Source organism: Adiantum capillus-veneris, chromosome 28, assembly GCF_014529385.1.
Source record: "Adiantum capillus-veneris isolate H3 chromosome 28, ASM1452938v2, whole genome shotgun sequence".
In the NCBI taxonomy this organism is placed as follows: domain Eukaryota; kingdom Viridiplantae; phylum Streptophyta; class Polypodiopsida; order Polypodiales; family Pteridaceae; genus Adiantum; species Adiantum capillus-veneris.
In genome coordinates, this window is record NC_140958.1 from 114,215,858 (window position 1) to 114,287,946 (window position 72,089).

Here is a 72,089-nt window from a genome sequence, read left to right on the forward strand (position 1 = left end):
ACCACAATACTATCCATTGACTTAGGATCAAGGATAACAACACAAACATTTGGCAATAAGAGGATATAAGCTCACAATTATGGTTTGCAATGACCAATTGTGATGTATCCATGCACAAACACATCATGCAAGGCACATATGGCATCTACTCACACTGTAGAGACCGTCATTAAGGCCAAGGGCTTATTACACTATTTTTATGTTATGCATGCATGGCATGCCGATATTGTGGACTCATTCCACTAAAGCATGGTTTAAGCTTCCGCTATACCATCAACTACTTCGTTAGAAAGAGTTGAGATTGGTATCTTTGCTTGTGAGTTGTTGTATATGAATACAATGGCGGACAATTTCTGTGCACAAGGTGCTGACAATATAAATAATTCTTTGTGTGGATAGTACACATGCATGGCCTTGCTATCAAGCAAATAATTTATGTGATGACATGAATAGACTAAGAGAGCCTTAAAATAGGTAATCTCTTGTTACAAACCCAAGAAAATCTATTATGACTACTTTCTATTGGGCGTCTCTCATGTTTGTAGAGAGATATGATTATATTGAGATCCAATTGTGAATAAGATTCCAACTGAGAAGAGTTGTTGCTTAGTTCTAGCATGGATTATGTCTCTAGGAGTGGTATTTTTAGGGGAATGACCCATCTCACTCCATCGTTGTTGAGGATCACATTTTGATCCCATCATAGTTGTACTTTCAAGAAAAGAATTCTGTAATCTACCAAGGGATAGTGAAAAAGTTCAACTTTTAAAATTGTTTCCAATCACTATTAGATAGGGTAGATTGTGTTGGTTATTGTTGGCTGCTAGTTTGGGAAGTTTTTATCTAGAGTCTAACCAAGGGGTTTGACGTTACAGATTTTAACCAAGGGGTTTTGATTGCAAGAGCAACACCCAGAGTTATCAGCATAATACTACTTGATTTTCACTAATCTTTCAATTAGTGTTACTAGTCCTTTTCAGGTAGGAGATTTTGTCATGTGTATTTCACTACGGGTAAGTGAAAACTATGCTCAACCTTCAGGTACGCATATGCTTTGGTTTTATTTTATTTTTGAATATTCTTTGATTGAGTTCTTCCGAGTAGGATATATAAACTTCAATGCTTTTCATCCACTTTACTCTTCAAAGACATGACAAGGTCATGTAGGAGCAAAGAATTTTGGCATGTAGTGTCCTAGATATATTTTTGCATTATGCAGTTAAGGACATACATGGTAGAGTTCTATTTGGCACATTTTGTCACAAGAGGAGCAACATGGTCTATGAACTCATGGAGTTCAATTTAGCCAGTGTGGAGCTAGGATAACGAGGGTCCCTCTCACTCATGTCGCATAGTATTTACAGTTATCTCTACACACAAGTACATATCGTACTTGAAGGATGTTCTTCTTTTGGACATCCTTATCTGATACATATTCCACATGTGGAGAATATGAGTCTTTGGGATTGACACTGATGCCCATTAGTTTAGTTATGTGTCGCGACAAACTCCCCAGGTGCTAGTCAAATCCATTTTTTAGACCATTCTGAGCATTGTATCAGAAATAATTTTAAGGGCAAAAAATTGTCCGATACTTAGTAAGACTTGTTAAGGTTAAAATTATTGTTAACAACTTTAACGGATGGTTGTTTATACACGTAGCAAAGTTATGTTATGTTAATGCACTAGTTCCTTTGGTACCTAGATGTGCTGGATATTCACATTCTATTATGGTCCAAATATGTTAGCATGGTTTTCACGTGGAAAGTGTTTAGTTCTTCTCCCGTGAGCTGTGAGCATATCATTATCCATAAGCTTGGCAAGTTGGTCATGGATATGCAGGTTCGGATCTGTTTTTTGCTAAATGCATGCACACTAGGTGTTATGGACCCTAGTGTTTAGCAAAGACTGATTTGGAGTGGCATATACATTCATGACATTAGTAGCTTTTAAAGCATGCCGCACTCTATGTGCACTATCGCTATGAGATTAAATCTTCCAATCACCAATAGAGGTCATGGCTTGGTTTGGGTGCTTGTAGATAAGCTCACAACAATTAACCAAGATGGTTGCTCCTAAAATTATCGATTAATCAACAATAATACAAGGAATTGTGACCCCTGTTTACTAGTCATTTTGAAGGACTGTCTGAAATAGTGGGTTTGTAGGCAGTTTACAAATGTTAATCTTGTGGTAAAAGGTATGCTATGCGCGTACGTTAGCACCAAGCAATCCAATTGGAATGTTAATTATCTAGTTGGAGTTTGCTTACCATGAGGCAAAGCATGTTGCGAGACTAGGTTTAGCCTCTTCATGTTTAAATCATGTTCTCAACTTTGAACACCACTTATGATGGGGTTGTTTAATGTTGAAGAATGATATTAAGTCAAGGACCTATACTTTGCTGATGAGTTGCGTCAGCTAGCTACTTTCATGAAAAGTGAAAAGAGGTATTCTTTTCACATACATCTTACTTGTGATAACTCATTCAGCATACTCAAGTGAGTTCTAAATGGAGTTAATATGCTATGCTGGCAGATATCGGCAGGTTACACAAGACGCTTGCAAAGAGACAATAATGTGAAAAATCAAGATGCTCTTCTTGATTTCATTGAACCTCCTACGAAACCGTGTTCCGATCACATGGACAACTGGATCCGTGAAGGATGCCACTACAGAAAATATTAGTGTTCTTGATGAAGATATCATGCCTTTTGTTTTTGAGGACGAAACGATTCTCCAAGGGGGGAGTAATGTCATACGTAGGGTAAAACCGGGCAAGCCAATGGCCAGGACGACATGCGATCAAGCGGTGCTATATTTGGACAACTACGAGCCTATAAATAGCGAGGTTGGATGGTGAGTTGCATGGTTCAGTTCCCTCTGGTCTTAAGTTTGCCACATGCATTTTTCCTTGAGGTTGCCTTATGTGATGTGTATCTATTAAACAAGAGACCTCAAAGGGTAAACCCCCTAGTTTAAGAACCCCTAAGTGAGTGCTAGATGCCTTTTTCGACAGTTGCAAGCTTTTCACTTCTCTCTAGCATAGAAGGTAGATGGGTTGAAGGTCCCGTTGCAATAAAAGTTGAGGTAGCTATGGCGATTCTGGTAGCTCGAGTAGTAGGAGCAAAAGCAAAAAGCTGGATTCCATTTGCAAGACAGTTAGGGGGTAAATTAAGGATGACATCTCCACATGGGCTCGAACGCATGCATTGCCCTATAGAAACTTGACCTGCAGCTAATAACCATCCTACCACATGATCTTGCTTGATAAACACCTTTTGTTGGCACTGCCTTTCGACAGAATGGGAGGGTGTATGTCGACAGAGTTTAAACCGGTGTACAATGGAATACCCTTCAAATGTTTAAAGGCACATTGTTTCAGATTTCTCCCTCTTTAATCGATAGTCTCTCTCTCTCTCATGCGGGAGAAAGTTACTCCATCTCTAGCCAGGGCCTTCTCATTATTGGTCCCCTTACCCTAGATTTTATCCGCGACAAGTTTTTGAACTCAAGACGTCTATCGAATGAAAAGGTCCAAAGAGAAAAGGTCCGGCGACTGACATGGCCTCAAAGCGTCATATTTGAACACTGCTCTCTGCTCAAGCAAGCTCTGCGACGATCCGTGGTTAGGGTTTTCAGGTATGGAGGATAACTCAGGCTCTTTCTTCTGCATCGCACTCAAATTCGAGCACACACTTTTCGCATAATTCATTGATGCTTTCGACTCTCGTAAGGTTAAGGTGCGATCATGGTTTGTTGCTCTTAGTCCCTACACAGAGAGAAACATTAGGTACCGCGGTGCCCCTTGCGGTATTTCTTGATTGATTTGAGCTCGCAAGTACCCCTTGTTGGCATTTTTTTTGTAGGGATGCTACTCAAATGTGTGACTCTAATGCTTGTGCAAAGATGAGTACAGAGGGACCAAGGCCTTGCTTAAATAGGCTCCAAGGAAACACACCCGAAAATTGTCGTTTCGGAAAGAGGGCATAGCCAAAACTTTGCTACCTTGTGTGTGTGTACGTGTGTTTCTTGCCTAGAGATGCAGATAGGGATATAGCTGCTTCTCATTTGCAATCTCCTTTTTGGATGCTTCTGAATGCTTTGATGCGATCTGATGCTTTTCATATTGGAGCCGATCCACTCAAGCTTTTGGTACATTTTTTTGCCATGGAGTGTTGCCACGTCAACACTGCCACACTTGTGCTTGCCACCGTAGCACTTATCAGCGATTGACATTGTTCCCCTTCTTAGAAAAAAGATTACAATCCGTCACAAATTGCTGACGTGTCAAGTCACTGAAGAAGGAAGCCAACATGCAGATCCCGACGGAGGGGCCTAAACCCGAGAAGTAGTTGAAGAAGTTTTACCAACTTATAAAGTCTAGCCGAGTGGCCTATTTTTAAAGAAGAGTTCCCACCAACTTACGAGACCCTGTCCGAATGGGCCCAAGTGACCTAAAGAGATTAAATAAAGCGGGACCTCCGCGCACACGCACACACACAAAGCGTGGAGCATGATGACGTGTCAACTCTACGGACACCCGCGTTTTGTGTTGATAATGCCACATAGAAAATACGGATTTCCGCGTTTTACGTTGATGACGTGGCAGCTATACGAATTTTCGTGGAATGCACTGGCAGCTCTTAGCGCTAGCTTTTAGGACCAGAAGCTTTTAGAGTTTGATGCTTTTTATGTAAGTGCTTTTGAGAGGCCAAGGGCCTTTAAATATGTGCATGCTTTTGCGTGAAGGTGTAGAGGATGGAGTATCGACAATGTACTGAGTTCAAGCGATATAAAGTAATACCGAAAGGGGTGCTAGCATTTGGGGCCAGTGCTCTCTCGGGGTGGAACTTTGCCACTTCTCGCCTTGTGTGTTGTACATCTCTTTCAGCTCAATTGTTATTTGAAGTGCTTAAAGTTGTTTAGTTTGTTCTTTCCGTTGGCACGTGGTGTTCGTCCCTGTTACAGTGATATTAGAGCTTCAAGCGTGTGCTTTTTTGAAAGCATATTGGTTCTACCAAAGAGCAGACAGAGCAAGTTGACACCTCCAAAGTTTACCAAAGAATCTTTGCGTCCCACTTCTAAAGTTTACCAAAGAATCTTCGTGTCCTAACCTCGGGCTTATTAGCCACTCCACCCTTACTCCATCGCACATTGGGAGCGCTCCCGCCTTCATTGCTTTGTCTTATAGGGCATTAGCTATAAAGACCACTTGCGAGAGAAGGATCAAAGATTTTTCGAGCCAGTGTTTTTCTCAGAGACAGTGCAATGCAATGGTGGAAGTCTATAGCTACCAAGCTGCCCACTCCAAGGACTTGGCAAGCCTTTAAGAAAAAGTTTGCTCGAAGATTACATGCCTTCAGACATCTTCCTTCGGATTGTAGCTGTCACAAACTATAACGTGGCAATTGTGAAAATGCTAACGTGGTAAAACAGTACAGAACCCATCGCGTTGACAGGTACTGACGTGGCAACATACGGATTTCCGCATTTTTCGTTGGCGGCTTTTGGGCTAGAAGATTTTGAGTTTGAAGCTTTTTGATGTATTGCTTTTACGAGACCATGGGCCTTTAAATTTGTACCCAGGACCACTCTTCCCCTCAGTTTGCCGACGAGACTGAGCAGAGAGGGCCCGCGGAAATCCTAACTTTGCTCAAGCATCTATACTATTATAAGAGAGGGAGAAATTCCCCCCTTTGCCCCCCCCCCCCCCCCCCTCTCCGGTACACATGGCGGTTGCTCCTTGATCCGGCATGTGTGCTTTGCAACTCAGGCGAGATAGGGGACTGAGGGCCCACGAGAGAGAGAGAGAGAGAGAGAGAGAGAGAGAGAGAGAGAGAGAGAGAGAGAGAGAGAGAGAGAGAGAGAGAGAGAGACATGTGACACTGTAACAAACTTGGACACCCCAAGTCAAGATTCTGTCGCGACACAACAGAGATTCACTTCAAAACACTTTACAAATTTAAGAGTAGACACGGCCCGGCGTAGTTCCGTGCCAAGAGAGATAGGCCCTTAAGATTGGCACCCCTAGCGGTATTTCTTTTATATTAATCTTTGAGCAAAGTACAACTACCCGCGGGTGCTCACTCTCAGACTCTGCGTCCAGATGCTTTGAGAAGTGAGCCCCTTGGGTCACTTATAAAGGTTACAAAAGGGATGCCAAAAGCAGAGCCCCCAAAAGCATTAAACTCAAAAGCCATGAGCTCCAAAAGCATCTTGGCTAAATCTGCCACCAAAAGCAGCCAACGTTAATTGCAGAAATCTGTACAGCCAAGCCACGTTAGCAGCCAGCGTAAAACATGAAAAATCCGTACGCTGCCACGTCAGCCAGTCAGCGCGTATTCCGTGTGTCCGTACTGTCTGCCATATTCCGGGCGTTCGTACAGGCAAGCCACGTTAGCACGTCCGTACTATTAGCCACGTCATCACCGTGTGTGTGTCCGGGCACTGCCACGTCATCAATTTGTGACATCCACCTCTTGAAAGAATTATAATCGCTCTCGATTACGTCTGCAAAACAGACGGAGGCTATAAACTGTCTTAGTAGACACTGACTGTTAGTACCGACGCAGTAGACACGACACATCTAGCACTTGTACAAAAACGAAAGTCACATCACAAGACATCACTCGACATCATAGGACATCACATGACAAATCACAAAAAAATTCATTCAAATCTCAGACCATGACTGCCAGCAACGTATTTAGTAATCGCATCTAGATCCATTCCGGGCCTCATTGATGCCCGATTAACTAATTCTTATTGCGATCATGTTTATAGAGATTTATGAGATCGAAATGCTGCAGTCATTTTGTCTTTCAATTCCTACACTCAAACAAGTCAAGTGAGAGAGTACAAATCAATCATATTCAATTTTGGGAATTCCTTTTTTATAAAGTCATACAGCAGAGTACTTGTCAGCCCATTAGTATCCCTGAAACTCACAAGGGACATCAGTGACCTTATTCAAATCGAGATAATCTGTTGACAAAGGAGCGGAGTGACTCCCCTCTTGTGCAAACTCGTTGCACCAGATTCACCCTTGCTGAGTTCGGGGTTCTATAGGAGTAGACTATGCTAAACCGAATGCTTCAAGGTAAAGTTCCAAAATCTGAGGAGTATCTGCTAGGTCCTCCTCCTTTATCCATTTCGCATCCAATGCCGGATAGTTCTTGAATTTAACCAAGAATCGCCGAATCTGTAACAAATTTGGACACCCCAAGTCAAGATTCTACCGCGTCATAGCAGAGATTCTCTTCAAAACAGTTCACAATTCACATTTGAGTCGACACAGCCCGACGTAGTTCCGTGCCTAGAGATATTGAACCCAAAGACTGGCTCCCCTTTCGGTACTTCTTTTTGTATTAATCTGTGTTCAAAGTACGAGAGTGGGTAGGTGCTCACTCTCAGACTCTGCGTCCAGATGCTCTGAGAAGTGAGCCTTGAGGGCCTAACCACTTATTTATTGGTTACAAGGGATGCCCAAAAGCAGAGCCCCAAAATCAAAAGCAGTACTTGTTGTCAAACCCTCCTCCGAAGGCCCCACTCTCTATGGCGAGAGCGGTCTACTTATGATTGCACAAGTCTCTACAATGCTTTGGACTTGCCGATGATGTCGACGACGATGAGACGGGCTGAAATCTGAAAATGCTAATGGCTGAAATCTGCAAATCTTTATCTGCTGAATTCTTGCTCTATGTCGGTGACGATGTCGATGGCGACGATGGGAAGATGACGCGCTGAAAACGTAGATGCGCATTTTCCGGGCTGAATTTGCAAACTGCGCTGGATCTAACCGTGCAGCGAGGATATGCTGCAGGAAGGTGAGATCTGCGAGGTTTGGGGGCTCTATTGCGGAAACTGACTGCTGAAAACTGAAATCGCCGAGTCTAGGGCTGATTCCGTCGCGAAGATCTGCAAAGACGCTGAGGTTGATCTGCAAACCAAAAACGCTAGGGCTGAAAATAGGTCGTGCTGCAAACACACTGTGGATCTGCGGGTGCAAACCACTAATGCTAGTGTTGATCTGTCCTTTGTTATCGCCAGGCTGATGTAGATGCAAAAACGCTGGTTGATCTGGGTTCTTGATCCAAAAACGCTAGAGAATCTTGGGGTCCTGCTGAGAAGTTGCTTGTGAGCAAGCGCTCTTGCTACCTCTTCTGCCAGAAAGTGCTAGCGCTAGGTTTCTATGTATAGAAACTTATGAAATTTGCCCTACCTAGTTTCCAATAAAAGTCACTTAAAAATAATAAGTGAAAAATGTCAAAAATAGGGAAAAAAGGTTTAATGCACTGGAAAATGCTCCTGATGGATTCTGATGGTAATGCTGATGGTCATGCTGTGTGCAACCAGAGGATATGCATCTACTCTTAGTGCCTGGGCATGCACGGTCTGCGAACAGACTCACAAAAGTGCCAGATCACTTCCTATTCTAGACTGACTTGACTGAACTGAACCCTCGTCATGCTGTAGCTTGTCCACGGACACAGGGTTGGATGTGTCACGTGACATCCCCTCCTTTTCAAAGTGAGGTACTTGTACCGAACTGTATGGCGTCGAGGGAGATCGCCAACAACATTCGGAATCCTGGAAAGGACTCTTCGCTGGCCCACTCTGATGTGTGGGTCGTGCGGTACTTGAACTTCATAAAGGTCTGCAAAGTCTTCTTCTTTGGGCCGCGCCGAAAGCGACACAAAGTCATCTTCAATGCTTCCACTTCGTCTACCTTCTTCAAGAATCTCCGAGGATGAAAATTCTTGAAACCACTTCCAACACAAAAACATGAACATACCCATTCCATGTAAAGTGACTGGAAAAATTCTCGTCTTTTGTGAAGACTGTGCATGCAATGTAGATGAACAAATACACGGAGTGCCAACCCGTTCACCACACACACACAAACAATGAGATTGAATCTTGTGTTTCTGATCTAAATCAATCAACTGTGGCAAATCACAATGGACATGCCCATTCTTGATACTCAATTTTTCTTGTGCTCTTTCTGAAACTGCGTCATGCCAAGGAAGAGACATGGAATGTGAATTCCTTGAATGCAAACATTTCATCTTTTCATGAGAAATCCGCATACATACGTGCTCATCAATGAGTGTATAACAAACTGATGACGTGTCAAAGCCTAAAGAATAGAACCAACTTACAGATGTCGGCCGAGGGGCCTAAACCCTAAGAAGAACAAGTAACTGAAGAAGTCCTACCGACTTATGGGGACCCTGTCCGATGGGGGTCCCAAGTGACATAAAGGGAATAAAGCAGGACGCACACACACGCACACACCAGAAATTGCATAGCTGTTGATGACGTGGTAGATTTTCGAAAATCACGCTGGCTGATGATGTGGCATGTTGTACGGATTTCCGTGTTTTGCGTTGGCTAATGACGTGGCAGGTTTTACGGATTTTCGTGATTTACGCTGGCAGCTTTTTGGCATTGCTTTTGGACCAGAAGCTTTTGAGTTTGAAGGCTTTTCATGTAAAACTGCTTTTGGGGCCTAGGGCCTTTAAATATGAGGTTAGGGCTCATTCTTTGGCATGCTTCCTGGAGAAGGTGTAGAGTCTGGAGTACCGGCTTGTACTGTCTTGATGCAAATAAAGAAATACCGAAAGGGGCGCCAAGGTTTGGGGCCAATATTCTCTGGGGTGGAATTCCGCCTTTTTGTGTCGCGTGTCGTCTCTCTCTCTCTCAGTTTTGTTTTTATTGAAGTACTAAAAGTTTGTTCTTTTCTATTGGCCCCGTCTTGTGACAGTGGTATTAGAGCATCAGGCGTGTGCTTTTCTGAAAGCATACCGGTCCTACAAAAGAGCAGATAGGCTATTGGAAATTGGAAATTTATTCGAGGTATCTTCGCCCTCCAACACGGACTTATTAGCCACTCGCACCCTTACTTCATTGTGCATCGGGCGCGCTCCCGTCTTCACCGCTCATGTCTTACAGGGCATAAGCCATTAAGATCACTTACAAGAGAAGAATCCAAGATTTGTTTTGAGCTGCTGTTTTTTTCTCAGAGGCAGTGCCATACAGATGTTGATAGCTACCAAGGAGCATACTCCAAGGACTTGGCAAGCTTTCAAGAAAAATTTTGCCCGAATTATATAATTTTTGACATCTTCCTTCGGAGTGCAACTTCTGGCAGAGTGGGGTATCCTGAAATGCTTGCCATGGAAACCCTAGCAGATTATAACTTGAAATTTCTCGACATCTCTCAGTAGATGTCTCTTCACGAGCAGATGACCTTGGAGATCCAGTGCCATTGCTATCTTGGGACTACCATCGCCGCCAACAGAAACATTGTTTGTCCAAGAGTTGATGGACCATGCTGTGCTCGGCTACGACCTTATGGAATGAACCCAACCCTAATTTTTGGTGCAGGTTTCAGGATGGAAAGTCAGTGGACTTTTCGAGCTCGATCGATGTCGAGATTGCTTTTTAAGTAGAACTCTGTTTGAGAACTTGTTTAGTGATCTTGTTTGGAATTTGTTTGAAATGGATGGTATCTGTTTTGAACCTGTCTTGATGCCGATTTGAATTGTTTGACTTTAGTTTTAATACTGGTTTCAATGATTGGTGATTTTACTCCCGGGTGGAGTAGTGAGAAATGAAGTTTGAGAATGCTTGTTCATACTCTTGGCCCGGACCCTTGTGGTTATTTGCGGGGGGAGTATTGAATGATTGAAAAATGCTGTTTTTTTTCACTCATGGCCCGGACTTGCATGGTTATTCACAGGGGGAGTATTAAGAAGTCTGAGTAGTGGTTACTCTTAGCACCTCCAAGCGAACCACTACACAGCACCTCCAAACGACGCAGGCTGTGTGTAAGGTGCAGCGGAATGAATGTTTGAACTTTGCTCAAGATGAGTGCTCCGAACTGTGCTCAAGGTTCCTTTTTGTTCTTATGGAAGGGAGAGCCTTCCGTTCTTAATGAGAGAGTGCAATGATCACTAACAAAGTGGTGAACACTGTGAATGAAAGTGCATGAGACTGAGAGATAGAGAGAGAAGAATATGACACCAGAGACGTCAAACCCTCCTCTGAAGGCCCCACTCTCGTCGGCGAGAATGGTCTACTATTGATTGCACAAACCGGTACAAAGTGGATGCATGTGACTGATGCAAGTCTAGGCTAGATCGATGACGACGACGGGGATGACGAGACCGATCTAAGGGCTGAAAACTGATGCTAACTTACTGCTGTCCAAAAACGCTACTGGCTGAAATCTGATGTGGCTTTGCTGCTGTCCCAAAAACGCTAATGGCTGAAATTGTCTGGCACCAAAAACGCTGATGTGGGCTGGTCTTTGCGGGCTGAAATCTGCTGGTCTTTAGGGCTGAAATCTGTTGGTGCTTCATCTGCTGAAAAACGCTATGCAAAGGGGGCGATCTGGGCTTCTGGAAAAACGCTAGGTTGAGGTTGTCCTGGCGAGGGATGCTTGATGAAAAACGCTAGGTACTGGAGGTCTTGGCGATGAGACTCTTGCTGATGAAAACGCTAGGGGAAGGTCTTCTTGCTTGGAGGGAAAACGCCACCAAGGGGTTCTTGTTGAGAAGTTGCCTGTTGAGCGATGGTGCTCCTGCTGCCTCTTCTGCCAGAAAGTGCTAGCTCTAGTTTGCTTATATACAAACTTACTCAATTTGCCCTACCTACTTTCCAACAAAAGTCACTTAAAAATAATAAGTGAAGAATGTCAAAAATAGGGAGAATAGGTCAAATACACTGGAAAATTCCCCTGAAGGATTCTCATGGGAATGCTTATGATCATGCTGTGTGCAACCAGAGGATATGCATCTACACTAAGTGTCTGGACATGCACGATCTGCGAACACTCACAAAGGTGCTAGATCACTTCCTATTCTAGACTGACTTGACTGGACTGAACCCTGATCATGCTGTAGCTTGTCCACGAACACATAGGGTTGGATGTGTCACGTGACATTCCCTCCTTTTCAAAGTGATGTACTAGTACCGGACTGTCTGGCGTCGAGGGAGATCGCCAACAACATCCAGAATCCTCGAAATGACTCTTCGCCGGCCCACTCTGATGTGTGGGTCGTGCAATACTTGAACTTTATAAAGGTTTGCAACGCTTGCTTCTTTGAGCCGCGCCGAAAGCGACACAAAATCTGCTGTGGCTTCTTCAATGCTTCAACTTTGTCTATGGACGTAGGTCCATCTTCTTCAAGAATCTCCATGGCTGAAAATTCCTGAAACCACTTCCAACACAAAACCATGAACATACCTATTCCATGTAAAGTGATTGGAAAAAATCTTGTCTTCTTAAAAGACTGTGCATGCAATGTAGATGAACAAATAGACGGAGTGCCAAACCGTTCACCACACACACGCAAACAATGAGATCGAATAGTGTCTTTCTCATCTAATCAATCAACTGTAGCATTTCACAATGGAAATGCCCATGCTTGGTGCTCATGCTTTCTTGTGCTAGTTCTACAACTGTGTCGTGCCAAGGAAGAGACATGGAAGGTGACTTCCGTGAATGCAAACATTTCATCTTTTCATGAACAATCCGCATACATCCGTGCTCATTCATGAGTGAATTGTGCTCAACGGCCAATATGTCATGCCTAGGAAAAGGGATCACATAAAGACGTTGACTAAAATACAGGAAACGATCACGAATGAAACACTCGTACAATGCGTGCTGACTAATCATACGAACACATAGTACTTCCTGTGAGGGTTCTTTGGACCTAGGCTCGAGAGCCAAGATCGGTTCTTCGTGATTGGTCGAATCTGCAATGAGGTTAGCGTCGCTAGAAAAAGTATCCACTAACCCATCCTTCTTGTGAACAATCACATCTTCTTCATGCAAATCATCATGCTTGTGAGAAATCACATCTTGATCATGCAAATCATCATGCTTGTCATTGTCATCCAAATCATCATGCTTATCATTATCATTCAAATCATCATGCAAATCCTGTGTACCATGCTTTGGAGAAGACGAGACCGAGAGAGTCTCCTTCTCCTGAATCCGTTCAATCTTCGCCTGCACATTAGAAATGAGAGATGGAGAATGAACAACTTGCTCTCCATGAATGACAATGAGAGAGTCACTTTTGGCATTGGAAGTGAACGTATTTTCCGCCGAATCAATGAGAGGGTTATGCTCACGAAACCATCGAATGCCCAAAATCATATCACATCCTGAGAGAGGAGAGACTAAAAATTTTCTAGCTTGTTGAACTGTAAACAACACATCAAGGCACTCTTGCGTGATGAGAGAGTCCATACCAGGAGCGAAGCGAGAGACCTTGAGAGGAGATTTTTGACTAACCTCTAAGCGGGCTCTCTCAACAAGAGAGGGACTAATCACATCATGCATACTGCCTGGGTCAAACAATATGACAAAACGCTGCCCCGTCATATGACCATAATATTTAATGAGAGACTCATCAATGGGAGGGTCAGGAGAAACTTGGGGCACACTCGTGTTGTCATTGATTGCATTGATAGAGGAAGTGGGTTCTGTGGGTTCTTTAGATTCATTAGACTCAAGCTTAGGACATGTCCTTTTTATGTGACCCTTAACGTGACAATGAAAACAACGACCTTCCTTAGAATAAGTGCTTTGCTCTTTTGACGTGATGTATCCTCCTAAAATTCCTTGTGCTACCATTTCATATGGAGTGAGCTTAGGTTTAGCAATTGTGTTAGCCTTACCCTTAGGTTCACTTTGAGAGTTCTTTTCTATTGGAAGATTGGTTAGAAGAGTTACCGTTCTTACCATTCTTACCATTCTTATTGTTCTGAGGGTTCTGCGAAGTCTGAGAGGTACCTATGGAAGTCTTGTTTTCCTTGGGCTTTCCCTTGTTGTGCTTCATCTCTTGTGCGAGAGCAATCGCTACCGCCTTGTTGAAATCGATTGGATCGAGCACCTCGACATCGTACTTAATGTACTTGTCCAATCCTTAAAGGAACGCCTCTTTGCGCTCATCATCCGACTTGCGTAATTGGGTACCTAGTTGCAAAACACGATTAGAGAAAGACATAATTGGTATACCATTTTGCTTGAGAGCGCGTCAATCGTCCTTCAATCGTGCGAGGTACTGAGGTGGCATAAACCGCGGCTTAAGCTTGTCTTGGAAATCAGTTCAATTGAAGGAAAGGGGCGTGAATTCGTCAGCTTCCTCTAGGTGCGCCGCTAACTGTGCCTCTTGCTATGCGTGGTACCAATTGATGGCATCACCGGCAAGGTACATAGCTGCCGTCAAAACCTTGCTATTTCAAGTCTTCTTAGTTGTCGCAAAATAAGCATTGAATTGATGCAACCAAGATTGAATAACCGTAGCATCCATGTTACCATCATACTTACTGAACTGGATCTTCTCTCTGACTGGGTTGTTGGAGTCCGAATCATGGCTTGCGCCACTTGAGGAACTACCAACATCTTTGGTTGGTTCGGACTTCGAGGCAAGAACCTATTCTTGAGTGCGGAGGTCCCTCTGAACCTCACGATCGGCCTCCAAGGCTGCTCGTCTTGCTTTGGCTTCCTCCTTTCTTTGTGCTTTTCTTTCCTTTCGTGCATCGCGCTCGTGTTCCAAAGCAATGCGAGTGGCTTCTTGTTGTTCTGCTTTTCTTTCTAGTTGTGCCATCGCAACGTGATTCGTTTCTTGTTGTTGTGCCATCATCTTCAACATCGACTTGACCATCTTCTCCATAGGATTTGGTACAACTCATGGCGTGGATGGAGAAGGGGGAGGGTCGGAAAAAACTCCTGGTGGGAAAAATTCTTCGTCGCCTCTCTCATGCTCATTACCTCCAAGCGAAGTATCCATTCCGCTTCGAGTGATGACCATACACTGTGATCTTGGGTTCTTAAGTTCACGAGGAACTTGGGTTCTTGTGGGTCTTGGGTTCTTGGGTTCTTGAGGGTCTTGAATTCTTGAGGGTCTTGAGGGTCTTGAGGTTCTTGGGTTCTTAAGGTTCTTGAGTTCTTCTTTAGCTTGCAATCTGTGTTATAGAAGGATCTTCTCTTCACCCGAGTTTTGCTCTTTTCTGCGGGCGCACCCCTTGGCGGCGTTGCGCTCACACCAAGGTTGCTTTTTCCCACCTCACGTTGATTGGCCGGCCGCTATGTAACAGACTTGGACACTCCAAGTGAAGAATCAATCACACAACACCAAATAACCACTTCAAAACAATTCACAAATCACAATAGATTTGCACTGGTATGGCGGAGTTCCGTGCCTAGAGAAATTGGCCCCAAAGACTGGCGCCCCTTTCGGTATTTCTTTATGTATTAATCAATGTCAAAGTACAAGAGAGCGGTTAGGGTTTCACTCTCAGACTCTGCGTCGAGACGCTCTGCAGAGTGAGCCCAAACCGCTAATTTAAAGTTTACAAGGGATGCCCAAAAGCAGAGCCCCAAAAGCTTCAGTTCCAAAAGCAAACTCTCTTTTTTTCCTCTCACAAACTCACTTAGAGTTTTTACAAAATAAAGCAAGGGAATTTCTCCCTCTCTCTCATGCTCAATTGCGTAGACAAATCTTGACGCAAAAGCTGAAATCAGCGTCGTAAAATCCGCTTTTTTTCCGTACGGTGCCACGTCAGCATGCCAATGCATTATCCGGAAATCTGTCCCTCTGTTGCTAGGGTTAGGGTTAGGGTTTAGGAAAGGTTTTAGGATTAGGGTTTTTGGCAGATTTTAGGGTCTCCCGCATGCTCTCGGGCAGACACGTCACTTTGTGACATACCCCCCTCTTGAAAGCATTGTAATCGCCCTCGATTACGCCTGCAAAACAAACAGAAGCCATAAACCGTCTAAGCAGACACTGACTGTTAGTACCTACGTACTAGGAACACACATCTAGCACATGTACCAATCGACAGTCACATCACAAGACATCACAGGACATCACATCACATTCAACATTCATTCGGATCTTAGACTATGATTTATCGGCCATGTAGCTAGCAATCGCATCTAGATCCAATCGGGACCTCATCGATGTCCGATTGACTAACCCCTATTGCAACCATGTCTATTCGAGTTCAATCAGACCAAAATGCTGCAATCATTTCGTCTATCAATTCCTGCACTTAAAAGAAGTCAAGAACAAATCAGTATCATAATCAGGAATTCCATTTCATAAAGTCATACAGCAGAATACTGTCAGCTTTTAGTATCCCTGAAGCTCAAAGAGACATCAATGACTCTAGTATCTAAATCAAGGCATTTGTTGACAAAGGTGCGGAGTGACTCCCCTCTTGTGCATCCCACTGCACCAGATCTCCGGCCAAGCTGAATCCTGGGTTCCATTTGGAGTAGACTATGCTAAACTAAAAGCATCGAGGTAAAGTTTCAAAATCTGAGGAGTATCTGCTAGGTCCTCCTCCTCCATCCACTTCGCATCCAATGCAGGATAGTTCTTGAACTTAACCAAGAACCGCCTTCGAACTTTACCTTTATTCTTCGTATCCTTATGTGCCAAAATCTGTTGAGGAACAAGGATCTCCTCGTTTTCTTCCACTTCGGGTTGCTCATCAGGCTCCCCATCATCAGGCACATCACCCTTAAAAGGTTTCAAGAGACTCACATGAAATGCATTGTGAATCCTCCAAGTATCTGGCAGTTTCAATCGGAAGGAGACATCATTTATCTTTTCAGTGATCTGGAAAGGTCCGTAGTATCGCATACTAAGCTTTGGAAAAAGCCTCTCCTTTCCCTTTTTCTTTCTCAGGCGTGCCTTCTCAAAACGGAAGAGCACCCAATCATCCTCCTTCAATTTCAAGTCGCGACGATGGCGATCCGCTGCCTTTTTCTGTCGTTCTTGAGACTTCTGCAAAGCCTCGCGAACCTTGGCAAAAGCCGTATCTAAGTCTTGCGTATATTCATCCGCTTCAAAAATCTTATCTTTCGTGGTTAGGAAGGGTGGAACCTTCGCAGCACCTTCAACAATCTCAAATGGCGCCTTCCTCGTCGAAGAGTGTATTGTGTTATTGTAGGCAAATTCCACCAAAGGTCAGTACTTTTTCCATTGAGTCTGCTGATCCGAGATATAAGACTTCAATAAATCTAGAACCACTGAATTTGCAATCTCAGATTGCCCATCAGACTGCGGGTGGAACGATGACGAGAATTGCAACCGCGTGCCAATGTTCTCCCAAATTGCCTTTCAAAACAAACTCGTAAATACGGCGTCTCTGTCGGAGACAATCGTCTCACGCATGCCATGTAATCTAAAGATCTGGGCCACAAACAGTCTCGCTAAGTGATCCGGCTTGACTGTCTTCTTCACTGGAATGAAATGAGCTTGTTTGCTAAATCTGTCAATAACAGTGTTAGGTGCAGCGGAATGAATGTTGTCTTTCTCAAGATTAGTGATCTTTATTTGCTCAAGGTTCCTTTTAGTTCTTAGGGAAGGAGAGAGCCTTCTGTATTGTAGAGTGCTATGATCATGAACAAAGTGAGTGGATATTGTGCGTGCAAGTGAATGAGACTGAGAGAAGGAGAGAGAAGAGATACGACACCCGAGAGTTTGTAAAACCCTCCTCCAAAGGCCCCACTCTCGTTGGCGAGAGTGGTCTACTTTGATTGCACAAAGGTGTACAATGGGTATGCAATGGATTGATGCAACTTGGACTATGCCGCCGACGACGACGACTTGATGGCTGAAATCTGGGATCTTCTAATTGCTGATTTTCGTGGACTGTTTGGTGGCTGAAAATGATTGTTTTGGCTGCGTTTTTTGAGGCTAAACTTGGGAATCTTTTGCAACCAGGAGGGACTGAATCTGCTACCTTTCTATAGGCTGAATTTCTGCGTTTTGTCACTGCTGAAACTGCGTTTTCATATGGCTGAAAAACGCTGGTTGATGGTGCTAGAAAAACGCTGGTTGATGGTGCTAGAAAAACGCTGATCTGCAAGTATCCAATGCTTGGAAAAACGCTGAAGTATGCAGCAGGGCTAGCGTTAGTAATTGGCTGCTCTTGGCTGAGACCTGTGAGTCACAATCGCGATGGACTTGATCTGCTGCTGATGGTTAAAAACGGCAGCAATGGAGGACTTGGATGGCGATGGCTGGATCTAGGAAAATGCCAAAGGAAGTGGGAGGTCGGCCTAGGCTTGGAAACGCTAGGGGTGCTGAGGGGGGGGGTGCTGCTGAGAAGTTGCCTGTTGAGCGGGAAGCTCCTGCTGCCTCTTCTGCCAGAGAGTGCTAACTTGGATTTGCTTATATATTAACTTAGCAAAATTGCCCTACCTACTTTTGTTGGAAAGTCACTTTAAAATAATAAGTGAAAATACCAAAAATAGGGAAAATGGGCTAAATGCATTGGAAAATTCCCATAACTGATGCTAATGGACGCTGATGGGAATTCCGATGATCATGCTGTGTGCAACCGGAGGATATGCATCTATGCTAAGTGACTGGGCATGCACGGTCTACGAATAGACTCACAAAAGTGCCAGATCATTGCTAATCTAAATTGACTGGACTGACTGAACCCTGCTGTGGTATAGCTTGTCCACGGACACATAGGGTTGGGATGTGTCACGTGACAAACAGTCCAGATACCATCGTGACCACTGTGTTCTCGGGAGATCAAAAGTGAAATCCATTGCAATACTTTCCAGTGGCGGGTGGGTATGGGTAAAGGCTGTAACAATCCCTGTGCCTTATGCCTGTCAAACTTGACCTTCTGGCATACTAAGCAACTGCGCACAAACTCTTCCACATCCTTTTTGAGTCTCAGCCAAAAGAAGTATCTCTCTACCCCTTTCATGGTGGTAGCAATGCCGCGGTGACACCTAAAAGGTGGACAGTGGCATTCAGTCATAACCTTTTCCCTCAACGGCTGTGTAACGCACAACATGGTTTTTCTCATTAATTAGCCTTCCTGAATGGAGTATCCCGCTACTGTCTCCCCATCCCGTATCCGTGTGAAAACATCAGCAAAATCTGTATCTGTGGCATACTGGTCGATCATATCCTCGAAGCTCCTCTGATGTATCGCGGAAATAGCCAGAACCAACGGCTTCCGAGACAAAGCATCTGCCACCACATTCTTGTGTCCCTGCATATGGACAATCTGGAAGTGAAACTGTGACAAGATGACCGCATCTGCTTTTCCGAAAGTTGCTTCTGTGACAACAAGTAGCGTAAACTCTGATGGTCTGTAAAGACAATAAAATCCGCTCCGAGTAGGTAATGCTGCCACTGAGTAAGACCATGGATAACTGCCAAAAGCTCTTTCTCATAAATCTGTGCTATCATCTCCGGCCTTGAGAACGATCGGCTCTCGTAAGCAATGACATGGCCTTCTTGCATTAAGACCGCACCCAGACTACCGACCACAAGCATCACATATACTTCAAATGCCTTCTGCAAGTCCAACAAAGTCAAAATTGGTCCGGTAGTCAATTTCTCTTTCAATGTCTGAAAGGCAGTCACCTCTGTGGATCCCCACGAGAAAGGGACTCCTTTCTATGTCAAGATATGCAAAGGGGAAGCAACCTCTGCAAACTTTCGAATGAACCGCCTGTAGTACGAACACAGTCCCAAGAAGCTTCTAACTTCATGGACATTCTTCAAATCGGGCCAATCACAGATAGTCTCTATCTTGGCCGGATCTATTTGCACTCATGCTGCTGAGACAATGTGTCCCAAAAAGTGTATCTCTGGTAGGAAAAATTCACTTTTCTTTGCATTAATCACTAACTTGTGATCTCGTAATGCCTGAAAGACCTGAAGTAGATGATCTTTGTGTTCTGTCTCATTCTTGGAGAAAACAATGATGTCGTCAAAGAAAGTGCCAACAAATAGCCTGTACTCTCGAAAAATCTTGTCCATCATCCGGTTAAATGTCGCAGGAGCATTGGTTAAGCCAAAAGGCATCACCAGAAACTCAAATAACCCAAAAGTCGTCCGAAAAGGTGTCTTGTAGACGTCTCCCGGCAGGATTCTGATATGATGATATCCACTCTTCAGATTAATCTTGCTGAAGCACGAGGATCCCTGTAATCTGTTGAGTATATCATAGATCCTAGGAATCGGAAATCCATTCTTGATGGTGATTTTGTTGAGAGCTCTATAATCGATGCACATTCTCCAAGATCCGTCTTTCTTCAAAACCAACAACACTGGAGAGCAATACGGTGAAGTACTAGGCTAGACAAGACCCTTTTCCAAGAGGTCTTTCACTTGGTTCTTAATCTCTTCATTCTGTGCTCGGCTCACATGGTAAGTTGGCCGGTTTGGTGGTGTGCCTCCAGGTATCAAATCAATGGTATGATCTTCAGGACGAGCAGGTGGTAACTCGCCTGGTAGGCCCTCTGAGAAGCAATCGGCGTGAGAGTGGAGAAAATCTTGGCGTTCTTTATCAAGTTTAGACATATTTGTCCTATCCTTATCGCTCAATTCTTTCATAAAGATCGAGTAAACAAACAGACTGGATTTCATTATTTAGAAATGGCCGAAGCCGATACAATAGGGACAGACTCGCCCTTCAGTTTAATATCAAGTACAATAGTTCTGCCTTTCTCTGTAGTCAAAGTCGCTTTCCTCGCCCGATAATCGACCACGGCGTTGTTCTTGTGGTACCAGGGAATCCCTAAGAGAACATCACAACCCTCCAAAGGAATTATGAGAAAGTCCTCATGCCCTAAATACCCCTGACAATGCAACCGAAGTTTGCCAATGTGACAGGTGTAATGGCTACGTCCTTGTCGGGTGCCGCTAGAACTGCCTTCGCAAGTGGTTCCATCCAATTGGGAGTATCTCGAGCCGTGCCGCCAATTCCGGTGAAATGAAGTTGGCCTTGGCTCCTCCATCAAAGAAGATCAGGGCTTCTTGATCTTTCACTTTGCCCCAAGCTCGGCAAAGTTTTGTACTCTCGTCCATGGTGTTGGGATCGGTACCCACACAACCTGGAACTAGTCCTGTTTTCATCTTGCCTTTTTTGCCACGTTCCTCAGCAGCTCTCGAACTCTCAGGCCTGTCGTCGTCCTTATCATTCTGTTCTTTCGGTGCCATTTTAGGGCACTTCGCGGAGATATGTCTATGTTCCCCGCATCCAAAGCACTTCCCCTCCTTGATGAAGCGAGCTCGCTCCTGAGGAGTAAGCTTAGGTCGTGCATCCTTCTTCTTTGGGTTGCTCTTTCTCTTTCTACTTTCATTCCCAGAAGTCTGTTCGGCTCGTTGTGTCATGGTCTCATCGGTGGGGTAGGTTAGATTGCCAGAGTGAATGGCAAAGCCCCGCTTCGCATGACTCATCAACTCCTGAATAGAAGCTGACTTCTGTTCCAAGCAGTGATCTCGGATCTCTGTAGGTAGACCCAAGGTGAACCGCTCAATCTGTTCTCTCGAATGAAGAGGCGGGTAGAAAAGAGCTCCAGAATCTCTCACAGTAAGCATTTATTGTATCTCTCTTGGTCATCCGAAGCTGATTCTGTTAGGTGCTGCAGAATGAATGTTTGCGCTTTGCTCAAGATGAGTGCTCCGAACTGTGCTCAAGGTTCCTTTTGTTCGTAGAGCCTTCTGTTCTTAATGAGAGAATGCTATGATCACAAACAAAGTGAATGGAGACTGTGCGTGCAAGTGTATGAGACTGAGAGATAGAGAGAGAAGAGAGATACGACACCAGAGACGTAAAACCCTCCTCCGAAGGCCACTCTCTCGTCAGCGAGAGTGGTCTACTTTTGATTGCACAAACTGGTACAACTGAATGCAAGTGAGTGATGCAAGTCTAGGCTATGTCGACGATGACGACGGGGATGACGAAGTCGACCTAAGGGCTCAAATCTGCAATCTTTCTACTGCTGTCCAAAGACGCTATGGGCTGAAATCTGCAATCTTTTATCTGCTGTCCAAAAACGCTATGGGCTGAAATTTGCTACAATCCAAAACGCTGATTCCGGGGCTGTTTCTGTAGGTCTTTGTCGCTGATAATTTGTAGGTTTAGGGCTGAAAACCGGGATTCTTAAGGGCTGAAAACTGAGGTCTTTCCGGGCTGAATCTGCTACTTCTTTATGGGTTGAATCTTGTTGGTCTTTATCTGCTGCTGAAATCTCTGCATATGCTGAAATCCAAAAACGCTAGGGAAGCTGTTGACAAAAACGCTAGGTCAATTGGTTTCTGTTGCGGGGAGATCTGATGCAAAAACGCTCTCTGCTGGGACTTGCTGGCGATGGTGCTAATGCAAAACGCGAGGCTGGTGCAGTTCCAAAAACGCTAGTGGAAGGGGTTTTCTGGCGATGGTCTTCTTGCTTGGTGAGGGAACCGCCAAGGTCCTGTTGAGAAGTTGCCTGCTGAGCTTGGCTCCTGTTGCCTCTTCTGCCATTTATTGCTAGCTTTGGTTTGCCGAGGAAAGTCACTTAAATTAATAAGTGAAAAATGCCAAAAAAAAGGTAAAATAGGCTAAATGCACTGGAAAATTCCCCTGACTGATTCTGATGGATTCTGATGAGAATGCTTATGATCATGCTATGTGCAACCAGAGGATATGCATCTACACTAAGTGACTGGGCATGCACGGTCTACGAATAGACTCACAAAAGTGCCAGATCACTTCTAATCTAGACTGATTGGACTGAGTGAACCCTGATCATACTGCAGCTTGTCCACGGACACATAGGGCTGGATGTGTCACGTGGCAGATTCTAAGCAACTCGTATATCGCGTTCATACTCTTGCATCAACCAAGAAGAAATAAAAAGCTTCTTAAATTTCAGCCATTTAATTGGCGCAGTCTTGTTTAAAAGAAGCGTGGACCACCAAGTTCGAGCATTCCCCTTAAAGTAAGAGGCAGCTCTCCGAATCTTGGAGTGCTCTGAGTAGCGTCCTCCCGCGAAAGCGATGTCAAACTGCTGTATAAAAGACAAAGCCTTCGAAGCATCTGAGTATCCTGAAAAAGTGTCAAATTTGATCGATTGTCCACCTTCCTTAAGCTCTCTAACTTTCTTGCTTTTCTCTTCCAAAAAGTTATACTGGTTGGCTTTATAAAAAATCTTCTTGTTAGCATAAAATTTTCCGTCATCGGAGTCTGAACTGTCTGTAGACGAGTCCTCTGTAGAACTGTCAGTCACTGGGCGAGATTTAGACTTCTTCGCCTTTTTCTTGCCCTTTTCGAAGCATTGTTTCTTGCTTCGCTTTTTACCTTTTCTGTCTTCTTCGCTCGAATCTGAAGAGCTAGAAGAACTGTCAAAAGAAGAAGAAGAAGAAGAAGAAGAACTGGGTACGTCTTCAAAGTGAACACGCTTCTTCTGTTTCTTTGCTTTGTCAAATGTGGATTGACGACCCAAATAACCCGGGAGGTCAGTGCCTTTCTTCTGCTTTTTGCCGTGCTTTTTGGCTTTCTTTTGTGCGTCCAAAAGTTGAGCAATCCGTGCATCAACCACCTCTTCTAATTCCTTCTCTGAATATTGCTTGTGATCAGAAGGTTTCTTGAGAGCGGGTTTCGGGAGTGGTGTAGTGGTTTTCTGCCACTGCGCATGCACTTCCTGAAAAGAAGTCTCGCTCATATATCCTTCGCAAAACTGAGCATCATCTTTGTTGCATCACCAATCAATTGATGACGCTTCATCTCTCTTTGCTCCGCTTGAGTAGGCCGAGGCAGGCCATACTCTTTGCCGGAATCTTCGTTGTGATCCCTGCCTGCAACTCCAGATGCAGAGGGAGTCGGTTGATCCTTGCGTGAAGCCATAGGTGCCGCGGGAAAAAAATTGGGGATCGGATTTCCCATATAAGAGAAATCGGCCGTGCTGTGATACCACTGTAACAGACTTGGACACTCCCAAGTCAAGAATCAATCACAACAGCACCAAATAACCACTTCAAAACAATTCACAAATCACAATAGATTTGCACTGGCCCGGCGGAGTTCCGTGCCTAGAGATATTGGCCCCAAAGACCGGCGCCTGTAACAGACTTGGACACTCCAAGTGAAGAATCAATCACACTACACCAAATAACCACTTCAAAACAATTCACAGATCACAATAGATTTGCACTGGCCCGGCGAAGTTCTGTGCCTAGAGATATTGGCCCCAAAGACTGGCGCCCCTTTCGGTATTTCTTTAATCAATCATCAAAGTACAAGAGAGTGGTTAGGGTTTCACTCTCAGACTCTACGTCCAGATGCTCTGAGAAGTGAGGCCCTCACCACTAATTTAAAGGTTACAAGGGATGCCCAAAAGCAGAGCCCCAAAAGCTTTTAAAATCAAAAGCAGTAGTCCTCTCTCTCTCTGTCTCTCTAGAGAGTCTTTTCTTTTTTTATATGAAAAAAAGCAAAATTCGCGTCGCTCATCATTTCTTTTTTTTTTTTTAGCCTCCGCGATTTTCGGAAATTAGGGTTTCTGGCAGAAATTAGGGTTTGCAGGAATTTTAGGGTTTCTTGCAGAAATTAGGGTTTTTGCTGTCCGCCACGTCATCACTTTGTGACATACCCCCTTCTTGAAATCATTGTAATCGACCGCGATTACGCCTGCAAAACCGACAAAAGCCATAAACCGTCTTAGCAGACACTGACTGTTAGTACCTACGTACTAGGAACACACATCTAGCACATGTACAAAATCGACAGTCACATCACAGGACATCACATGACATTCAACATTCATTCGGATCTTAGACCATGATTTATTGGCAATGTAGCTAGCAATCACATCTAGGTCCAATCGGGACCTCATCCATGTCCGATTGACTAACCCCTATTGCAACCATGTCTATTTGAGATCAATCAGACCAAAATGCTGCAGTCATTTCGTCTATCAGTTCCTGCACTCACAAGAAGTCAAGAACAAATGAGTATCATAATCAGGAATTCCATTTCATAAAGTCATCTAGTAGAATACTGTCAGCTCTTAGTATCCCTGAAGCTCAAAGAGACATCAGTGACTTTAGTATCAAAATCGAGGCATCTGTCGACAAAGGTGCGGAGTGACTCCCCTCTTGTGCATCCCACTGCACCAGATCTTCGGCCAAGCTGAGTTTCTGGGTTCCGTTTTGAGTAGACTATGCTAAACCAAAACATCGAGGTAAAGTTTCACAATCCGAGGAGTATCTGCTAGGTCCTCCTCCTCCATCCACTTTGCATCAAATGCAGGAAAGTTCTTGAACTAAACCAAGAACCGCCTTCGGACTTTACCTTTCTTCGTATCATTATGTGCCAAAATCTGTTCAGGAACAACGATCTCCTCGTTTTCTTCCACTGCGGGTTGCTCATCAGGCTCCCCATCATCAGGCACATCACCCTTAACAGGGTTCAAGAGACTCACATGCAATGCATTATGAATCCTCCAAGTATCTGGCAGTTCCAATCGGAAGGAGACATCATTTATCTTGTCAGTGATCTGGAAAGGTCCGTAGTATCACATACTAAGCTTTGGAAAAAGCCTCTCCTTTCCCTTTTTCTTTCGTAGGCGTGCCTTCTCAAAACGTAAGAGCACCCAATCATCCTCCTTCAATTTCAAGTCGCAACGATGGCGATCCGCTGCCTTTTTCTGTCATTCTTGAGACTCCTGCAAAGTCTCGCGAACCTTGGCAAAAGCCGTATCCAAATCTCGCGAATATTCATCCGCTTCCAATATCTAATCTTTCGTGCTCAGGAAGGATGGAACCTTCGCAACACTTTCAACAATCACACATGGCGTCTTCCCCGTCGAAGAGTGTATCGTGTTATTGTAGGCAAATTCCACCAAAGGTAGGTTCTTTTCCCATTGAGTCTTCTTATCCGAGATACAAGACTTCAATAAATCTAAAATCACTGAATTGGCAATCTCAAATTGCCCGTCAGTCTGCAAGTGGAACGATGACGAGAATTGTAACTGTGTGCCAATGTTCTCCCAAATTGCCTTCCAAAACAAACTCATAAATCTGGGGTCTCTATCGAAGACTATCGTCTCAGACGTGCCATGTAATTGGAAAAGCATCGTGATCATTCTGTGTTCTCGGGAGATCAAAAAAATGAAATCCATTTCAATATTTTTCCAGGGGCGGGTGGGTATGGGTAAAGGCTGGAACAATCCCTGTGCCTTATGCCTGTCAAACTTGACCTTCTGGCATATCAAGAACTGCGCAGAAACTCTTCCACATCCTTTTTGAGTCTCGGCCCAAAGAAGTCTCTCTCTACCCCCTTCATGGTGGTAGCAATGCCGCGGTGACCCGTAAAAGGTGGACAATGGCATTCAGTCATAACCTTTTCCCTCAACGGCTGTGTAACGCACAACATAGTCTTTTTCATCAAGTAGCCTTCCCGAAGGGAGTATCCAGCTACTGTCTCCCCATCCCGTATCTGTGTGAAAATATCTGCAAAATCTGTATCTGTGGCATACTGATCGACCATATCCTCGAAGCTCCTATGATGTATCGTGGAAACAACCAGAACCAACGGTTTCCGAGACAAAGCATCTGCCACCACATTCTTCTGTCCCTGCACATGGAAAATCTGGAAGTGAAACTGTGACAAGATGTTCGCCTACCGCATTTGCTTTTCCGAAAGCTGCTTCTGTGACAAGAAGTAGCGCAAACTCTGATGGTCTGTAAAGACAATAAAATCCGCTCCGAGTAGGTAATGCCGCCACTGAGTAAGAGCGTGGATAACCCCCAAAAGCTCTTTCTCATAGATCTGTGCTGTCATCTCCGGCCTAGAGAACAAACGGCTCTCGTAAACTATGACATGGCCTTCTTGCATCAAGACCGCACCCAGACTACGACCACAAGCATCACAATATACTTCAAATGACTTCTGTAAGTCCGGCAAAGTCAAAATAGGTCCCGTAGTCAATTTCTCAATTTCTCTTTCAATGTCTGAATGGCAGTCACCTGTGTGGGTCCCCACGAAAAAGGTACTCCTTTCTGTGTCAAGGTATGCAAAGGGGAAGCAACCTCTGCAAACTTTCGTATGAACCGCCTGTAGTACGAACACAGTCCCAAGAAGCTTCTAACTTCATGGACATTCCTTAAATCGGGCCAATCATAGATAGTCTCTATCTTGGCCGGGTCCATTTGCACTCCTGCTGTGCTGCTGACACAATGTGTCCCAAAAAGTGTATCTCTGGTAGGAAAAATTCACTTTTCTTTGCATTAATCACTAACGTGTGATCTCGTAATGCTTGAAAGATTTGAAGCAGATGATCTCTGTGTTCAGCCTCATTCTTGGAGAAAACAATGATGTCGTCAAAGAAAGTGCCAACAAATAGCCTGTACTCTCGAAAAATCTTGTCCATCATCCGGTTAAATGTCGTAGGAGCATTGGTTAAGCCAAAAGGCATCACCAAAAACTCAAATAACCCAAAAGTCGTCCGAAAAGCTGTCTTGTAGACATCTCCTGGCGCTATCCTGATCTGATGATATCCACTCTTCAAGTCAATCCTGCTAAAGCACGAGGATCCCTGTAACCTGTTGAGTATATCATCGATCCTAGGAATCGGAAATCTGTTCTTGATGGTGATTTCGTTGAGAGTGCTATAATCGATGCACATTCTCCAAGATCCGTCTTTCTTCAAAACCATCAACACTGGAGAGCAATACGGTGAAGTACTAGGCTGGACAAGACCCTTTTCCAAGAGGTCTTTCACTGGGTTCATAATCTTTTCATTCTGTACTCGGCTCACACGATAAGGTGGCCGATTCGGTGGTGTGCTTCCAGGTATTAGATCAATGGTTTGATCTTCAGGCCCTTGAAAAGCAATTGGCATGAGTGTGGAGAAAAAAAAATCTTGGCGTTCTTTTGATTAGGTCTAAAGATATTCAACCTTTATCCAGCGTTCATTTCTCTCCCAAAAGAGTGAGTAAGAAACTGAAGTTCATCAAGTACAATCTCTAAGCCCTTCATTTATCAAAGTCGCTTTCTCGGCCCAGTAGTCAACCACGGCGTAGTTCTTGTGGTACCAAGGGATCGTGAGTATAACGTCACTCGCGTGCCTTGAACACCCGTGTCATTGCAAACGAAGTTTGCCAATGCTCGGTGTAATGGCAACATCCCATCCGGGTGCCAGTCGAACTACCTCTGCCTGTGGCGTCAGTCTGTCGGGCGTAATTCCAAATCGAGCCGCCAATTCCAAGTGAAAAGAAGTTGGCCTTGGCTCCTTCAAAAGAGCTTCTTGATCCGTCACTTTGCCCCAAAAGCGGCAAAGTTTGTACTTTCATTCATTAGATTCGGTGCAGGTCCCACGCCATGTGGTACCAGTTCTGCTTTTCTATCTGCCTTTTCTGCCACATTCCTCAGCTGCTCTCGAACTCTGAGGCCTGTCGTCGTCTTTATCATTCTGTTCTTTCTGTGCCTTTTTAGGGCACTTCGCGGAGATATGTCCATGTTCCGCGTATCCAAAGCACTTCCCCTCTCTGATGAAGCGAGCTCTCTCCTCAGGAGTAAGCTTGGGTCGTGCATCGTTTTTCTCTTGGTTGCTCTTTTTTCTTTCTACTTTCATTTCCAGAAGTCTGTTCGGCTCGTTGTGTCATGGCCTCATCTGTGGGGTAGGTCAGACTGCCAGAGTGAATGGCAAAGCCCCGCTTCGCATGACTCATCAACTCCTGAATAGAAGTTGACTTCTGTTCCAAGCAGTGATCTCGGATCTCTGTAGGTAGACCCAAGGTAAACCGCTCAATCTGTTCTCTGAACGAGATCTTCTTGAATGAAGAGGCGTGTAGAAAAGAGCTCCAAAATCTCTCACAATAAGCATGGATTGTATCTTTCTTGGTCATCCGAAGATGGTTCCAAGCAGCTCGTACATCTCGCTCAAACTCTTGAGTCAACCAAGAAGAAATAAAAAGCTTCTTAAATTTCAGCCATGTAACTGGCGCAGTCTTGTTTAAAAGAAGCGTGGACCACCAAGTACGAGCATTCCCCTTAAGGTAAGAGGTAGCTCTCCGAATCTTGGAGTGCTTTGAATAGCGTCCTCCTGCGAAAGCGATGTCAAAGTGCTGTATAAAAGACAAAGCCTTCGAAGCATCTGAGTATCCTGAGAAAGTATCAAACTTGATCGAGTGGCCACCTTCCTTAAACTCTCGGACTTTCTTGCTTTTATCTTCGAGAAAGTCATACTGGTTAGCTTTGTAAAAATTCTTCTTGTTCGCATAAAAGTTTCCATCATCAGAATCTGAGCTGTTTGTAGACGAGTCCTCAGTAGAACTGTCACTCACTGGGCGAGATGTAGCCTTCTTCTTGCCCTTTCCGAAGCTTTGTTTCTTGCTTCGCTTTTTACCTTTTCTGTCTTCTTCGCTCGAATCTGAAGAGCTAGAAGAACTGTCAAAAGAAGAAGAAGAAGAACTAGGTACTCCTTCAAATCGAACACGCTTCTTCCGTTTCTTTGCCTTGTCAAATGTCAACCGACGACCCAAATATCCCGGGAAGTCAGTGCTTTTCTTCTGCTTTTTGCCGTGCTTTTTGGCTTTCTTTTGCGCGTCAAAAAGCTGAGCAATCCGTGTATCAACCATGTTCTCCAGTTCCTTCTCCGTATATTTCTTGGAGGCAGAAGGTTTCTTGAGAGCGGGTTTCGGGAGTGGTGTTGTGGTTCTCTGCCACTCCATCTGTACCTCTTCCAAAGAGGTCTGGTTCATATATTTTGCCATCTTCTGGTCCTTGGCAAAATTGAGCATCATCTTTGTTGCATCGCTTATCAATTGACGACGCTCCATCTCTTGCTGCTCTGCCTGAGTAGGCCTAGGCGGGCCATACTCTCTGTCTGAATCTTCGTTGTGATCCCAACCCGCATCTCCAGATGCAGAGGGAGTCGACTGATCATTGCCTGAAGCCATATGTGCCGCGGATTTTTTTTTTCGGGGATCGGATTTCCCGTAGAAGAGAAATCAGCCGTGCTCTGATACCACTGTACCAAGTCAAGAATCAATCGCGACAGCACCAAATAACCACTTCAAAACAATTCACAGATCACAATAGATTTGCACTGGCCCGACGGAGTTCCGTGCCTAGAGATATTGGCCCCAAAGACTGGTGCCCCTTTCGGTATTTCTTTTTGTATTAATCAATCATCAAAGTACAAGAGAGTGGTTAGGGTTTCACTCTCATACTCTGCGTCCAGATGCTCTGAGAAGTGAGGCCCTCACCACTAATTTAAAGGTTACAAGGGATGCCCAAAAGCAGAGCCCCAAAAGCTTTTAAAATCAAAAGCAGTAGTCCTCTCTCTCTCTTTAGAGAGTCTTTTCTTTTTTTTATATTCTTTTTTTATATAAAAAAAAGCAAAATTCGCGTCACTCATCATGTCAAATTTTTTTTTTTTAGCCTCCGCGATTTTTGGAAATTAGGGTTTTTGGCAGAAATTAGGGTTTGCAGGAATTTTAGGGTTTCTGGCAGAAATTAGGGTTTCTGCTGTCCGCCACGTCATCACTTTGTGACAACGCCCCGTTCGGTATTTCTCATGTATTAATCAATGTCAAAGTACAAGAGAGCGGTTAGGGTTTCACTCTCAGACTCTGCGTCCAGACGCTCTGCAGAGTGAGCCCAAACCGCTAATTTAAAGTTTACAAGGGATGCCCAAAGCAGCGCCCCAAAAGCTTCAGTTCCAAAAGCCCCAAATGAGTGAAAAGAGTCACAAGGGGAGGCTGGACAAGCCCTTCTTTCTTGAGTTTCTTGTCACTCTTCAAAAACACGATTAAGAATCGACACATCGAAGAGAACTTGGGTTTCGTGTGACCTCAATAAGCAAAAAAATTCTGTGGTTCTTGTGGTTCTTTCCTTGAGTGATACAGAACATTGCCAAAGCTCTGATACCAATGTAAGGTGCAGCGGAATGAATGTTTGAACTTTGCTCAAGATGAGTGCTCCGAACTGTGCTCAAGGTTCCTTTTTGTTCTTATGGAAGGGAGAGCCTTCCGTTCTTAATGAGAGAGTGCAATGATCACTGACAAAGTAGTGAACACTGTGAATGAAGGTGCATGAGACTGAGAGATAGAGAGAGAAGAATACGACACCAGAGACGTAAAACCCTGTTCCGAAGGTCCCACTCTTGTCGGCGAGAGTGGTCTACTATTGATTGCACAAACCGGTACAAAGTGGATGCATGTGACTGATGCAAGTCTTGGCTAGATCGATGACGACAACGGGGATAACGAGACCGATCTAAGGGCTGAAAATTGATGCTAACTTACTGTTGTCCAAAAACGCTACTGGCTGAAATCTGATGTCGCTTCGTTGCTGTCCCAAAAACGCTAATGGCTGAAATTGTCTGGCACCAAAAACGTTGATGTGGGCTGGTCTTTAGGGCTGAAATCTGCTGGTGCTTCATCTGCTGAAAAACGCCATGCAAGGAGGGCGATCTGGGCTTCTGGAAAAACGCTAGGCTGAGGTTGTCCTGGCAAGGGATGCTTGATGAAAAACGCTAGGTACTGGAGGTCTTGGCGATGAGACTCTTGCTGATGAAAACGCTAGGGGAAGGTCTTCTTGCTTGGAGGGAAAACGCCACCAAGGGGTTCTTGTTGAGAAGTTGCCTGTTGAGCGATGGTGCTCCTGCTGCCTCTTCTGCCAGAAAGTGCTAGCTCTAGTTTGCTTATATACAAACTTACTCAATTTGCCCTACTTACCTTCCAACAAAAGTCACTTAAAAATAATAAGTGGAAAATGTCAAAAATAAGGAAAATAGGTCAAATACACTGGAAAATTCCCTTTGAAGGATTCTGATGGATTTTGATGGGAATGCTTATGATCATGTTGTGTGCAACCAGAGGATATGCATCTACAGTAAGTGTCTGGACATGCACGATCTGCGAACAGACTCACAAAGGTGACACATCACTTCCTATTCTAGGCTGACTTGACGGAACTGAACCCTGATCATGCTGTAGCTTGTCCACTAACACATAGGGTTGGATGTGTCACGTGACACTGCGGTCTTGGGGGCGTTTGGTTGTAAAAGGCCTCTATATCTCAAGGCGCGGACCTTTTTAGGTTATTTGCGGGAGGAGTGATGAGGGAGTCGTTGAACAGCTCATGGTCCGGACCTGTATGGTTATTTGGGGGGTGGGGGGGGGGGGGGGTGTTCATCGGCGGCTTTATGTTTCTATGTCTTGTAACATGTGTATGTGAGCATTTGTGTTGCATTGTGATGTGTCAACCACTGAATATTCCTAATTGGATGAGATTACCTGGGTATGTAATTTTAGTGCATCAATACACCCGTGGAAGATCAGTACGGTCTGGGTGTGATGGCTAATTTACTACGTTGGAATATCGAGAGTTTCGATCAGGACGAAAGAAGAAGCTAACTTCATGATCAAAAGAGCCGAAAGGAAGCTAACTCCTTAATAAAAAGAGCAAACTGATTGTCCCTCGGAATGATCCTCGGAACGACCCTCGGAAATTTTTGAGCTAACTTGAGTTGTTTTGCAGATATGCTGTAATTGCGGACGATTACTCTCTGTCAAGAAGGGGAGATGTAACAAAATGCTGACGTGTCAAAGCCTAAAGAATGGAGATAACTTACAAATGTCGGCCGAGGAGCCTAAACCCTAAGAAGAACAAGTAACAGAAGAAGAAGTCCTACCAACCTTTGGGGATCCCGTCCGATGGGGTCTTAAGTGACATAAAGGAAATAAAGCAGGACCCACATACACGCACACACCAGAAATTGTGTAGTTGCTGATAACGTGACAGATTTTCGAAAATCATGCTGGCTGATGACGTGCCATGCTGTACGGATTTCCGCGTTTTGCGTTGGCTGATGACGTGGCATGCTGTACAAATTTTTTTGATTTACGCTGGCAGCTTTTTGGCATTGCTTTTGGACCGGAAGCTTTTGAGTTTGAAGGCTTTTCATGTAAAACTGCTTTTGGGGCCTAGGGCCTTTAAATATGATGTTAGGGCTCATTCTCTGGCATGCTTCCTGGAGAAGGTGCAGAGTCTGGAGTACCGGCTTGTACTGTCTTGATGCAATGTAAAGAAATACAGAAAGGGGCGCCAAGGTTTGGGGCCAATATTCTTTGGGGTGGAATTCCGCCACTCCGTGTCGCGTGTCGTCTCTCTCTCTCTCTCTCTCAGTTCTGTTTTATTGAAGTGCTAAAAGTCTGTTCAGTCTGTTCTTTTCTATTGGCACGTGGTGCCCGTCTTGTGACAGAGTGAATCATGCTCAACGTACAATATGGCATGCCTATGAAAAGGGATCACATAAAGATGTTGACTAAAATACAGGAAACGATCACGAATGCAACACTCGAACAATGCGTGCTGACTAATCACTCGAACACATAATACTTCCTGTGGGGGTTCTTTGGACCTCGACTCGAGAGCCAAGATCGGTTCTTCGTGATTGATCGAATCGTCATGTGGTGGTTCTTTGGACCTCGACTCGAAAGCCAAGAACGGTTCTTTGCGATTGATGGAATCTGTAACGAGGTTAGCTTCGCTAGAAAAAGCATCAACTAAACCATCATCCTTGTGAACAATCACATCATCTTTCTGCAAATCATCATGCTTGTGAAAAATCACATCTTGCATGCAAATCATCATGCTCGTGAACAATCACATCTTGATCATGCAAATCATCACGCTTATCATTATCATGCAATTTATCATGCTTATCATCATGCAAATCTTCATGTGTGTCATGCTTTGGAGAAGAAGAGACTGAGAGAGTCTCCTTTTCCCGAATCTCTTGCATCTGTGCCTGCACTTGAGAAAAGAATTGGAACAAGGCGGCTTTCCTTTCATTGTGCTCATCCTCTATGGTTGCCATTCTATCTTCGTGTTCCCGCTGTATTTCTGCTTTTCTTTCTGTGGCCTCCAAGCATGCTTGCTCGCGCTCGCGCTCACGCTCAAAGTCGGCCTTTCTTTCTACTATTCGTGCTTCGCGTTCTAACTTCTTGTCCATCATCATCTTGTTGAAAGCCTCCATAGGAGTTAGTGCAAACCTTGGCGTAGATGGGAAAGGGGGAGGGTCGGAAAATCCTCCTGGTGGAAACAACTCTTCTTCTCCACTCCCATGCTCACCACCTTCATGCGAAGTATCCATTCCGCTTCGGGTGATGACTATCCACTGAAGTCTTGGGTTCATAAGTTCGCGAGGAACTTGGGTTCTTGGGGGTCTTGGTTGTTCGGGTTCTTGAGGGTCTTGAGGTTCTTGCGGTTCTTCTTTCGCTTGCAATCTGTGTTAGAAAAGGATCTTCTCTTCACTTGAGTTCTGCTCTTTTCCGCGGGTGCACCCTTGGCGGCCTTGCGCTCACACCAAGGTTGTTTTTTTCCACCTCACGTCGATTGGCCGGCCGCTAAGTGCACGGTCCGCTCTCAATGAGTGTGTGACGCCCCAGAATCTGGGCGCGTCAGGGAGGGGACGTTTTGGGCCCGGCTCGGACGGGACCGGCTCGGGTCGAGGTGTTGCTTCAAGGGGTCCTGGCGCGGACGGCACCGGCTCAGGAGGGCCCGGCTCGGACGGGACCGGCTCGGGCGTGGTTGCGTTCCATGGGTCGACGGCCGTTTGCGTTTCGTGGGTCTTCGCGGGTCTTGCGTTCCGGGTCCCTAGCCCCACGTAGCCTCAGGCTCCGCCGCACTGACGGAGGGTCATAGCGTGCCCCGGGGAACCTTGCGTGGAGTCCCCACGGTGCGCGAGTGCGTGGAGTGAGGCTACCGTGTCTAGGTGGGGGGTCCCCTCCCGTGGCCGTTCTCGGGAGGCTCATACCCCTTATATACACCCCCGGTTGAAGAGAGTTCGACGACCGTGTCGAACGTGGGAAAAGAGTGCTTAGCTATGCATGAGGCCGTGGGGACAAAGGGGTGTATATAAGTGCAAAGTGAGCAAAACTGTTCCCAAATGCAAGTAAGTAGGCATGCTTTGTTTTTGTCATTTTTGAAATGAGTGTGTGTGTATTTTTGGGGTTTTGGCAGAAGGCTGAAAAGATATGCTTTGAACACCCAAGTAGAATTCCCCGTACTTGAGCGTTCCCCGAATAGGTAACCCAGTGTGCGCGGAGCCACCTGCTGCGTTGGTCCGCGCGGAGGCTTCTTGAAAGCCGAATCTGAAAGAGCGTTCCGTCGCAATGCAGCACTTGCGAGTTGGTCCCTGTTTGGACGTCATTTGGAGGGCGAGCTCGGGGCCCTGTGGTCTCTTTGTAGACTTGAATGGGTCTTCAGCTCATCATGGGCCACAAAAGTGGCCGGGGCGCGACGAACACCGTTGGCTTGGTTTGTCGCGTTTTTGGTCTTTCTCTGTTTTTGATATAAAGAGCCCTGTCTGGCTCGCATCTGCCTTTTGATCATGTGGAGAGCCCTGTCTGGCTCGCATCTTTGCTTTTTGTGTTTGGAGGTGCCCGGCTCGGATCGGGGCCGGCGCGGGTCACGGGTGACGGCCCGGTGTTTGGACGCGTCACGGGGAGCCCTGTTTGGCTCGCATCTTTCCTTTTTATCATGGAGGTGCCCGGCTCGGATCGGGGCTGGCGCGGGTCACGGGTGACGGCCCGGTGTTCAGGAACGCGTCACGGGGACGGAGGGCGTGTGGTTGCTTTCTGGAGCTCTCTTCACCAAGATTTTGACGACCCGGGCCATTGCGGTTGGAGTCGTCGTGAGGATCGTGCGCGTCGGGCACGTCGGTCTTCGGCTCGTTTCCAGGAGCTCTTTTCTGGAGCTCTGATACCAAGTGTGACGCCCCAGAATCTGGGCGCGTCGGGGAGGGGACGTTTTGGGCCCGGCTCGGACGGGACCGGCTCGGGTCGAGGTGTTGCTTCAAGGGGTCCTGGCGCGGACGGCACCGGCTCAGGAGGGCCCGGCTCGGACGGGACTGGCTCGGGTCAAGTTGCCTTCACGGGGGCCCGGCTCGGACGGGACCGGCTCGGGCGTGGTTGCGTTCCATGGGTCGACGGCCGTTTGCGTTTCGCGGGTCTTGGCGGGTCTCTAGCCCCACGTAGCCTCAGGCTCCGCCGCACTGACGGAGGGTCATAGCGTGCCCCGAGGAACCTTGCGTGGAGTCCCCACGGTGCGCGAGTGCGTGGAGTGAGGCTACCGTGTCTAGGTGGGGGGTCCCCTCCCGTGGCCGTTCTCGGGAGGCTCATACCCCTTATAGAGTGAAAAGAGGCACAAGGGGAGGTTGGACAAGCCCTTCTTTCTTGGGTTTCTTGTCACTCTTCAAAAACACGATTAGGAATCGACACGCCCAAGAAATCTTAGGTTACGTGCGACTGCAACAAGCAAAAAAAAATTATGTGGTTCTTTCCTTGAGTGATACAGAACACTGCCAAAGCTCAGATGCCAATGTAAGGTGCAGCGGCAGTGAATGTTGAACTTTGCTCAAGATGAGTGCTTCGAACTGTGCTCCTTTTACTTAGGGAAGGGAGAGCCTTCCGTCCTTTAATGAGTGCAAGTGATCACAACAAAGTGGACAAACATTGTGAATGAAGATGCATGAGACTGAGAGATAGACAGAGAAGAATACGACACCATAATGTTGTCAAACCCTCCTCTGAAGGCCCCACTCTCTGGTGAGAGCGGTCTACTTATGATTGCACAAATCTCTACAATGGTTTGGACTTGCCGACGATGAGGATGACGACGAGACGGGTTGAAATCTGAAAATGCTAATGGCTGAAATCTGCAAATCTTTATTTGTTGAATTCTGACTCCATGTCGGTGATGATGTCGATGGCGACGATGCGACGACGACGCGCTGAAAACACAGATGCTGAAATTTGCGTTTTCTTGGTTGAATCTGCAAACTCCGCTAAATCTGACCGTGCGGCGAGGATCTGCTGCGGGAAGGTGAGATTTGCGAGGTCTGGGGGTTTTATTGCAGAAACTGACTGCTGAAAACTGAAAACGCTGAGTCTAGGGTTGATTCCGTCGTGAAGATCTGCAAAAACGTTGAGGTTGATCTGCAAACCACAAATGCTAGGGCTGAAAATGGGTCCTGTTGCAAACACGTTGTGGATCTGCCGATGCAAACCACTAACGCTAGTGCTGATGTCCTTTGTTGTCGCCAGGCTGATGAGATGCAAAAACATTGGCTGATCTGGGTTCTTGATCCAAAAACGCTAGCTCATCTGCAGGGATGCAAAAACGCTAGAGAATCTTGGGGTCCTGTTGAGAAGTTGCCTGGGAGCAAGTGCTCCTGCTGCCTCTTCTGCCAGAAAGTGCTAGCGCTAGGTTTCTATATATACAAACTCATGAAATTTGCCCTACCTAGTTCCCAACAAGTCACTTAAAAATAATAAGTGAAAAAATGTCAAAAATAAGGAAAATAGGTTTAATGCACTGGAAAATGCTCTTGATAAATTCTGATGGTAATGTTGATGATCATGCTGTGTGCAACCAGAGGATATGCATCTACTCTTAAGTGCCTGGGCATGCACGGTCTGCGAACAGACTCACAGAAGTGCCAGATCACTTCCTATTCTAGACTGACTTGACTGAACTGAACCCTGGGCATGCTGTAGCTTGTCCACGGACACATAGGGTTGGATGAGTCACGTGACACCATGCCACGTCACCCATTTATGATATACCCCCTCTTGAAAGCGTTGTAATCGCCCTCGATTACGCTTGCAAAACTGACAGAGGCCATAAACTGTCTTAGCAGACATTGACTGTTAGTACTGACGCACTAGGAACAACACATCTAGCACATGTACCAATCGACAGTCACGTCTTAGGACATCACAGGACATCACCTGACAAATCACATTGAAAATTCATTCCAGATTTCAGACCATGATTAATGGGCAACGTATTTAGCAATCGCATCTAGATCCAATCGGGACCTCACAGATGCCCGATTAACTAATCCTTATTGCAATCATGTCTATAGAGATTTATGAGCATAAAAATGTTGCAATCATTTTGTCTATCAGTTCCTGCACTTAAACAAGTCAAGTACAAATCAATCAGTATCATTTTCATTATTGGAAATTCCAGTTCATAAAGTCATACAACAGAATATTGTCAGCTCAGCAGTATCCCTGAAACCCAAAGGGACATCAGTGACTCTATATCAAAATATCGGGGCAATCTGTTGACAAAGGAGCGGAGTGACTCTCCTCTTGTGCAAACCCGCTGCACTAGATTCACCCATGGTGAAATCGGGGTTCTACTGGAGTAGACTATGCTAAACCGGATGCTTCAAGGTAAAGTTTCACAATCTGAGGAGTATCTGCTAGGTGTTCCTCCTCCATCCACTTCGCATCCAATGCGGGATAGTTCTTGAATTTTACCAAGAACCGCCTTATGGCTTTACCTTTAATCTCTCTATCTTTATGTGCCAGTATCTGTTCTGGAACGAGTATCTCCTCGCTTTCCTCCACTTCGGGTTGCTCATCTGGCTCCCCATCATCGGGCACATCGCCTTTAAAAGGCTTCAAGAGACTCACATGAAAAGCATTGTGAATTCTCGAAGTGTCGGGCAGCTTCAGTCTAAAGGAGGCATCATTTATCTTTTCTTTTATCTGGAAATGTCCATAGTATCTCATGCTAAGCTTTGGAAAAAGACGCTCCTTTCCCTTTTTCTTTCTTAGGCGTGCCTTCTCAAAACGTAAGAGCACCCAATCATTCTCCTTTAATTTCAAATCGCGATCATGTCGATCTGCTGCCTTCTTATGTCTTTCTTGAGATTTCTCTAAAGCCTCCCGTACCAAGTCCAAGTCCCTCATGAACTAGTCGACTTCAAAAATCTTGTCTTTTGTGCTTAGAGAGGGTGGAACCTTCGTATCACCTTCAATAATCTCAAATGGCGTCCCCGTCGAAGAGTGGATCGTGTTATTGTAGGCAAATTCCACCAAGGGCAAAAACTTTTCCCATTGAGTCTTCTAATAAAAAATGTAAGACTTCAATAAATCCAGTATGACTGAATTTGCAATCTCAGATTGCCCATCTGTCTGCGGGTGGAAAGATGACGAGAACTGCAACCGTGTGCCGATTGGATGGATGTGCTAGAAGCCCAGATGTAAAGGCATGGTTTAGCATGGTGTATGTGCTAGCGCAAATTAATCTGAATTTATGTGTTAGATAGAACAATGCAAGGTTTTCCCGTACGTACGTCCGGATTCTATCCGTACAGCACATGCATACAATACAGATATGTATTGTATGGATAGGATCCGTAGTACAATTTTTAAAAAAATCCTGGCCGGATTGTCTTCGTGTGCTCACTTGTGCTGGATGAGGGCTTTTTTAGCCCTTTAACCATAGTTTGAAGGCTGCCTATAACAAGTCATTGCAGAGAGTGTAGGTAATGTAGAGAGGGCCGAATACTGCCATGCCTCGCGAAGCCAATCAGTTGTGGAATTCATTGCTTCTAAGTTCTTGTAGTTTGGGCTATGGGCAATGATCAGTTGTCACTTTGTGGGATTGAAATTTGAGATCATATCATGGTACAGGTCATATCATGGTAAAAACAATTGGCAAGTGACAAGTAACTTGATTGATGTTACGGGCAATAGGTCTTTCCAATCAACTAGAGTGATTGTTTAAACGTTTGTAGGTTTCTATTGCGAAATTCCTAATTTTCTCTATTTTTGAAGTTTTTAAAACTAATGGTGTGTATATTTTTTTTTTCCGAGAAAAAGATCTTTCTATTAGTTACTGAAACTGTCCATAGGGCTACAACCACCTCTTCGAGAGAGGGCTACAACCACCATGGTGGGGAGACTCTCCCAATGAAAAAACCAGCATATGTACGATGGGGCTAAATCAAGAAATGGGGGGAGGGAAAAGCCACACAGGTGGTCGGTAGTGCTCAGGACGTCAGAGTCGAAGGAAAGCCTCTTTGCGCTCCCGCATGCGGTCGGAGCTGCCCTGTAGTCTCTCGAGCTGTCCTCTGAGAGTGTGAATCAGCTCTAGCCAAAAATCGCGAAGTCTCTGTTGGTGGCATAGGGCGAGCCTCAAAGATGCAGAAGCAACGGGCCTGCAGATGAACCAGAGTATTAGGCCACTGATGAGCTCCCAACACTCCTCTCTCTCACTGCACCACTCTTGTGGAGTAAGCTCTGTGGCAGGCTGGAGTGTAGGTCGCCCCTCGTGCATCACTATCATCCTGTTGGTGGAAGATAGCTCAAACTGAAGTGCCGGGCCCGTGAGGGTGGACCAAGCCGCTGCTCCCAAAGTGTACTGTCGAGCCGTGGAGAGAGCAGGCATGAGCCGAAGAACTCGAAGCCACACCTGCTGTGTCGAAGGACAGTCCCAAAGACAGTGACGCTGACTCTCCACAAGATGGTCACAAGCTGCACATGCGGTCGAGAGACCACTATGCACTAGCCAGCTCCCAACTGCTGTAGCTCTGTGTGCGACCAGCCACTAAAACAAGGTGACTCGCCTCGGCTGTCTGGAGTCCCACAACCTCTCCCAGAAGGCTGCCAAGAATTCAGCTGTGAGACCCTGCTCCTGCCAATGAGGTGCTGCAAGGGGGGGGGGGGGGGGGGGGGGGGGGGGGGGGGGGGCTCTCTCTGTGCTGCTAGTATATGACGTCCCAGTCGAACAGTGTACTGAAAGAACGGGACACCTGGCTGGTTTGCAGAAGAGAAAGGGTCCCTCCAGAGCCACTCACCAGGATCCCACTGTACTCGTGCCATTGGACAACACTCCCAAGCCCACAGCCTCCAGTGTCCACTCTCGAAGAGCTTTTGGGTCAGGATCGATGACACAAGTCCTCCCACAGATGCCCACTACTCGGATCCTCTGAAACCAACACTCTGCCACCTGTGGGGCCTCTACTGCAACTCGCTGTAAGCGTCCCCCACCCTGAAGCTCGAAGAAAAGGGATGGAACAGTCTCTGAGCAGGCCCTGATTGAGATGAGAACCTCGAGCCGTGTGAAGGCTCCCATCCACCTGGGTCTACTGGCTTGAGAGGCGTGAGCCACTCAGCTGGAACTGCCTCTGAGATGTCCTGGCACATGCTCTGCACCCCTTTCATGCCCTGTAGCTGGAAACCCTGCACCTCCTCTTACAAGCATGAGAACTCTAACCAGTCACCTAAAGAGCGCGCTGGACCCGCTGCCATGGGACCCAAGGAAACATGAGGCCGACTACCAACCAAGTGGCCTCTCTGAGTGCTAACCATGGGGTTCCAGACAAGGGGCTGCTGTAGGCGTTCCTCCGTGCAAGTAGGCTGTCGCTGCTCCAAGCCTCGCAGCAAGAGCTCCCAAGATCGAAGCAAACTCACAGCGAAGCGGTCGTCCAGTCTCTTGCTGAAACCAACTGCGCATCTCTGTGAAGATCCATCTGGTCGAATGTCGCCAGGGGCCTCCAGCCTGAGGCACCCTAGCACGAAGCCGCTGTAGCAAGAACTCGCTCCTCACCTGGAAGTAGTCCTTTGACTATGAACTTTCCAAGAAGGGCTCTGCTCTGTTGTGCGGGGTCAATGATCCCAAGCCCTCCCTGTGAACAAGGAAGAGTGATGACCTGCCAAGCCACTTTGGCTCAGGCTATCTGAGTGTCACGTCCTGACCAAAGGAAGTTCCTGATCAGCCTCTCTATTTGGCTGATACAAGAACTCGAGAAGATCCAGCAAGAAGTGATGTACCACATAGTCGCCAATAACACCTGGCTGGCCACTACTACTCTGCCAGCCAAAGAAAGTCGTGCTGAGCTCCAATGTAACAACTTCCTCATGATAGACAGGAGGAGGGGAGCAATCTGCTGCTCGGGAGACAAGTCCAAACCAACCTGACAGCCCAAGTACCGAACTACAGTCCCTGGAGGAATCCACCTAAAACCCTCTCCTAGCATCCAATCGGGCACATGAGCACTGCCAACCGAGAAAGCCACTGTCTTTCTCCAGTTGATCAGTGCGCCCGATGCACAACAGGTCTCCAGAGCCTGCTCACACCTGTGAAGGTTGGCCTCCTGGCCATCTAAGTACAAGGCTGAGTCGTCGGCAAACTCAGCGTCCAGTAGCTCATCTCCCCGAATAGGGAGTGCTAAGCCCCGTAGACCAACCTGCTGCGACACCAAAAACCTGCTCATCGCCTCCGCATAGAACAGAAAGAGGAAGGGGGCAAGAGGACAGCCCTGTTTGACCGAACGTGTGAGCATGAAGCGATCACCTCTACCTCTTGCCAAAAGTACCTGACTGTGAGCCTGTCTGTACAAAGCTGTCACCCCTCTGATCCAAGCATCTGAGAAGCCCATCCTGCATAGAGTGCCCCAGTCAACTCTGTCGTGTGCCTTCTCAAAATCGAGAAGAAGAATCACTAGGTCCTCACCACGGAGCCGTGCTAGGGCAGAAGCCTTCCCGAAAGTAAAGATGTTGTCAAGGATACTGCGTTCCTTGACAAAACCTGTCTGAGTCCCATGTATAAGGCTCTCTAGAAGTGGTTGAATCCTCAAACTCAGAGCCTTGGCAAGAATTTTGTAGGCTGAGTAGAGGATGGTGTAACCGGCCCGTAGGGCGGTAGGCGTTGGCTTTCACCCGAAATTCTTTACTTTATACACACACACAGAGCACTTTGCAAAGAGAACCTGTAATGGGAATTAACACTTCAACTCACACACGGCTCGGAAGCTAGAATGCTCCGAGCAGACGCCGACAACCTGTAGGCCCCAAAATTGGCGCCCCTTTCGGTATTTCTTTATTCTTTAGGAGGGTAAATTACAAGGTAAGGTCCTGGGAATCCTTCACGTGTATCCACCTAGATACCATTTGATTTGGCCAAATTTCGGCAGCATAACAGCCCCAAAACTTGCGCGAAACCAATTCCCCTGCTGGAACTCGCTTGCACTGGCGTATACCCTCTGATTCCTGTCCAAAAACAGTAAATTCAGCACGCTGTATTTACTGGTTTTTGCCGTGTTTTCAGCCCCAAACAGTCCCCTAACTGTCCTTTGCCAGTGGGGCACGATTCCCAATAATCCTGGCGTCCGTATGGCTGAAAAACAGTGAATTTACAGCGCATACACAGCGCTGATTTTGCACCTGTACGGTGAGGTTATGACCCTCACCAGTGCCTGCTTTGGAGCAGCAGTTAGCTACCTCTGTTCCTGCTCAAGGAGGCTCTTGCCTCAGCACAAAAGCATGAACCCACACAACTGTACATCAGTCAAATGAGTAGCCCTCTTGTGGGGCATCACATAACTGCACGTAGGGGAGAGAGAGAGCAGTGTGTAGTGTGCAGGGCATCACTCCTAGCACCACACTGTACATGAGAGGGAAAGAAAGCACTCCATAGCTCTTAACCTGTGACAGGTTGCAAATGAGGCTTCTCCCAGCTTAAAAATCAGCGCCCATTTTTCTGGAAGAGGCATGTCCCTGAAAATGTGACACTTGGCGCATTTACAAGCATTTTCCCGTTTCGGGTTCGCCGCTTAAAAAATATCCCAACCGACGCGTCAGTTGACTTCGCGGCAGAGTTATAAAGTGTTCCCCTAGTCATACCGAAGGTAATGACGCGAACACATTTCACGGCCCAAAATAGCAGTTTTCTAAATTTTAGGAGATGCTTCCGTTGGGCTCCCACTGGTCTTCTGACCATCTATCCTCATTGGGACCGCATCCAAAAATGCAATGTGGCCCAAGTGTCGCATACTTTTTGTTGGAAGTCCCACCTTGACTTTACGCCTTAATTCAGTTCACTTCCTAGCATCCACCAACTTGCTAAGTGCGACGGGGGGACCTATATGATCTTGCTCTGAGCCTAAACATCCTCTTACCATACGAATTCCAGTGCCGACTACTTCCCGTCTGCGGGTGAATCTACCGTTCACATTGGCCATACAATGTCCGACCGTTTGCTACTTCAAAAAGAGGGTCTTAAACAAATAAAATAAACCCCATTGGAAAGAAACCAACAACCAAGGCTAGCAGTTGCCACATCTCTGTGACATGGTTAATAACTGCCACGTCCTCGTGACATACCCCCCTCTTGAAATCGCAAACGTCCTCGATTGCATACCATAAATACACGCCACTGATGATCTTGTGCTATTAACACTCTTTTATCATCGCATGTATCCGCAAGAAAGGTCGTAACATACATAGATACAAATGACTTAATGAGGCCTTCATACTTTTGCCATTTCCATCTATGGCACTGAATTGATATGTACATTTGATGTACTAGCTCTATCATTACCCCTCCTTTGCACACGTTGGGTTGGGGCATAAGTAGGCTGTAACCCAAAGGCTTCAAGGTAAAGCTGCAATACATTTGGTGACTCTGACAGTTCATGCTCTTCCATCCACTTTGCATCCATAGGCGGATAGTTCTTGAACTTCACCAAATAGCGTCTTGCAACTTGTCCTTTAACTTTTCTGTCCTTATGTGCCAAAACTTGCTCAGGTACCAAGATCTCATCAAGTTCTTCAACTTCTGGCTGATCCTCAACTGGCATATCTTCTGGCACATCACGCACGAAGGGTCTTAGAAGACTCACATGAAACGCATTATGAATCTTCCATGCATCAGGCAATTTCAGCCTGTAAGCCACATCGCTGATCTTGTCAAGCACTTGAAAAGGCCCATAGTAACGCATGCTGAGCTTAGGAAACAGCCGTTCCTTGCCCTTCATCTTCTTTAACCTTGCCTTTTCGAACCTTAAGAGAACCCAATCACCAGGTGATAGTAGCAATTCACGACGGTGACGATCAGCAGCCTTTTTCTGTTTTGCCTGAGTCTTCTCCAAGGCAACTTTAATCTTCTTATACATCTCATCCATGTTCTCAACATATCGATCTGCCTCAAAGATCTTGTCCTTTGTGTGCAAAATGGGAGGAACCTTTTTGCCGCCTTCAACAATTTCAAAAGGTGCTTTGCCAGTAGACGAATGCACCGTATTATTGTACGCATACTCAAGCATAGGCAAATACTGTTCCCACTTGCCCTTATTATCTGACACATAGCATTTCAGCAGATCTAAGACAGTAGAATTGGCCTCTTCTGACTATCCATCAGTTTGTGGATGAAACGAAGACGAGAACTTGAGCGTAGTACCCATGTTCTCAAACAATCCTCTCCAGAACAAACTGGTCATGCGAGGATCACGATCACTGATAATCGATTGTGGCATACCATGGTACTTAAACACATTGTACATGAACAAGCGTGCCATCTGATCAGATTTTATCTTCTTCCTGACAGGGATAAAATGGGCCTGCTTGCTGAACCTGCAGATAATGGTCCATATACCATCATTCCCTGTTGGCGTTCTTGGAAGATCAAAGATAAAGTCCATAGCAATGCTTTCCCATGGCTTATCCGGAATCGGCAGTGGTTGTAACAACCCTGGTGCCTTTTGCCTGTCAAACTTGACCTTTTGGCAAACTATGCATGCTCGCACAAAGGCATCCACGTCTCTCCTCAAGGTAGGCCAATAGAAGAACGTCTCTACCGCTTTAACTGTTGCATCAATGCCACGATGCCCTGCATACGGTGGGACATGACTCTCTTCCATGACCTTATGTCGCAGTGGCCTAGTGACACAAAGTCTGCCATGCATCATCATAAAACCATCTCTGAGGAGGTAGTGCTCGTGATGTTGCCCCTCTTGTAACTGTTCAAAGATCCTTGCAAAATCTTCATCAGCAATATACTGTTCCTTCATGTCATCTAACTCATGATGATAAGGAATTGACACAGCTGAAATTTGTGGCTTTCTTGATAACGCATCTGCCACAACATTCTTCTTGCCTTCCACATGCATAATCTGGAAGTGGAACATGGAAAGAATGTTTGCCCATCGCATATGCTTTTCGGATAACTTTGACTGTGTCAAGAAGTATCGCAAGGTCTGATGATCTGTTTGGACAACAAAATCAGCACCTAAGAGGTAGTGCTTCCAGCTAGAAAGCGCATGAATCACGGCCAAGAGCTCTTTCTCATAGACTTGCATAGTCCTCTCTGGCCCTTGCAAAATTCGGCTTTCATAGGCTACTACCCGTCCATCTTGCATTAGCACTGCTCCGATGCTACTGCCACACGCGTCACACTGGACCACAAATGACTTCCTGAGATCTGGCAGAACAATAACTGGATCTGAAGTCAACTTTTCCTTTAAGAGACTAAAAGCTGAAATCTCTTTTTGGGTCCATCTGAAAGTGACCTCTTTCTTTTGCAATGCGTGAAGAGGCGATGCTATCTCTGCAAAATTTCTGATAAACCTTCTATAGTAGGAACACAATCCCAAGAAGCTTCTGACATCGTGCACAGTCTTCAAGTCTGGCCATGTCTTGATAGCTTCGACCTTTGCGGGATCCATTCTAACACCATCCTTTGAGACTATGTGGCCCAGAAAGTGGATCTCTTCAAGGAAGAATTCGCTTTTCTTAGGATTGACAAGTAACCTGTGACTGCGCAGCTCTTCGAACACAATGGTCAAGTGACGCCTATGCTCCTCTTCATTCTTCGAATACACAATCATGTCATCGAAGAATGTTCCAACAAACTGTTGATGCGAGCGGAAAATCCGGTCCATCATTCTGTTGAACGTGGCAGGAGCATTTGTTAGCCCAAACGGCATCACTAGAAACTCATAAAGACCAAATGTCGTTCTAAACGCAGTCTTGTGCACATCCTCTGGGCTTATACGAATATGATGGTACCCACTCTTCAGGTCTATCCTGCTGAAAATTGCATCACCCTCTAAACGATCGAGAATATCATCAATGCGAGGAATAGGGAACCTATTCTTGATGGTATTCTTATTCAACGCACGGTAATCAATACACATGCGCCATGAGCCATCCTTCTTCTGCACTAGGAGCACTGGGGAGCAAAAGGGTGAAGAACTAGGCTGAATCAGCCCCTTCTCTAATAACTCCTCAACCTGGCCCATAATCTCTTTCTGCTGCACCGCACTAACCCTGTAGGGAGGTCTATTTGGTGGGCTACACCCTGGCACCAAATCTATCCGATGGTCCTTAGGTCTCTCTGGCGGCAATTGCGACGGTAATGAATCAGAAAAACAGTCACTAAACTTTTGCAAAAATGCTGACCTTTCTTTATCTAACACAGATAAATTTGACTGATCACTATCTGAGACATCACGTGCAAAAATGAAGTACACAGAAAGATGATTCTTTATTACAGAAGTGATAGCAGAAGCAGATACAATAGGGACTGACTCTCCTTTAAGCTTTACATCCAAGATGTGAGTTTTGCCCCTATGCTGTACAGTGATCTTTTTGTTGTAGGCATCCAAGACTCCATGCACTCGGAACATCCACGGGATCCCCAACAAGGCGTTACAGTGATGGGAGTAACACACTCTGAGTGGCCAGGACATGCCAACCCTGCCTCTGCTGTGTACCCTATCTCTTCAGCTTTGATGCCGAGCTTCATAGCTAACTCTGGTGAGATAAAGTTGGCTTTGGCACCTGGATCAAAGAAGATGAGTGCCGTCTGATCTCTAACTTTACCCCATGCCCTGCATAACTCACTGGCATCTGTGCTGGGCTTGTCACCCACCATGTCTGGCACTAAACCTGCCGTGGGTTTTGGCTTCTTGCCTTTCTGGTCTTCTTTATCCTCTGAGTCAGCTGGCCTTTTCCTTTGTGGACAATTGATAGAAATATGACCAGGCTGCTCGCATATAAAGCATTTGCTCTCAGCCATTAGGACCTTCTTTTCCTCGAGCGACTTGCGCACAAAAGGCTTCCTTTTCTGTTTCTTTGCCTGCGCTCCAGAAGTCCCAGCTGAATCCTTGTCTTTGGTGGCCTGTTCAGACCCCTGTGACGCATCAGGAGCCGTCTTCACAAAGGGCTTCTTCGCTGAATTTTTCTTTTGCTGCCCTCCTTTATCACTGCTCGGAAATCCACTGTCCTCTCCTTTCAACAGGGCAAGACCAGTGTTCGCAACTTCCATAAGCTGAGTAAGGGTAGCCACTCTATTCTTTGTACAGTAATCGCGAAGCCCTTTAGGCAACCCACAACAATACTTCTCTATCTGCTCTGTCAGTGGCACAAATCTGTAGGAGGTCACTGAGAGTAATGCTTTACAAAACCTCCTATTGTACTCCAGCAAGCTCTTGCACGAAGCTGCCGTAAGCTGGTGCCAATCTGTCAAGACATCGGCTTCAAATTCATTTGATAGCCAAGAAGATGCAAACATTTGCTTGAAGTAAACCCAAGTTGCGGGTGCCTGTCCTTGCATTAACAATGTCGTCCACCACGTAAGCACATTGTCCTTTAAGAAAGTGGCAGCTTTCCTGACCTTCGAGGCCTCTGTAAAATTCCCTCCCGCATAAGCTGTATCAAACTGCTGGAGGAAAGTGAGTGCCTTTGTCTTATCCTCGAAACCACTGAAGGTACTGAACTTTACCGCTGCACCACCTTCTTTGTAAGCCTTCGGCTTCTCTAGTGCCCCCAAGTTGTCATACGGGATGGTCTGCAACATGGGCACTGTACTGGGCATGATCGGCACGTGTTGGCCATTCACATTTTGCGTCGGAGGTGGGATATCTGGCTGCTGTCCAGAAAAACCAGCCATGCCAAAATGACCCTGTGGCACCCCAAACTGGCCCTGGTTACAGTGGAAACCTTGCTGCATGCCGATACTACCATACATGGGGTTTTGCATAATGCCTTGCATACCCCCGAACACTGTTCTTGGCATGTACGGCTGACTTCCAGACGCATAACCAGCCATACTTTGGAACACTGATCCACCCCCGAAATACCCAGGATGTACCGTGGGTGGTGGAAAAACTGACTGCATAGCCTGGTATCCAGCTCCCTGTCCATTCAAGACAGCATGCTGGCTCTGAAAGGTGGCGGGCTGAACTGGCATAACCTGTGGAATAGGCGTTCTAGCCACCTGTTCAAGCATGGGAGTAACCTGCTTTGGAGCCCCCGACTCCGCAACATGCGAGTGTTCCCTTTCCTCCTGCGCCTCATGAAGTACCTGGGCTTGAGCTTCAACAAGCTCCGTACGCGGCGTAGGTTGCCTATTTTGTTGTTGCACTGGTGGCGCTTGCAAGAATTCCATAAACCTCGGATTTTGCACCAGCTGCGAAAAGACATTCACCGCGGCAACTAACTGAGTCTTAAACGCATCATCCTCAAGTTGCCCTGTCATAAAGCCCTGTACTACTGGAGGGACATTAACGTTGACAGGAGGTACAGACTGACGTGGCCGTGAGCTCTCGCCAATCTCAAAAACCATAGGAATCTCCTGCCTGTCCTTTGGAGAGGAACCCTCTTCCATAATTCCCTTCCCCTTGTCGGTCATAGTGTAATCCCCGCGTTCTTGCAATGTGTGTCTTTACCCTGAACAATCCAGGCTCACTCTTTGAGGAAAAAGTGATTGATATCCCGGCAATGGAACCATGTAACCGGCCCGTAGGGCGGTAGGCGTTGGCTTTCACCCGAAATTCTTTACTTTATACACACACACAGAGCACTTTGCAAAGAGAACCTGTAATGGGAATTAACACTTCAACTCACACACGGCTCGGAAGCTAGAATGCTCCGAGCAGACGCCGACAACCTGTAGGCCCCAAAATTGGCGCCCCTTTCGGTATTTCTTTATTCTTTAGGAGGGTAAATTACAAGGTAAGGTCCTGGGAATCCTTCACGTGTATCCACCTAGATACCATTTGATTTGGCCAAATTTCGGCAGCATAACAGCCCCAAAACTTGCGCGAAACCAATTCCCCTGCTTGAACTCGCTTGCACTGGCGTATACCCTCTGATTCCTGTCCAAAAACAGTAAATTCAGCACGCTGTATTTACTGGTTTTTGCCCTGTTTTCAGCCCCAAACAGTCCCCTAACTGTCCTTTGCCAGTGGGGCACGATTCCCAATAATCCTGGCGTCCGTATGGCTGAAAAACAGTGAATTTACAGCGCATACACAGCGCTGATTTTGCACCTGTACGGTGAGGTTATGACCCTCACCAGTGCCTGCTTTGGAGCAGCAGTTAGCTACCCCTGTTCCTGCTCAAGGAGGCTCTTGCCTCAGCACAAAAGCATGAACCCACACAACTGTACATCAGTCAAATGAGTAGCCCTCTTGTGGGGCATCACATAACTGCACGTAGGGGAGAGAGAGAGCAGTGTGTAGTGTGCAGGGCATCACTCCTAGCACCACACTGTACATGAGAGGGAAAGAAAGCACTCCATAGCTCTTAACCTGTGACAGGTTGCAAATGAGGCTTCTCCCAGCTTAAAAATCAGCGCCCATTTTTCTGGAAGAGGCAAGTCCCTGAAAATGTGACACTTGGCGCATTTACAAGCATTTTCCCGTTTCGGGTTCGCCGCTTAAAAAATATCCCAACCGACGCGTCAGTTGACTTCGCGGCAGAGTTATAAAGTGTTCCCCTAGTCATACCGAAGGTAATGACGCGAACACATTTCACGGCCCAAAATAGCAGTTCCCTAAATTTTAGGAGATGCTTCCGTTGGGCTCCCACTGGTCTTCTGACCATCTATCCTCATTGGGACCGCATCCAAAAATGCAATGTGGCCCAAGTGTCGCATACTTTTTGTTGGAAGTCCCACCTTGACTTTACGCCTTAATTGAGTTCACTTCCTAGCATCCACCAACTTGCTAAGTGCGACGGGGGGACCTATATGATCTTGCTCTGAGCCTAGACATCCTCTTACCATACGAATTCCAGTGCCGACCACTTCCCGTCTGCGGGTGAATCTACCGTTCACATTGGCCATACAATGTCCGACCGTTTGCTACTTCAAAAAGAGGGTCTTAAACAAATAAAATAAACCCCATTGGAAAGAAACCAACAACCAAGGTTAGCAGTTGCCACATCTCTGTGACATGGTTAATAACTGCCACGTCCTCGTGACAGATGGTGATGGGGCGCCACTGTCGAATATCATCCAAGGAGCCACCCTCCTTGGGAATGAGGTAGATCAAGCCCTCACTCATGCTGTCAGGCATCACTCGTGTGTGCAAAATGTACTGAAAAGCACTACAGAGATCTGGGCCAAGTAGGTCCCAGTACTCCAAGAAAAAACTGGAAGTCAACCTATCCTCACTTGGACAGCTACCACGGGGGAGGGTCCTAAGAGCCGTGTTCAGCTCCTCAAGCTGAAGTGGCAGCTCAAGCCTCTGACGCATCTCCTCAGTCACAAGACAAGGCATCTGTGCCCAAACCTGCTCCCTGCATGCATCCTGACGCTCTGACTGAGGCTCTGCAAACAGTAACTCACGGTAAAAGTCAGTAGCAACTGCACGCAAATCCTCGGGCTCAGAAGCAACTGACCTGTCGGGCCTCCGCAACTGATTGACCTTGGCATGCGAATGCCGAGGTCCCACTACCTCAAAAAAAGCAGCAGTCACTCTGTCGCCCACCTGTGTCCACTGAGATGCCTGTCTGTGGAAAGGAAACTCATGTTGCCTCTCCTCTGTGCTAACAAGCTCCGGGCGAGCCTGCTATAGCTGCTCCTTCAACCAGGGATTGTCTGGATGCTGCTCCTGCATCCTTTGTAGCGAAGCAATGGCCTGTCTGAGACGCTGCTGCTCCTCTCTCGCTACAGCCCGGCAAGCCAAAGACTCCTGGAGAAAGAAACAACTAATCTGAGCTAGTCCTGAGGCCACGCTGTCAGCAGGAGAATCCTGCCTGTTCAAGCTCTTTGTCCAGAGAGCCTCTACTCGCTCTCTGAGTGCAGAGTCCAGCAAGACCGTCTCTGGGATGTGAAGCATTGTGCTCCCACTCCTTTGCCTGTCTGCCACTGTGAGGATCATTGGTGCATGGTCCGAGAAGGAAGTCCTTGCGAGAATGCCAACTGTCCCTCCCAAGTCACTGAAATGGTCACTAGTGTAGAAGCGATCTATCCGCGATAGATTCACTCCTCCCACTCTGCGGTCCGAATGAGAGAAGGCTAGGTTGTCTGGGGGCCTCACAAAACTAGAGTGCTGCCACACATCCGAGACCCTCAGAGTCATACAAAACCTCTCCCAAGCTGCCAACTCAACTCCATGCACAGTAGCATGGCTACCACCAATCCTGTTAAAAGGGTCCTCCAACATGTTGAAGTCCTCCCCATACACAAGTGTTCTGCGTGCGACAGAGACTCAACTATCTGTGACCAAAACTCTGCTCGAGCACTCGCCACATTGGGCGCATAGATGTTCAGGAAGCCCACAAGGCAACCCTGAACCTGCATAGTAATCCACTGAGCCCTGCCTGGCACAATAATCCCTCTACCCACAATGGCTTGCCGCAAAGAGTCCGCAATAGTCATACATACCCCACCCTGGATGCCTCTAGGTCCAAAAGCAGCTGACCAAAAAGTATCATATCGTCCACGCAAGAGCTGACCACAACGTCTAATGTGGCTCTCACACAGATGGTGCTCCTGAAGCATAAGGAGGTCAATCTCTCCTCCCACAAGGCGGCACTGAAGCTCCTAACGCAGTCGGCTGCGCTGAAACTGGGGCCCACTAAGTCCTTGCACTGGAGTGAGAGAGAACAGATGCGTCGCAGTAGCTAAACGGGTTACTTCGAGGCTGGCTTGGATGGGGAATAATCCACATCCGAGCATCCTCTAGATAGGCGTGGCTGCAACGAGTGCCTGGCCCAAGCCCAAGCAGAGCAAGCCGTACGTAAAGCAACCTCCTCTGTCCAGGAGTCCTCATGAATGTGTACATAGCATGGCAAGCACTGTGTATCGCAAAGAAGTAAACCACAATGTGTCTACATCTTGCAGTATCTGGAGGTGTCACCGCAAACTTGGCCAATGGCCACAAAGTCTGAAGCATGTCTGTAACTCCTAGTTCTCCCATGTGGTGAGAGAACTCTAGGACCTGTGTGTGCAACCATCCCAACATTGAGTCGAGAGTCCACTCAGTCTGGTCCTTGCCGCAAAGGGGAAAGGAGAAGCCAACCGTTGAGTCCAAGGCCTCTGTCCCCCTAGCTGCAAGGAACAGAACATGGACCCTGAAGCAGGCTGCCTCATGGTTTGTTGAGGGGTCGGCGAGAAAACGAGTAAAGTCGTAGTCGAAGAAGTACCATCAACGTCGGATGTCGATGCTCGTCAGACCATGAGGGATAGCTGCAAGGGGAGACGTCTGTTCCTGTGGAGGGGGTTGCAAGAAAGGCTATCCCTCTCTCGCCAAGCGACTCGTGGCGAAGGCGTTGCCAAGAGATCTCCTAGCAGTCGGAGAGGCCCTGCCCCCGGGGTCGAATGTGGAACTAAAGCGGGAGGGGGGGGAGTAGGAGCAGGGGGAAGAGGTGGAGAAGAGGGCCGGGGGGGAGCGGCAGAGGTAGAGGGGCGGGGGGAAGAGGCGGCGGGAGCAGGAGGCGGGGGAGAGGATGATGAGGAGGGGGGGAACTCTGGGGGGGGGGGAGGGATTGTAGTGGTGAAGCTGGGGTGGGGGCTGGAGCAGGGACCTCATCTTGCTCAAGAGGACCGAACCGGTTCCCCGTGGGAACCCACTGTTGCTGGGTAGGCGCCTGAGGACCACTCTGAGTGCCAGGCTGTCGTTGTGGCCCCTGCCGTTGTCGACCACGGACCTGCTGCAATCCCTCCTCCGCTGGAGCACCAGGCTCAGAGGGTGGCTCTGCATGTGTGCGCTGTGTCTCTGTCTGTGGCTGCTAGCAAGCCCTTGCAAGCTGGGGCTGAGTCTGTGGTGTAGGTCGAGGCCTCCTCCGTGGACAGGCCTTCGCAAGATGGCCCATCTGTTGACAAATGAAGCACTGGTTCGGGAGGCCCGAATACTCCACACTCTGTCTAAACCAACCCCCACTCACCTGAGGTAGAAGAATGACCTTCGGGAGCGTGTGAGTGTCCCTAATCAAGACGCGAACTGAGGGAATACCAGCGGCCTTGGCAGCTACTGAGGCTGCCGTGCGAGGTGTCTCTAGGACAGTCCCAATGGCTGAGCCTATCGTGGACAAAAGTGGCAAGTACTCCCTCCGCAAACCCAGAAAGCAGACGGAGATGGGGATGTCTGCCTCCTCTACTAGAACATCCGAAGCAGGGTCGAATCATGTCTCCACTGTCGAAAGTGGGCTCGTGCTGCTCAGATGGTCAATGGACTCATGGCGATGACCTTGGACACCATCTCTGAGGTCTCAAACTCGATCTGATAGTAACCTCGTCCGAGTATCTGTACGTCCAAGATCTTGCCCACCTCTGCAAGAAGGCGGCCCTGTAAAAGGTCACGCAGCTCTCCTCTCCTAGGTCAGGTGTCGAGAATCTTGCAGATGACAGAAGTCGCCTGCAAGCGCTCTACCTCTGCGGCTAGGCTTGCTTGCTCTGTCGGTGAAAGAGCAAGTCGAATGGTGGGCTTAGTGGGGTCGGGCGAGGGGGCTTCGGACGAGTCCCTCTGTGGCGGAGTTGGAGCCTCCATTTGTGTCTACTGCTGTGGCGAAGAAGCGGACGGAGAAAAAACTCTGCAATCGAGCACGCCGAGCACTGTCCAAGAACAATGCTGCCAGAGCCAATTGCAGGGAAACTTCGGGAAAGAGGAAGGGGGGGGGGGGGGATAAGGTGGGCAAGGGGGCGGCAGCTCAAGAGGCAGCAGGCGGGGGGGTGGCGGCTGCAAGAGGGCAGCGGGGGTGGGTGGGTGGCGCATGAGGGCAGCGGGCGGGTAGTGCAGCGCGCAGCGCGGGGGGGGGCGGGGATGGCGCAGGCGCAGGGGGGTGTTAGCAGTAGCGAGCACCCAATGGTGCATATTTTTACGTACCTTAAACCTCAATCCATACAGGATTGCGTACCTTACGTACTGAATACGTATTGTATTTTACGTATGGTTCCACCTTGTCTAAGAAAACAATGTAAAGGCATAGATGAGCATCTTATCCGGCTGAATTCGACGTAGGGCTTATCTCTGTATATGATTCTCTTTCTCCAGCTCTTGGTAGTTTTATCAAAGTTCAGGGGGTTATTGTTTTTTGAGATTGGTGCTGCCGGCTACAAGTTCCCATTAATTTATTGATATAATTCTTTGACCATTCCTTTTTCTATTCTTGCTGGCTTCATCAAGTCTATCATGGTGACAACTTAGATGGGAGATTGTGATGAACAGAAGATGATACTGGTGATAAAATATAATATCTACTGTCATAGTTCTTTCCCATTTTCTAAGAATGGAGGTTAAAGACAACAATTTTTTTATTTTGATGAGATTGACATAATAAAGAGAAAGGGGAGTAGGATACGTGTTTGACCACAATATAAGAATGGAGGTTAAAGACAACAAATTTTTCATTTTGATGAGATTGAAATAATAAAGAGAGAGGGGAGTTATTTGGAAGTAAAATACTTGTTTGACCCTTAATATAAGAATTATGTTTTGAGGAAGTACCAATTTATATTTGCGTATTAATTTTACTCAGTCATGGGCGGATTTTTTGGCATGTTTTTTGAGCTGAATGTTTTTGTCCTGTAGGTTCACTAGGGCGTGAGGAATACATTCTCATAAGCTGCCATGGCAAGTCTTCCATCATCTGGGAATGTGGCCTCTACAACCCAAACTTCAGCTGCCCGTGTTATTTGGTCTCGATTATCCGATGCATCGAGAGCTGCTCTTTCTCACCGGCGACCATGGAGTGAACTTTTTGATCGCTCCTCTTTTGCCAAACCAGACTCAGTTGGGGAGGCAACGAATAGAGTGCGCAAGAATTGGGGATACTTCCGTATGAACTACCTCCTCTTTTTGCTGGCAGTTGTGGGTTTCAGCCTGGTGACACACCCCGTTTCGCTTTTCATGCTTTGCATTCTTTTGGGTGCTTGGATGTTCCTCTATTTGTATCGGACAGAGCAATTGGTTCTTTTCAATAGACCCTTTAGTGAAAGAGAAGTTTTGGCGATAATGACAGTGCTAACGATTGTGGTGGTGTTCTTGACCAATGTGGGATCGCTGCTGATTTCTGCTCTATTGGTTGGATCTCTTCTGGTGGCTGTACATGGAGCCTTCAAGGTTCCGGACGATCTGTTTCTTGATGAACAGGAATCAACGGGCGGCCTTCTTTCTTTTCTGACGGGTTCAGGTCCTGCTCAACCATCAGCTGCAACGCTTGTTTAATCGAGAAACTGAGGTCTACTCTCTTGGGTATGTGGATGGAAGGTGCTTTTGCGAGCAAGATACGCCCCGTAAAGCTCAACTTGTATGAAATACAGGCTGAAGCATGATGAGATCAACTTTGTTACGCTCGCGCAACAGCCAGAAGTTTTGTTGGCTCTTTAAAGAGGAGAGCCATGTCAATTGACCTTTTATAGAGGCACATTTGTATCTATGGCAGGTAGACTTTGTAATCTCTCCTTATTCAGGTCTGTGGTATTAGGGTAGCTAAAACTCTGAACAGTAGAGGTACTCTATATGAACAGATCAAGGTAACACAAGGTGCAGTATGTTTGTTTGTCTTTTTAAGTGAGGATGACACTCTTGTTGTCACTGGTTTCTTCTCGAAGCTTGTTAAATTCAGTTTAGTTAATAATCCCTCACGGATTTTGACGTCCGCTTGGAAAGGATTTTGATGCCCACTTCCTAGCGGTTCTTGAAAACCTCTTGTAACTTCACCGGCAAGGTGTAGTTCGTGATTGTGGCAAAGTTGTGGATGTGGAAGGAATTTTTCAGGTTGAAATATGTATTGTAACTTTTTTTGGCATCTCTGTATATCATGCTTTTTACTATGCCAACTTTATGAGTAGTAGGTAAGCAACTTTATCGAGGTGTGTACGAGGGCTGACATTGACAAGCGAGATTAGTGAATAATTGATTCACTTGATAAAGTAGGGCCATCAATGAATCATCGCTCGTCTCTTCAACCTCCTCAATGCCCATGCCTCCAGATTTCTCCTTCCACAGGTTGGACACACTCATATTAAGTCCCTCTATAATATCATTCATGTGTCTTACGATTAATCCACTTGCCCTTTATAGCACACCACTTCAATTGAGGTGGAGCTCAATTTCCTAAAGGTAATTCCCCACCCCCACCCCCACCCCCACCCCCACCCCCGAAAAGAAAGGGCTTCTTTTCCTGCTCATCCATGTGTAGAGAGGACTAGTGTGCATCCAAGATATTGTCATCTGCGTGCACACACATGGACGCTTGTGTATGTAGGACTTGTTGTAACGAGGCTTCCACACGGTGAGTTTCATAAAAAAGAAACCTGTTGGTCAAGCTCTTGGGATGCAAAATCTGAGAAAATGGAGCTTCTTTACAGCAGCTAGAGAGCATGAGCAAGATTCCCTCCGAAGTGATGCATCTCTCTAGGGGGCGGCATTAAGGTGCAGACATTTTGTAAGAGCCCAGTCCCGCTGAGCACTTAAAGGGGATGTAGGGGCTCACCATTGTCATGCTGTAAGTTTCAAACAAGGTCACACAGGTAGCAAATACGGCGTGAAAATCGTGCTCTGGCACGTTGGTTTTCGTAGAAGGTGATACGGGTAATGAAGGTGCTTGTGTAAGTAGCCATTTTAAGTGCTGGACGAGACCTCGATTCCGGAGCCTTGCAGCACTTCGAGCTGCCCCATCTGCTGGGTGGGATGGGGCTCTGACCGCATAGCGAGAGGGGTCGAAGGAGTCGTGTAGCGAGAGGGCCCCTTATTAGGTGTGTATGGGGTCTTACATTCCAACTAGAAAGTAGAGAGTCTAATGATTGAATCCAAGCAACTAGGTGCTGGATTTGGAATGAGGCCAAAATGGCACGAGAAATCTCTCTCTCACATACACTCGTGCGCGCGCGCGCGCACACACACACACACATGTGTGCTTCTCTCTCTCTCTCTCTCTCTCTCTCTCTCTCTCTGTCTCCATTTGCAGTAGGCCTATGCTCTATAGTCCCCCCACCACCCCCACGCGCGCCCGCCCGTCCACTCTTCAGCGCTCTCTCTCTCTCTCTCTCTCTCTCTATAGGGGGCGGGGGGATGCCTGAAGGCTGAAGGCACGAAGGAGCCCATGACGGGTGGGCCCCATTCAAAGGCAAGATTATCGGATAGACGCGGAGGATTTCACGCGGGGCCCACGCTTGCAGGTTTGAAAATTTTACAAAAAAAGGAAGTGAGTGATGAGATTTTTAGATTATCACGAAGAGAGAGCAACACGTGCATTTAGTGCCACGCAAGCAGGTAGCCGGTTAGACTGACCGGCTGTACCCGGGATCCCTCCTTTATAACCACTCTGCTTTCTGCGCTTTTCTACCGTCGATTCCCCGTTTGCATCCGCCTCTGCTTGTTTTTCTGTTTTGCTGTTCATGAGCTTGCAATTCTGCCCCATTTCTGTTTTCTTTATTGCATCGCCAGCATGCCGGGCGCCATTCTTGTAGATGAGAAGCTCAATTGCCCCCTTGCGACACCACCACAGTATCGCTTCTCTCCATCGATGATGCTTTCGCCCCTTCGACACTACATTCCTGTGCTCACAGGACCGCCCATTCCTGAATGCAGTGACGATGCAGACAAGTCCCCTTCACAGCCCTCACTGCTTCGCCGGCCGAATGGAATTTGCCTCAATGTGAATGCCTTGCCAGACATGTATGAAGAGGATGGAAGTTTGTATGACTCAGACTTCCTCATGCAGCTTTCCCCTGCGAGTGCGGCTCAATTCAGCTACAATGGTGCATCGCCCACAACCCTCTCTGCCCTATCGGCTCTCCGGCAGTTTCTACCCTCAAATTTTGACAAAGATGGGGCTAATGCATTGCAATATGACATGTATTCTGGAGATGAATTCAGAATATATGAATTCAAAGTGAGAAGATGCATGAGTGGGCGAAGCCATGACTGGACTGAATGTCCGTTTGCGCACCCAGGCGAGAGAGCCCGGCGGAGGGACCCAAGAAGGTACCATTACTCGGGGGTCGTGTGTGCTGATTACAAGAAAGGAAGCTGCAAAAAGGGAGACTCTTGTGATATGGCACATGGAGTCTTTGAATGTTGGCTTCACCCTACTCGCTATCGGACACAGCCATGCAAGGATGGCCGAGGCTGCCGACGGCGCATATGTTTCTTTGCACATACTCCAGACCAGCTGCGACTGGTCTCTCCTGCATCTTCCTCTCTATCCTCATCACCATCGTCCGCATTTATTTATTCGACTTCTGCGGAAAGCTCCTTGGAGGCATTCGATTTGTCTGGTTGTTTATCGCCTCTTTCGGAGTCTCTTTCTATGCCGGTTTTGTCCTCGCCAAGAAAGGATGCGTTCAATGGACCGAGCTTATCGCCAAGGTCCCTTCCATTTAATCTTTCGCCTTCCATTAGTCCTATTTCGTCCCCACATGCAGAGCCGCCTTCACCATTCAACCGTAGCCCAGCAACAATGCCCACAAACAGCCACATGTTGCTGGAGAGGCAAAGTAATCTGTTCTCTCTTCCGGGTGCGTCACTGCCGAAGGGGTCGAAGACGGCAGCGGCATCACAGTCAGCTATGTCTCTGGCGGCAACAAATGCAACACAAAAAATCGAAGATCTAGTAAGGTTACTGAGGCAGGTAGATCTGGTACAGCATCGAGAGTCGATCTCGCAAGAAGGTAGGGGATCAATGCCCTCTGGGGAGGCATTAGCTGGACATTATTTTGCCCAAGCAACACCCGCCACAAGGCGTAGGCATAGCGATGAAATGACGATGAAAGGGGGTTGCTTCTTTGATGACGACGAAGATGGGGGTGAGCCTCGATTGGAGCGCGTAGAATCAGGAAAGGGTCTCAGAGCCCAAATCTTTGAGAGCTTGTTAAGTTCTGCCAATGTATCAGGTGGGTGAGAGAGAGAGAGAGAGAGAGAGAGAGAGAGAGAGAGAGAGAGAGGCCTCTTACCATCTCTTTGCACCCACATGGCACGGTTTGAGAAAAGCATGCCCTTTTTACAAAAGCCTCTGCATTAACACTCCCTTTCTGTCGAAAGGCAGTGCCAATAAATTCAATGTTCTTTGTGTGTGTGCTTGTGTAGATAAGGTTGGTGCATATATGTGTATGAACTAGATCACTCCTCAATGCGATTGTATGTATGCTTGTGTAGATAATGTAGGTGTATATTTTGTATGAACAGATCATCTCTAGATGCAATTGGATACGTGTGTAGTCGTCGAAATATCAGGGAAATGGATATATCCATTCATGTGTACATATATATGCAGGTGTGTGTGTGTGTGTGTGTGTGCGCATTAGTGCACCCCTTTCATATGGAATGTTTGATGAAATGTTCTTTCTATTCATGCAATATTAGGTAAAAGGTTTAGAGAGTATTTTATCAACCAGCGTGCTAAACGACGTGGATCCTGTTATGCAGGATACTGAAGAGCAATATCAGAACGGGATTCCAACAATTACTTTATAAACTGCTGATTCCAACAAAATGATCGCCTTGACAAAGCTCTGTACATAACTCCGGACAAGGGAGTACATGTAGTTTTGTATACCAGAATGGTTTACCAGACTATGCAGTTTTTAACATCTTGGGTTTATAATGAAATTTGTATATAGGTTTGGGATAGGGGTATGTTATGGTTTTGTAAACCATAAATGGTTTACTCATGTCGGAGAGATAGGCTAAGAAGCCTTGTATTGAGCTTTTGCTTTTGGAGGAGCAAGTATGTAACATGGCTCTACCCTAAAATTGAGGGTAGTGCAGCAGAATCATCTTATGCTAAAGTTAAAAAAGTTTGTTCATGATTGAAACCTTAATGAAGTTCCCTCTTTGCAACTCTTGACACTTTCTCTGACTTAATTTTTGGTTTGAAGAGCGAGTCCATAGCACTATATTTTTTTGGGATATAACTAAAATCGCGAGCTCCATTTTTATCATTTCAGTTTGATGGTTTAAAAAACCTATTTGGTGTCGTAGAAATACTAACATGCTCGTTGAATAGCCTTGCATTGAGTGCACTTTTTGAAGAGGGGAGATTGGAAAGGGAAAGATGCGTGGCTGTACTCTCGCTCCCTACAAAATAGGGGGAGTTGAAAGGAGTTGATCATTTTGGTTAAGCCAACCAAAACCAGGCAGGAGCTTCATGCTAAACAAGCTAGTCATGTTTTATTTGTTGCATGTGACAATTTCTTCATCTTAATGGGCTGATTTCTCACAACTTTTAACTATTCATATTTGTGTCACATATGATCTTTATTGTTTTAGATGAGACATTGGTTGGTATATCTCATCATCAAGGATTGCTTTTTGACTCTCTTGGGATTGTTCCTAGGATGTTAATCTCTCTCTCTCTCTCTACTCTCCATGGAGGAGAGATCCACGAGATCGACCAGCGACTAATGCTGGATCTCCTGTGATCTAGCTATCCCATCTAGCTGTTTAGCTGCTTAGTTCACACCTAGCAGTTCAGGTTACCATCGTATTTTATTTTTTCATTGTCATTTTTGTCATTTTGTCATCTTGTTACTCTTAACTTTGTATCATATCCACCACATTGTAACTTTCTGGTCTCATAGGTCACTCTGGCCTTTTGAAGTTGTTAATATAACATTTCATTTCATTTCATTTCTCTCTCACGCACATGCTACAAGTTCTTTTTGTTCTCCAATAGGAAGTGGAACACTTCAAACATAACATAAATCTGTTGGTAGATTTCCCACACATGCCAGAATCTTTTCTTGCATTTGATAGAAAAAATTTGGTGATGCGATTGAGGAGATTATAAAGTTCTATGGTCAAAGCAAAAAGGTGGAAGGGAGGGGTGTCATTGAACGTCTACTTGATCATATTTGAGGAAAATTCCAAAATTTTAAATATGAAGTACTCAATGAGTGGAAGCATTGGAACTTCAAAAACACATGGAGCTACATTGGTAGCAATGAGACTTTGAGGGAAAAATTATGCCTTATTTTCATTGCTTGCTCAAGTAGCTTTTGTGCAACATTGTAGTACACCTATTTGCAAGCGTGGCTTATAGAGGGACACTCAATTTGAATAATCTGGAGTTAATGATAGGATTGATAGTTTTCAATGAAATTGATATTAAAAGATAGATTATATCAAGATCTTGCCATTCCCAACGCCATCCCAATATAAATTTTGATATATTTTTGTAATATTTTTCATTTAATTTCTTGTTTTGGACCTCGGTTTGTAATTGGCCCTTTTATCCTAGTATCATAAATTTTATTAAACCTAAGCTAAGAAATTCTCACTACTAAGAGCATGTGTACTCTGATGGTGTAGGGAATGGTCGTGCAATGACCATTCCCTGAAAAACATGCTCCCACCATGGCTCTTGGCCTTTGTCGTTCGCCATGTGGTCGTCGTTATTTCAAGGAATGGTCACTGCACAACCATTCCCTGAAAAACGTGCTCCCACGGTGTCTTCGGGCCTCCATTGGTTGTCATGTGATCGCTTGTTATTGTAGGAAATGGTCACTGCACGACCATTCTAGGCCGTCACAAGTCGAGGAGGGGGGCCAACTAGTGTACATTGCCGATTCTAGCTGTTGAGGTGGCAAGAATGTATAGCAGATAATAGTGCAGACACATTTAAATATTTCGTGCATTGAGATGGCAGCAGTTCCAGTCGCTAAGTTGTCACACTGTCGTTGGAGCAACTGCACTTACAATACAGCCGTTGATGTGTCCGGTTGCAGCAGCTTTTTTGCAATTTAATGGATAGTAGATTGACGGCCCACAATGCAGGAATTAGGGTTGCGGGGGGAAACACACAGCTTGGAAAAGATGAAGAAGCTCAATGTACACAATAGAGAGTATATTGCCTAGTATGCAAATAGAAAGATAAGATAGCCCTAAAGTGATGAGCGTATATACAATGCACGGGAAACAAAGCTCCTAGCGAGGGAAAAAGTGCCTTGACGGTCCTAAGTGCGTTCACACACATTACTACCATATATACGGTTGCAAAAAATTGCCTTGATAGAAAATTTGCACAAAAGGATGAAATTGCCCGCACAGTACTGCTTGCAATGGAAATGGAGGCTGAAACAAGCCCAAATGAAAAATATGAGCACACCAAGCTCTTTGAACCCGTCTGAAGTATTAGTCAGCATGTTGAGGATCACCAAAGCTTGAGAACGTGAGCGAAGGGGTGTTGGCGATAGCACCAGGAGGAAGGTGTGATATGCTATGATACCTATTGTTGGAATTAGGGTTGCAAGGACGTACATACCTCAGAGAAAACGAAGAAGCTCAAGACAGACAATAGAGAGTACGTTTCTTAGTGTGCAAATAGAAAGATAAGATAGCCCTAGAATAATGGCGTATATACAATGCATGGGGCAAAAAAACCTGCTAGTGAGGAAAAAAGTGTCCCGACGGTCTTAAGTGTGTTTATACACATCACTACCACATATGTGGTAACATAGAATTTCTCTTGAAGGGCTTCTATGGATGAGTTCAATTTTGATGAAGCAATCGCACTATGGAGGGATGATACAAAGCCCTCAAGACATGCATTTAGCTCCATCAAATACTAGATTGAAAGTTTTGATATCCTCAACTATTTCAAAGTTTGATATCCTGAGATTATATGATGAATTTCCTTTTATAATTATTTCTCTCTAGGTCTTTTGTGTGGAAGGAGAGTGGTTTGGAAGGAAGAAGGGATCAAATCTTGTTATTCATCTTCGAGATAGGAGACAAGCTTTCTCTTGCTATGAGTTTCCTATGGACTCTCGCTTGCCAATAGGTATTTTGTTGCCTCTCTTTGTACTTCGATTTTGCTCGGCCTAATGACAATTTTGATCTGTTAAAAGTTACTTTTCATGTGAATGCCATACATAAGTTATCATGCATAACCTTTCATTATATATTTTTATTGGTTGACTATACTATGTTTTGTTTGATTAAGAAAAAAAATTATTTTCTCAAAAAATAGGCTTCTCCTTACATACTCACAATTTTGGTAGGATTTGCAAAGTGAATCTTCCTTTTTCTCTTTTTCTCACTTAAAATTCTTAAGAGCAGTAGTTTTTTTTGAGAATTTGCAAGTAAATCTTCCTTTTTCTTACTCCAAACTTCTTATAGCAATAAGTTTTTTGAGTGCAAAATTTTGGTATGAACTTAATTAACGTACGTCTACAACTTTTCTATTTTGTCCAATTAAGTCAATAAAGAGAAACCTCCTTCATTCTTTAATTTTAGGTTTTGCGAGACTAAGAATCTAGGTTTTTTCGAGCACTAGGGTGTCATTATTTTGGCGTGTCTCATTAATTAAAGTTGTGTTTATTACCCAAAATGAGGCATAGTTTCAAGTATGCTGACCACAGATTTTGGACTCCCATTAATTTTAGGGAGCTCATCATCAATTAGTATAGAGAAAGACGGAACTTAGGCCAGTGGCATTGTAGAAGGTAACAAGATAAATTAAATTAAATTTTGAAATGGTCTTCCTTTTGCATTTTAAAGAGAAAAAAATAAAATATAAACTATACAAATCATAATTCACATAAAAACTAAATTCTCTCTCTCTCTCTCTCTCTCTCTCTCTCTCTCTCACACACACACACACACACACACACACACACACACACACACACACACACACACACACACACACAAAATCATTTTAATCAACTACGATTGCTTCGTCCAACTACACTCTTCTAGCGGCCATTGCATGGTTTCTTCAAAGGAACACACACTCTTATGTCATTTTACTTGTGTTAGTAGTTACTTCAGCTTGTTAACACATGACGACTACTCACCTTGGCACCTACATGCGCTCATAAACCTTACCCTAACTTTTATATATCTATTTAACAAACATTGCCCTACAATGTGGCTTTACTAACTTTGGTGCTGTAGCTGAACTCAGTGGACACTTGCTAGTCTTTATGGGATAATCCCCTAAATGAAACTTTCTTATGAAAGCCCGATTACCTTGAAGTTTGGGTACTTGGAAGGTTGGTATGCTCTCACTGCACCGGGAAAAAACCTCATAACGAGGGAAAAAGTGCCCCGATGGTCCTAAGTGTAGTCACACACATCATCACCACATATATAGTAACAGAGAATTTCTCTTGAAGAGCCTCCATTGGGTGAGTTAAAATTTGAGGAAGCCACCACACTATGGAGGGATGATGCAAAGCCCTCAAGACATGCATTTAGCTCCATCAAATACTAGATTGTAAGTTTTGATACCTCAACTATTTCGCTGGATATCCTGAGATAGGAGAAGAGCTTTCTCTTGCTGCGAGTTTCATATGGAAGTCTTGTTTGCCAATAGGCATTTTATTGCCTCTCTTTGTAATCCGATTTTGTTCAAAATAATGATAATTTTAATCTTTCAAAAGTAACTCTGCATGTGAATGTCATACACATAAGTTGTCATGCTTAACCTTTTATTGCTTGTCTATGCTATCGTTTTGTTTGATTTAACAAATTTATTTTGGTAGGATTTGCAAGTGAATATTCCTTTTACTCCTTTTCTCACTTCAAAAATTTCAAGAACATAGGGTTTTTGAGAATTTGTAAGTAAATCTTCCTTTTTCTCACCTCAAAATTCTTAGAGCAAAAGGGTTTTTGAGTGCAAACTCTTGGGAAGAACTTAATTAAGTCAATAAAGAGAACCTTCTTCATTCCATAATTTCAAATTATAGAATGAAGTGTGATTCGACTCTAGACAAGAGCTAAAAAGAGGGAGAACGACGTTTTGATCTCCTCCCAAAAATGATGCAGCGGTGATGCTACTTGTTTCAAAACTCTCATCTGCGTCTCTTGTGTGCTTCTGCTTGCTAGTCAAAAGAGAAAGATGAAACTAATTAGGTCAGTGGCATTGCAAAAGAAAACAAGTTAAATTAAATTTTGAAATGGTCTTTCTTTTTCTTTTAAAAGAGAAAAAATTCAAAATAAACTCTACAAAAATTATAATTCACACAAAAAATATTCTCTCTCTCTCTCTCTCTCTCTCACTCACACACACACACACACACACACACACACACACACACACACACACACACACCCCAAATCACATATCCATCCACATAAGATTTTATTATATAAAGTATATTAAAAGCTCCTAAAAGAAATGTGCTTTATGACTTTCTTTTTTAAAATAATACTTTGCTTATATATATAAAATTAACAGACTTTAGTCATTGTTTTGACGTAATTGAATACAAACATCAAATCTAACAGAAATCATGCTTCTTTTGAGAGAAACAAGGGAATCTCTCAACTCATATAAATCAAATTATTAGTTTAAATTAAAATAGTTCACATCAACATAAAATCTAAAAAAGAACGCTTCCTTTCAAAAAAAAACACGAGAAATCTTTCATTTGATATAAATCAAATTATTAGTTTAAGTTAGAAACTATTCGCATCAAACCTCATCATCAACGTAAATAAATTATATCATGCTCTTTATAGGGAAACAAAAGAAAGCATTCAACTCATATCAAACTACCACCACAATTGTATGTAAGAAAATCCATAAAGTAATGTAGATGGTAAACAAAAAGAATACATGTGATTTGATGATGAGAGGTATGATGGTGCAAGCTAATGTGAAAGAATGGGGAATTGATAAAATGCATGTAGGGTAAAGGGGCCAAGTTAAGACCGCCTAAGAAGAAGGACAAATTTTGAAATGTGTGCTTCATAGATTTTCAATCTGAGAAGCTCAATCGAAAAGTGATGCAAGGCGTGCACACAGTAAAAGCGATGCTTCAATCCGAGATGTGCACAAGACGCACCAGAGCAACTAAAATTTTTTGTGTAACAAAAATCGCCGTGTGAAGGGAGCCACGCTTGGGTGAAAAGAGAACCAATGTCACCAGCAAGGTTTGATTCAAGATCTAGCGGTTAAGATCTAATCGTCACTTGAGCTATCCACTCTACTGTTGGGCTCTTGTTGTCCCAATAATGGTTCAAAACTGTTATAAACTTGGGTAGCCACATGTCCCATTACAAGGACCTGGTTTTTAATTGGCCCCTTTACCCTAACATCAACATTCTTACATGAAAATTTGCATTTTGCCACATGATCATGAATACATGATCCACTTAGAATGTAGTTGTGGATTGTTTAAGACCTTAAATTTCTTGATTCAATCTCTACATACATGGCATTGTAACACTGCAAATTTCCCCTTTATATTTATGGGATAACGCATATCACACCTTGTATGTATACAAGATTTGATAGTCATTGTCATTCATGTGGATTGTCATGGATGCTTGAGAGTCAGTCGCTGCCTGCATCATCACCTACATCATCACTAGAAGGCTCTAGAAGAATCTAGAAGATTCTAGAAGTTCTAAAAGTATCAAGGAGATTCTAGAAGTTTCTAGAAGCATGGAGAAGATTCCGAAAGAATTTAGAAGTTTTTGGAAAGCTCTAGAAAGTTGAAGAAGGATCTAGAAGGTTCTAAAAGAACTAGAAGGATCAAGAAGTTTCTAGAAGATTCTAACCTCCTCAAGAAGAATCTAGAAAGTCCTAACCTCCTCAAGCACTAGTATAAATAGGGGTCTTGGGCCACAAGCCCCTCAGTCTTGCCAACACCAGCTGTGAGGCTCTTATGAGGAAATCCCTCTTCTAATTCTTATGTTCAAGTCTTGTCCTTGCAATCAAGCCTTGCCTTCTACTGAAGTCATGTAATCAAAGTCTTGTATCTAGCACTCTTAATAAAGTATTAAGTCTTGTAATCAAGATTAAGCTTATCATCAAGTCCCATGTTCTTGTACATTCTGAGCGCCTCCACTTGCTCTCTTCTAGCTCTATACGCGCTCATAACAGTTTGACAAGACTACCATCTCTTAATCTTTTCAAGCCATCATGGAGCTGACGATGGAAGGTGTCATCAACGCATTGCAAAGCATCCAAGCTCAGTTACAAGAGCTTCGCGAGAGTAACGCTCAACTTCAAGCAGGGCAACCCCTAATCTTGGGACCGGCGTTGCAAAATCTTCAACGTCAAATTCAAGAGCTTCAAGAGACAAACACACATCAAGCACAAGCTGCAAGATCTAGCTATTCTCAACAACATAAGAAGGAGCCGAAGGTCAGCATGCCTGAAAAATTTGATGGGACTAGATCAAAGTTTAGAGGTTTTCTCCAACAAGTGCGTCTCTTCATTCGAATGCAACGAGAGCGTTATCCAGATGATGCCTCTCAAGTACGACTCTCTCTTGGTTTGCTCCCTTACATGAAAAAGAATCTCCTCTTCTTCATGACTTTGAAGCTTTTGTGTGGGAGTTCTCTGCAACCTTTGGGGATACTGATAGAGCAAGGGTTGCTGAAACCAAACTTAGAAATCTCCGCCAAGGATCAAGACCTGCATCCTTCTATGCATCCGGATTTCAACAGCTCACTTGTGATCTGACTTGGCATGAGGAATATTTCTTTAGCCAATTTCGGTAGGGATTAAAGGATGACGTAAAGGATCTTTTATTGACTATGCCAAAGGTTCACACACTAAGCGAGTTCATCTCTCAAGCAATAGAATGTGATAATCGACTATTTGAGAGGAGACAAGAACGGCATCTTGGGGCACCATTGCGACCCCAAACAGAAGTGACACATAATGGCTACACATCTCAACAGGGCCATGAATCAAGCATTGAGCCCATGCAAATTGATTCAACACGGTTTCAACCTCTCTCAGCCCAGGAGAAGCAAAGGCGGCGTATTAATGGCTTATGTATGCATTGTGGAGAGCAGGGGCACATAGTTCAATAGTGTCCAAGGAAGAGAAGGATGAAGGTTCATGGTGCAATGGCCTCAACGTGTTCGGAAAACATGGACGTCCAACCCCAATAGAGATCGACCGGTTGGACAAAAGACGAGCAAAAAAAGGTCTCTTTCTTCCCGTTGATTCCACTTCAAGTTTTATGCTACCACTCAAGATCCATATGCCGGGTAGGCAGATGGATTATGAAGCATTACTAGATTCAAGCGCAACGACCTGCTTCATGGACAAAGAATTTGCAAAAGAACAAGGCATACCACTTGTGGAGAAGTCTAATCCAGCAACTGTAGAAGTCATTGATGGTCGTCCCCTCGCTTTAGGGGATGTCAGGTATGAAACTCGCCCCATAGAAGTAGCATTGCAGGAGCATGTTTCAAGAGTAGCGTTCAATATTATACAAAGCCCAAGCAGTCCAATTGTTATTGGGCTACCGTGGCTTGAATTACATAATACTGACATCGATTGGAGGGCTCAGAGAATTGACCCACGAAAAGTCCAAAAGAAGAAGGGAAGGCATAATAGGCCTATATATCTTGGAGCCAAGGTCTTCATGCGTGCAACCAAAAAGTATCCAACTGTCCTGATATTTGCAACACCAATTGACACGTCGACAACAAAAATCATGGAGGCATTTCCACGTCAATATCAAGATTACAATGGTGTTTTTGAGAAGAAGAATGCAGACCTCTTACCGGAGCATTGACCCTATGATTGTGCTATAGAGCTTCAGGAGGGACCCAACCCCCTTTGGCCCAATATACAAGCTATCTCAAGATGAATTGGTAGAATTACAGAAAAATATTGATGAAAATCTTGCTAAGGGGTTCATACGGCATTCAAAGTCCCCAGCAGGAGCTCCAATACTCTTGGTAAAAAATAAGGACGGAACTCTCCGGATGTGCGTGGATTATAGGGGCCTAAACAAGATCACTGTCAAGAATCGCTATCCCCTTCCCTTGATCCCAGAGCTTCTTGAGCGCCTTGGCAAGGCAAGAATATTTACAAAAATAGACCTTCATGGTGCTTACAACCTAGTCAGAATCAAAGAAGGTGATGAATGGAAGACATCCTTTAGGACAAGGTATGGCCACTTTGAATATACCATCATTCCATTTGGCCTCACATATGCCCCAGCTGTTTTTCAACATTTAATGAACGATATCTTTCGAGAGTATTTGGATTATTTTGTGGTAATATATCTGGATGATATCTTGATATTTTCCAAGGATCAAGAAGAGCATGAGCACCATGTACGATTAGTGCTTGAAAAGCTTCGTGCATCAGGGTTATATGCAAAGTTGGAGAAGTGCTCTTTCATCAATCTAAGGTGGAATTTCTTGGTTATGTAATTTCTGAAAAGGGAATCTCCATGGATCCAAAGAAGGTTCAAACCATCCTTGATTGGAGACACCCACCTCGGTAAGAGATGTTCAATGTTTCCTCGGATTTGCAAATTTTTATCGTATCTTTATACAGGGATACTCCAAGGTGGTTACAACACTCACAAGGTTGACATGCCATAATAAGTTTGTCTGGGACTCAGAGGCCGCGAAAGCATTTCAGACTCTCAAGCAAGCTTTCATGACCGCACCCATTCTAATTCACGCAGATCCTACAAAGCCTTTCATCCTAGAAACAGATGCTTCAGATTTTTCCCTTGGCGCTATTCTATCCCAAGTAGGAGAGGATGGTCGAGTACATCCAGTGGCTTTTCATTCCCGCAAGTTCTCAGCTACAGCAATCAATTATGAAATCCATGACAAAGAGCTCTTAGCAATCATCGACTCCTTTGACACTTGGCGTCACCTACTTGAAGGAGCTCCTCATAAGATCACTGCTTATACAGATCACAAGAATTTGGAATACTTCATGACATCCCGCGTCTTGAATCGTCGCCAAGCCAGGTGGAGTGGTATCCTATCAAGGTTTGATTTTCTTATCTCTTATAGACCTGGCCGTCAACAAGCTAAGCCAGATGTCTTATCAAGAAGATCCTACCTTGCACCTAGAGAAGGCGACGCATCATTTGATCAACAAGAGTCAGTGATTTTGAAACCTGAGCAGCTTAAGCTAAATGCCACCATGAGCCAAGCTCCTGAAGACTCTACTTTTCTTTCTAGGTGAAGACGCAAATTGCCAAAGACCCACTTGCTCAAAATATTAGACAACAACTACAAGGACAAGAGGTTAATGAGGACTTTCAAGAAATTGATGGACTAATTTACTATAAGGGTCTTCTCTATATTCCGCCAGGACCAACACGCTTGGAGATACTTCAGCAACGGCATGATCTTCCATCAGCAGGGCATTTTGGGGTTAATAAGACAATTGAGCTTCTCTCCCGTGACTTTTGGTGGCCTCAAATGTGGAAGCTTGTCAAGGAGTATGTAGGAACTTGTGACACTTGCAATAGATCAAAGGCCCCTCGTCATCGTCCTCATGGGTTACTCCATCCCTTGCCCATTCCAACCAAACCATGGTCATCCATCTCCATGGATTTCATTGTAGAGATACCCTTGTCACAAGGATTTGACTCCATTTTAGTAGTCGTGGATCAGTTTACAAAAAAGGCACACTTCATTCCAACCACTAAAACCATCACCAGCAAAGGTACGTCCAAACTCTTTCTACAACGTATCTATCGTTATCACGGATTACCGGATGACATAGTTTCTGATCGAGGCCCCGCATCTCTAGCTTTTGGAAAAGCTTATTCAAGCTACTCGGAGTACAAATCAACCTCTCCTCAGCCAATTACCCACAAAGTGATGGACAAACAGAGAGATTAAATCAAGTTGTGGAACAGTATCTCCGCTGTACTATCAATTATCACCAGGATAATTGGGTCAAGCTCCTACCGCTAGTAGAATTCTCCTATAATAATAGTTTTCATGCCTCCACTCGTCACACTCCATTCTTTGCTAATTATGGTCAACATCCCAAACATGATATCCACAGACACTATCAAGTCAAGAATCCAGTTCATCTTACACAACAATTATCTGCAATTCACAAAGAACTTACAATTCATATCAAAGAAGGTCAATCCAAGTATAAGGAAAGTGCAGATCTCCATCGCATGCAGCATCCAAAATACAAAGAAGGGGATAAAGTGTGGCTCCTCCGACGTGATCTGCGTTCATCTTGTCCCTGTCAAAAGCTTGATTATCGAAGGCTTGGCCCGTTTAAAATTATCCGTCAAGTCAACCCAGTCACCTATCTACTCCAATTGCCCTCATCCATGAAAATCCATCCGGTCTTTCATGTCTCAGTCCTAGAACCTTGTCACACATCTAAGATCCCAGGAAGAGCCCTACAACCACCTCCTCTGGTTGAGATTCAAGGACATGACGAAAATGAGGTCGAGAAAATCCTAGATTCTCGATTTTCTCGTGGCAAGTTACAGTATTTGGTGCATTGCAAAGGCTATGATGTTAGTGAACGAACTTGGGAACCAACACACAATCTATAGCATGCATCTCTCAAAGTCCAAGAGTTCCATCAACAACATCCATGGAAGCCCAACTCAAGGAACACCACTGCTCCTCGTGGAACTCGTCGCTAGAGGAGGGGGTAATGTCATGGATGCTTCAGAGTCAGTCGCTGCCTGCATCATCGCCTATGTCATCGCCTACATCATCACTAGAAGGCTCTAGAAGAATCTAGAAGGATCTAGAAGATTCTAGAAGTTCTAAAAGT

The 72,089-nt window shown here is 45.5% G+C and overlaps 1 protein-coding gene and 1 pseudogene across 3 annotated transcripts; both read left to right on the plus strand.

Moving 5' to 3' along the window:
* Positions 1-3,486: 3,486 nt before the first annotated feature.
* LOC147421127 (uncharacterized) lies at positions 3,487-60,444 on the plus strand. Of its 3 annotated transcripts, none has more exons than XR_015186916.1 (3): positions 3,487-3,642; positions 55,190-56,722; positions 60,029-60,444. XR_015186916.1 is itself a non-coding variant. In XM_086504025.1 (2 exons), the coding sequence occupies exons 1-2, from the start codon at positions 58,050-58,052 to the stop codon at positions 60,034-60,036; spliced, it is 1,455 nt and encodes a 484-aa protein (XP_086360151.1). In that variant the 5' UTR covers positions 57,758-58,049; the 3' UTR covers positions 60,037-60,444. The 3 variants fall into 3 exon arrangements, 1 of the variants encoding a protein (XP_086360151.1); XR_015186917.1 differs by having other exon boundaries at positions 55,190-56,042; XM_086504025.1 differs by lacking the exons at positions 3,487-3,642; positions 55,190-56,722 and adding an exon at positions 57,758-59,496.
* Positions 60,445-66,192: 5,748 nt separating this feature from the next.
* Positions 66,193-71,955, plus strand: LOC147421128 (uncharacterized; annotated as a pseudogene).
* The last annotated feature ends 134 nt before the right edge of the window (positions 71,956-72,089 follow it).

Bases quoted from the DNA above. Each gene is read 5' to 3' on its own strand.
- LOC147421127 (XM_086504025.1), top strand. From the start codon at position 58,050: ATGCCGGGCGCCATTCTTGTAGATGAGAAGCTCAATTGCCCCCTTGCG.